General features: G+C 40.4%; 1 protein-coding gene and 1 long non-coding RNA gene across 2 annotated transcripts; one reads left to right on the plus strand and one right to left on the minus strand.

Moving 5' to 3' along the window:
- Positions 1-12157: 12157 nt before the first annotated feature.
- LOC148865211 (uncharacterized) lies at positions 12158-33941 on the minus strand. Its single transcript, XR_016109642.1, has 3 exons — positions 33696-33941; positions 31348-31413; positions 12158-12782 (listed from the first exon to the last, which is right to left on the minus strand). It is a non-coding gene; the product is annotated as an uncharacterized LOC148865211 (long non-coding RNA).
- Positions 33942-34090: 149 nt separating this feature from the next.
- Positions 34091-36063, plus strand: LOC148865212 (chalcone synthase). The gene is made up of 2 exons (XM_088976699.1): positions 34091-34389; positions 34851-36063. Exons 1-2 carry the CDS (start codon positions 34212-34214, stop codon positions 35840-35842), a joined length of 1170 nt encoding a protein of 389 aa, XP_088832825.1. The 5' UTR covers positions 34091-34211; the 3' UTR covers positions 35843-36063.
- Positions 36064-72089: the final 36026 nt, after the last annotated feature.

Genomic DNA, 72089 nt, shown 5'->3' on the forward strand with positions numbered 1-72089 from the left:
TCGCTATTCCGTCTTGCAGAATCAAAGAGAAACAAGAACTAAACTGAGATAACGGATCAAGTAATAAAATGAAAAAGAAAAAAATAATGAAGCAGATCCGGAAAAAGTTAATAAAAAATATTCTCCGTTCTTCCCCGGCAACGGTGCCAAAATCTTGGTGTGTTCGGAAGAGTGTCGTCAAACACTCCGGAACACCAGTTTAAACATTTATAATTTTTACGATTTCTCAAACAACTACTAATGTAGTAAATGGGTTAGAACGGGTCGTATCCACCGGGAAGCAAGTGAAAGATTAATATATACTTAGATCTGTACAAGAGAATGCAATTGGGAATGGCGAAAAATACGAAAATAAAATCTATTATGGCTGAAATTAAATGTTTCGAATTTAAACAAGACAATAAATAAAAATCAGAATTTAATAAAGTATGGGGATCAACAAATGAAATAAAATAAATAAATAAATAAATGATCTAGAATCTGGATCTGGTGGCGGTAGCTGTAGATCGGCTAGATAGCTTGTAGAAACCCCTCCTGACAAGAACCGGGTGTCCGTCCTTTCTATAACCTTCGAACCCCTTGAGACACCTTAGCCTTGAACCAAATGAATTCGGATCTACAAAACAGAGAAACAAAGAAGAATTAAATCTAAAAGATTGCAAAAATAAAAATAACAGAAAAGAAAAGAATGGTTGATCAGATCCAGTGGCGGTAGTTGCAGATTGGCTAAACAACTTGGAGGAACCCCTCCTGACAAGAACTAAGCGTCCTTCCCTTCTACAACCCTTGAACTCCTCAAGAAACTTTAGATTTGTTAATAGGGTGAATTGACCAACCCCTTCTACAGGGCCCCCGGGGTCTTTTTTACAAAGAAGGGTGGACACAACTGGAAATAGAGAGAAAGAGGGGGGCGGCAACTGGGTTTTAGCAAAAATATGGGTGCCCTAGGGCTTAGAATGAAGGGTTAGGATGGTTCTAGGGTGATCCTAAAGCTGAGAAGAAAAGGAGAAAGCACCCAATATTATGTAAGGCTGAGATTTAATGGCTAAAGGCTGAATGGTGAAGATTAGAGGTTAGGTGGCTCCTAGGGTTAGAATGCTAAAAAGAGAATGCCCTAGAATGGATGATGGAGATTATAAGGGATGGAAGGTGATGATTTAGCAGTTAGGGGTGGCTAGGGTTTGTTAAGAGTGAAAAGAATGGGTTGAAAGGTGCCCCAGGGTTTGCTAAGGCGTGGGGAGCATGCTAATATAGTAGGAGGGGCACCAAACTGGGTTTAGCAACTAGGAGGTGCTCTCCTGCTTTCAGTTTTTTACTAAAACAGCCCCTCTCTCAGCTGGACTTCACACTAGTATTACCAAAATCAGCATTTCAGCCATGAAAACTTCCTAGTTTTCCTTAGAATTTGCACATCGACCCTTAGAGACTACAAAATTGCATTTAATTGGGAAAATGGCACATCTTGACTAATCTAAGGCCGAAAATACCCCTAAATTGATGCCCTTAAGGCATCAAAATGCAGAGTTATCTGGAAACAACTGCAAAAACTCAAAAAAAGGATCTCTCTCTATTTCAACGTGCTATGTCCATTGCTAATAGCCTATCCACAGTATCTGGAACGATTCTCAAATCAGAACCGGTACTTCATATTCTTTTTGGTATAAGAAGTGAGTATGAATCTGTAGTTACAACACTAACTGACCAAACACAACAGACCTTGGCATTGCAGACATCATGGGAGCTCTTCTAAATCATGAAAGTTGGCTTGAAGATTTAGCTCTCGCCTCTAATTCTCGAAGTGCAAACCTGGACGGTGTTCCTCCTAATAAAGGTAACCCTTAGAAGCCACCTCAACAATTTTTTTTGAACTTCAGTAATAATAGAGGCAGGGGACATGGACGTGGATCTCCATAGTACAATCACCAATCATTTCAGAGTCGGCCCCAACAGTTATCTAGAGGCCGTGGAGGTAAGAGTAATATTATTTGCCAAATCTATAACAAAGTTGGCATAGTACTCTGCAATGTCGCAAAGCGAAATATACATTTGGTATTGCTACTAATAACACATGCAATGAGCCATCTGCTTTCCTTGGAGGCGTCAATACCCCACAATATCAGTATTCATACAATGACAATAAGTTCGATCCCAACTAGTACCCGGACTCGATAGCTACTCATCACATGACCCGAGACTTAGAAAACTTGTAGAATTGCACTAAGTATACTGGGTCGGATTAGGTGAAGGTCGGAAACGGTCAAGGTTTGAATATTCATCATACTGGATCTTCTTCTATGATATTTAATCAGAAATGAAAATAAAATTTATTAAAGATGAAATTAAATATTTAGAAATGAAAAAAATAAGAAATTAAATTCAAAAATTAAATAAAACTGAAATTAACAAGAAAATAAATAAAAATATGTTGAACTTCGGATCCAGTGGTGGTAGCTTTTCGGGAAGACAAACTACTAGCTGTTCCTCCTCCGTTCAGCCCTCTAAAACCTCAAGACAACTTAGCCTTGAACTGGGTGAATTCAAATTTGTAAAAGACAAAGAGAATTATAAATTAAATCAAACCAAAATTGAAAATTGCAGAAATTAAATTGCTAGAAAAACTGAATAACAAAAAGAAAGAAAATAAAACAAAATAAAAATGGTGGATCGACTCTAGTGGCGGCAGTTGCAAGTTGGACAAATTGCTTGCAGGAATCCCTCCTGACAAGAACTAGACATCCTCCTTCCTATAAGCCTTGAACCCCTCAAGAAGCCTTGGTCTTGTGAACTGGGCTAACCAACCCCTTCTCTAGGGCCCTTGGGGTCGTTTTTATAGAGAAGGGTGGACAAACTGAGATTAGAGAGAAAGAGAGGGGCAACTAGTGGGTTTATGCAGAAAATGGGCGCCCCTAGGGTTTAAGAATGGAGGGTTAGGATTAAACTAGAAGGATCCTACGGCTAGAGTGAAGAGGAGAGGGCACCTATAAGTATGGAGGGCTGGGATTTAAGCTCCTAGGATTGAGTGGTGGAGGGTGGAGATTTAGGCACCTAGAGTTAGAAGGCTAAAGAGATGGTGCCCTAGAATGGAGGGTGGAGATTGCAAGGTGAAGATCCAAGGGTATGAGAGGTTGCTAAGGCTTGGATGGTTGAGATTAGATGTTAGGGAGGAGTGGAAAGTAAAGATTTAGCAGTTAGGGGCGGCTAGGGTTTGTTAGAGGTGAAAAGAATGAGTGGAGAGGCGCCCTAGGGTTTGATAAGGAGAGGGGAGTATGCTAATATAGTTGGAGGGGCGCCTTTTTGGGTTTAGCAAATAAGAGGTGCCCTCTTGTGCTCAGTTTTTCATAGAAACACCCCCTCTCCTATTTGGAATTCTAACTAGCTTCCTAAAATATGTTGAAAACTCTATAAATTTCTCAATTTTTACCTAGAATTTGCACAGGGACCCTTAAAGGTCACAACATTGAATTTAACTGGAAAAATGGTACAAATTAGTCAGCCTAAGGTCTAAAATGCCCTTATAATGATGCCCTTAAGGCATCAAAATACAAAGTTATCACACCCCCCAACTTAACCATTGATAGTCTCTTAGCAATGCAATCTTAAAATTACACTGATTAAAGAAATCACTCCCATTGCAAGATCATCCCTAACAAAATTAGGCAAGTATCCTGATTCCAGAATTCTCAAACTTTGTATAGATCTGTATTGGGTTTAAGGGGTAAAACTGTCCAACTTTGAACATTACAGAAACTTGGCTTAAAAATCTTATATACCCTTTCATTTGCAGACTGTCTCAATAAGTTGAGGTTGATTTTTAAAATCAGGCGGGTATTCTTATTATCATTTATGACAGTGGATTTCTACCCCTAAACTCGATATGCACCCACATTTTTATTGCTACCTTCCACCGTTTGACGCGAATCTTGACGTTTGACTTAGGTGAAGAGACCCAGTTACTAAGTGTTCGGTAAGTGTCATTGGCATTCCCTTTCCTATTTGATGCAAATCTCGACACCTAACTTAGGTAAAGAGACCCGTTTAATAAGTCTAGGTGTCCATTGACCTTTTATTCTCTCATTTTCTCTCTGTTTTTTTGTATATGTAAAATTCAGCACTATTCGGGGTAGTTCACCATCTCTATAAATTTGAAGAATTTTTCGTCTGAATTCTCAATCTTTCTCTTCTTATCTTCACATGGGCAAATCTGGGGGTATTTTCAATTTTAAACGGTTTTGATAACATTCAAACAAGACCAATTTAACTCCTATCACTCGCTACTAATCTCTACAAAATTTAATATTCTTTTATCAGTTTCCTCAACTTTTTTTGTTCGGGAATCTCTTTTAATGGAAAAGAATGTTAATTTTTTTAGTGAAAGTTTTAGTTCTACATTTTTAAAGGCTTAGCATTTCAATTAAAAAAAAATTCTCTCAATTTTTTTAAAATTTTCTCTCTTTCCTCATCCCCAACTTAAATGCCAATGTCCCTAATGGCATGACTAGAATGATGCAAAAGGGACTTGGGCCAAAGGGAACAATCAATAGGGGTTCAAGATTTGCCAACTGAATTCTGAAACTTATTCCAAAGAAAGGACAAACTCTAACAAGACAACTAAAATAAAACTTCGTTGGGTTGCCTCCCAACTAGCGCTAAGTTTAACATCTTCAACCAGACGCATTTACTTCTCACATCTACACTTCTAGACTCACTTTCTTCTTTACATAGACAAGGCTCAGATTGGGCTAACTAAAGGGTAGACAGAGCATCTACAAGGTCGTCCACTACCTCTACCTTGAACTCATATTCCCCTAGGTTTGGATACTTAGTGGCACTAAATACATTTAAACGGACTTTTTGCTCCCCAAATGAAATGTCCATTTCTCTTGATTTATAGTTGATGTTTGCATTGGTAGTTGCTAGAAATGGACATCCTAAGATTATCAGGTTATGGTTCAGTTCCTTGGTTGGGGTCATGTCTAGGATGATAAAATCCACTGGGAAGTAACAATCCTCTACTCTAACAATGACGTCCTCAATAACACCTCGAGGAGTCTTGACTGGCCGATCAACGAGTTACAGAATTACTGGGGTAGGTTTTAACTCACTGATCCCGAACCTTTCATAAATAATAGAGGGGAGCAAATTTACATTGGCCCCAAGATCCAATAGGGCCCGATCGAAAGTGATTCCAGAGATGACACAATTTATTAGAGGAACACCAGGGTCTTTCATTTTCTGGGGGACTTGGTTTAGGAGAACCGCACTAACATCTGCCGAGAGCATCACTTTTTGTGGGGCCAATCGTGGCTCCCTCTTTTGAGTATACAACTCTTTCAAGAACTTGGCGTAGGCCGGGATATGTTAGATCGCATCGAGGAGAGGGATGTTATTATGGACTTGCTTGAGTAACTCCCTAATCTCCTCGTTGAGAGTCTCTTTTGTCTTTTGCAACAGCCCGATTGTGAGTGCGATTAGAAAGGGCACTACTAGTCGGTTCACTATAGGTTCTTCTTCTAAATTTTCTTTTCCTTTTTCTTCCCCCCAACTTATGGTCTTCTTGCTCATTTTCTTCTTCATTGATGTTTTCAAATTTCTTTTTCTCATACGGGTTCTCTAAAATCCTTCCACTCCTTAAGGTCGTAATAGCCTTGGAATTTTCAAACTGAGGGTTCTTAGGAGGTGGTTAAACCTGTTGTGGAGGAAAACTCGGGGGCTGATTTCTAGGATTCGCAACCGGTTGACTCGGTAACTTCTCTCCTTGCATTGGCTTTGGCTAGCTGTCATATTTGTATCTCTAATCTAGTGATGGACTGTTGCTGAGTTAGAATTAGCTGCTGAAGTTGTAGAAAAATATCATCAAGCGAATCGGTTTGATAGGGCAGAGGGTAGGTTTGACATGACTGAGTCGGTTGAGTCCCAGGGTAATCATTATACTCACAGTGAGTTTGGGCTTTAGACCATTGAGAGTGCACATCTGGCAGGGTGGTTTCTTGGGCTTGGGCTTAATAAGCGAAGTTGGGTTGATTTTCCCACCCAGGGTTATATGGGTGAAAGAATGGGTTAGCATTGGGTCGAAAAAACCAGTTAGCTACATGAACTTGCTCTGGAATGACTATTTGACATGGGCCCACCGCAGGGCACTGGCTAACATGATGGGCCAGGCTTGCATAGATGGAACTTGTTGAGTAGGATGACAAGGTTGGGTATGGCCCAATTTGTTGATGAAATGCAAGGACTTGATTAAGTCTTTGGGCCATCCCATTAATCTTATCCATGTTAAGACACATGGTTCCAATCTATCCATGGCTTAGGTTGGAACTAGTTTCTCATTCTACAAACTCTGGTCATTGAATTCATTTTGTTTCGTGTTAAAATTTTTCTTTTTTCTTTTTTTATTAAGCACAAACAAGTAAAACACACGACCTAGGGGCTAAACTAAGGTTTCCTAAACTAGTGGTTCAACTAATGTGAATCTTCTTAGGTTCACATAGAATTACACCACTTCCTTTGGTTGGCCAAGTAAGAGGTGGGGATGTGGGAGGCTCCTCTTGCTCTCGCAAGGACCTAATTAAGTAACAACAAAACCCGCTTAGGCTTAGCTGGTTAACCTCTTTCCTAAGACACCAACCGCCGGTTATGGAAAGCAATTACAAACTTCCCTAAAATTCAGTACACTTTTGAACCAAATGTGTGGGGCCTCCTCAAGGATCTTGCTATCCAAATTTTAAATTAAGGTTTAGGGTGAACCACACGTGAAAGGTGGTGGTTTTTGGGCCAAGGAAGAGTGATGAAATCCCCACCTTATCTTATTTAAATTGGATTGCCCTTAAATGGATTAATGGAAAAGCATAGCTATTAATCCTAAAAATGAGATCGCACCTGCTGAAATTAGAAATAAAAGACAACAGAAATCACTATTCTTAAAACTAAAATCGTACCAAGTAAGAAAAATTAAAGATACAAAAAAAATACAGGAATAATTAATTCTAAAATGAAAAAAAATACATGCGAATACATAAATAAACAGATAACTAACTAGATCTAAAGAGAAAACAAAATAAAAATAATCCTAAAAAAAATATAGTTGAATCTATTAAGAAATAAAAATAAAAATAAATAACCAAAGATTCGAAAAACTATTCTACCAAGATAAATTCAAAAATAAAAGGAAAAATCATAAATAAGTTGGGACGACCACACTTGAATCACTACCCAATATTTTCCTTTTTTTTTGTGTGCAGTTCGCAGTGTTCCAACACCCCGTCTTCGTCTGCTATGTCTTGCGAAAACAAATAAGAATTATGAGAGTTTTATTTCCAAAGATAAAAAAACTAACGAAATAAAAAAATAATGTAAATGGATCCTAAACAAAGAAATAAAAATTTTCAATCCATTGCTTTCCCAACAACGGTGCCAAAAACTTGGTGTGCCAGGATGTGTCGTCAAACACCCGGGACACTAGTTTAATAATTTATACTTTTCCAATCCTTAAAACTAAATAAAGAACGTAGTTTAGTGGTGAGGAAGGGGCCGGATCCTCAGGGAAGCAAGGTTAAAAATTATTATTTTGTTCTAGGCAAATAAGAAAAAGAAAATAGATTTGGGATTTGTAGAAAATAAAAAAAATTATTAATGCTGAAATTAAATATTCAAAATTGAAAAAGACAAGAAATAAAATTCAGAAATTAAATAAAACTGAAACTAACAAGAAAATAAATAAAAATATGCTGAAATTCGGATCCAGTGGTGATAACTTTTCAGGAACTGGGCGAATTCAGATTTGCAAAATACAAAGAAAAAAAGAAATTAAATCAAACCAGAATAAAAAATTGCAGAAATTAAATTGCTAAAAAAACTGAATCACAAAAAGAAAAAAAAAATAAAACAAAATAACAATGGTGGATCAGCTTCAATGGCGGTAGTTGCAGGTTGGACGAACTACTTGCAGGAGCCCCTCCTAAAAAGAATTGCACGTCCTCCTTCCTGTAAGCCTTGAACCCCTCAAGAAGCCTTGGCCTTGTGAATTAGGCTAACCAACCCCTTCTCTAGGGCCCTTGGGGTCCTTTTTATACAGAAGGGTGGACAAAACTGGGATTAGAGAGAAAGAAAGGGGCGACTAGTAGGTTTATGCAAAAATTGGCATCCCTAGGGTTTAGGAATAGAGGGTTAGGATTAAGTTTGAAGGATCCTACGGTTAGAGTGAAAAGGAGAGGACACCTATAAGTATGGGAAAATGAAATTTAAGCACCTAGGATTGAATGGTGGGGATTTAGGCGCCCAAAATGCTAACGCTAAAAGGGGGGCAAACCCTAAAAGTATGATGAAGAAGAGGAAGAATGCAAGAGAGAGAATGAATGGAGATAGTGAACATAGAAAAACAAGAAAAAAAGTAGAGCTCTTCAACTACCAACACAAAGGAAAGAGCTTAGGAGGGAAGACACTGCTCTACCTCTCCTTTTAAACATACGTCGTTCGTGTGGAGAGCTGAGGCAGCATCGCCTGACGGTTCAAGTGACCAACCATGCTCTCCTTTGCTTCAGTCAATCGGTTAATTCATTTACAAAATCACCCATAAAAAAGGAAGCATTATACTAAGAACAAATTAAATAAAGCTGCCATTGTACCACTGCACAATCATTTGGACATTACAGCAACTCTAAACATGGAATGGCATGCCTGAGACAAAAAATACACTCAGTCCAATCCCAATAGAATTCAGAAGGGTCTACATTTCACTCAACAACTCCTTTTTACATGTTTCTTCATATAACTCCTTCAATGAAGACACAAGGGACTGTAAACTTAAAGAGACACTCATGACTAGAATGTTTCTTGATAAAGGGCCTTCCATCAAGAAACATGCAGTGTGTAAAAAGCACCAAACTCACAAAACGCCACCACGACCTCACGCCAATACAACAGCACCAATAAAGGGAAGCTCAACCTTATTAAATAGTCCCAACTGTGCTCTTGATTTTAGCAAGACACAAAATCCCCTGAATCTTTTCTTTTTGTGACATCCATGATGATCCTGCGATTTGCAATAAGTCAATTAATTCTCCACTTTCGATTATCTATTCACGAAGACGTACTACCAAATATACAGAGAAAATCTCAATGGGTTGTTATTGATAAACAAGGGGGCTAATTGTAAGTACATGTAATTTGCCACCACCAGATTTCTGATAGAAACCTTGGATAAGGGCCATATAAAGAAATCCCAGACGGAGAGAATGCTATGGTCGAGCTGAGAAAGATGATAGACAATGTTTAAGGTATCAAAATGACGAAATGCCTCTATAACATCTTGACAACACTTTAAAAAGGAAATATAGGGCTCATACACTTGCTATGAGCATAGAATGTCATATAGGGCCTTTGATGAGCATAAAATGACATCCAACACAAAATGTCATATAGGGCCTTTGATGAGCATAAAATGACATCCAACACAAAATGTCATATAGAGCCTTTGAACCAAGATGGCTTGTAGAATCTGTTCTCATTTTTGCTATCTGCTTTCCTTTCAAAAGAAGAAAACTTCTTCCTCTTCTTAGTTTCAGTCCATCCATCCCCAATGATTTCTGGACAGTTGTAAGATTTGTGAGCCACATAACCACACCCAATACATAGGTCATTTATATTTTCGTACATTATGCTGAGGGTGTGCTCTACCCACGAGTCATAACAAGAATCTCAAGGACTGGATGTCTCCTGAGATTCACTGTCACACATACCCTGGAGAAGAGGGTTCGAAACTTTTTCTCGGTGTTCTTGTCTAGCTTAACCACTGGGTCCACCTGTCTCAGAACATTGCTTAGCCTTTTCTTAGTCCAACATTCTATAGGAAGCCCTGGGAGTCGCACCCAAATATTGGCTTCGTTTATAGTTGCAGTAAGGGGGTTGAAACCCATCCACTTCGTCTATACACCTTTCTTCCTTTCTCTCTTCACCTCATTACACTCAAAACACTCAATCCCTCGTTATTAATAACAGGCAAAGCCATGCAGATGCATGGGGTTGAATAGAAATTTGGTTAGGTTTGGGTTCATGAATATAGGGTATGATATCAGTTTGGTTCTAGCTAGGCCAAGGTCTATGTTTTGGGTTGATCTTGAATTGACCCTTAATCCCGCACAAGCCATCTAAATTCTAACCATGTTTTATTAGAAAGGGTCAAAAGGGGTTTAAGGATATTTAAGAGGAAATGGATGGATTTAATTTAATGGGAGGGGTAAGGGGTTCAATGATATTTAAGAGGAAATGGAGGGATTTAATGGGGGAGGGAAGATGTTACAAACATGGAGTATTGAAGTAGGAGGGTTTCAAAAAAAAAAAAAAAAAAAAACAAAAAAACAAAACGAGTAGTGAAGTGGGGAGAAAGCTAGGGAGAGAGATCTGAAATAATTTTATTAAATAAGAGTATTAATGATATATTTTAATAGAGAAAATTAATACAGTTTTTATGAAGATACAGGTTTGTACCTTGAGATTTATGAAATTTTATGATAAGAGATTAAGATTTTAATTTAAAGTTTTTTTTTTTTTTTAATTTTAATAAATTCTCTACTTTTAATTTTTTCACATTCCTACACTCCTTTTTCTTATACATTTCAAAATTAATGTATATGCAAATCTCTCTCTCACTCTCTCTTATTACCCTCCAAATGTCCCCATTAAAACTCATGATGTGCACCATTTATTGTCTCTCTCCCCCTCCACCTCTTTCCTCTTTCTGCCCCTTCCTCTTCTCTGCCGTAGCAGTACTTTTGGAGAGTCACCCATACGAGCATTTCCAGGAGAATGTTGTTTCCTAGTTATTTTTCATGGATTAGAAAATGAGAGTTATTTCCAACAAGTTATACGTACAAAACAATCTTCCTGCCTCGATTCATACAGCGTCTGTTTGGCATTGATGCTATTGCTCATGCATTAGCGTTACATTAGAAAAATGATGCTCCAGGAAATGTTTGTTTGTTTTGAATCATTTTTCCATAAAAAATAGTGCTTTAAGTCATGTTTTAGAAATCAATAACGTGATTTGGACTAATGTCCAATTTGACATTTTGAAACCCATTGCCACTAAGAAAAATGTGATGTGACATTGACGTGAATTTCCTATAATGGATATCAATGCTGAAAATAGATAGTACTAAATACAAATTAATGTAGCTGTTGCTCTAGAAAATGTCCCACCGTTTTTTTGAACATACACAATGTGTATATAATGTCCCTGAACGTCGAACTGTCCATTTAAGACCAGATGCATCCATGACAAGACATTCTCTTCCACTTATCTATCTGTTCTCTTTCATCTGAAAATGCTAGATTGTTCAGAAGCTCCTCTTTACATTCAAATTCTACCATTTTTAATCTCTAAGTCGCTACCAACCTGGTGAATGAATCGAGCATGTTCGAAATCTCTGAATTCCTGCTTATTAGTTAGGGTAAAATATAATTAAAAACCTCCCCTAAAGTTACATATAATCATAATAATCTCCCCTGCCTCCTCTATGGTTATTTTTTTCGATTTGACTCGGGGAATTTCTTTTAATTAAAAGTGAAAAGTTCTTGTGAGCGTATTTTAGTATGTCTCATATGATTGATTGATAGATATAAGGATAAAATGGGTATTTTTGAAAAAAAACTGATGCATTAGACCAATGTTTTTGGAAAAATAACAGAAGGAAAGTAACTGCTGGTTTTTTCAATACTACGGGGAGGTTTTTGTGAAAGTGAAATTACATAGGAGATTTTTAGGATTGTCAAAAAATTGAGCGGAATTTTTAAATTGTCAAAAAATTCAGCATTCTTAATGAAATTAGCCATTGCTTTAAAAAAAAAATAATTATTCTTTACCGAATCGGGGCTAAAAACTTTTCTCGACCAACCAATAGAAAAAGCCACATCAATGACTTTCTAGGCCTGAAAAGTATAGAAGTCCAATTTAAAGCAAGGTTCTTAAAATTGAATCGGACAGCGAACCAATCAGGGGTCTGGTTCTTGGGTCAACGGTCCAATCGTTCAAACCGAATGGATGTCTTGTCCTGACAAAAAATAAAAAACGGCAAAACCATTGGACTGTTAGAACAGTTTGACCACCCAGGTCAGTGGTTTTTTGACCAAATTATTGTTTTTTGGCAAAATTACGGTTCTGAGGTAAAACGGAATCGATTCCCAACGGTTTTCTGATCCAACAATCCAGTCCAGTCCGATTTTGAAAACCATGATTTAAACAGTAATTTGAACTCAAAAAGGAATTTAAATTTTGTTAACCCACTCAAATATACGTTCCCGTCTCACCGGTCTCTACACAACCGTTGAATGCTCTCACAGTCATAGAAGACTACTCTGTTTCGCCGCTTGTTCCTTTCGTCGACACCACACTTTCTCTGCTTTCTTCACCTCCTCACCAAGACAACAGCTATCTAATGCTTTCACCAGAGAATATTCCCTTTCGCTGCTTTTTCCTCCTCTCAAAGCTGGAAGGCACGATCCTTGTTTACAGCAGACTTCATAGATTGGCAATGACAAAATAGAGATGTTGCCTCCAGTTGGAAAGAGAATCCTTCAAAGTCTTGACACCCCTAAAGAGTTTGGGTGTTCTGATTCATCTCTTAATAATTCGTTATGAATCAATCCATGTTTGGAATACTCTGGTTTTGCAAAAAATCATTGCACCCACGTCCAATCTCTCATAAACCCATTGTGTCCCTTTAGCAACGAGCTACAGCCGGAGCCGTGTAGTCATAGCCGGAGGAAGAATGACTTGGCGAGGAACAAAACTGGCGGTGATAACAGATAGTTTAGGGGGCATTTGGATAATGTGAAAATTAACATTATGAAAGATCAAAATACTCCTACAAACAACTAAAAATGACTAATTTTTAAGGGTATTTTGGTCTATTGAATTAATTCCAACTCCAATTAATACCCTTGCCCTCCATCATACTCACAACACTAATTTCCATACTCTCTTATACACTCTCATACTCTCACCTAGTCCCTAATTCTCAACTTTATTCAACTTTCAATAAGAGGAATGCATGCTCAAGTATCTCAACTTAGCAATTTGGGAAGGTTGGAAGTTTCAATAGTTGAAATTCCAAACCAATAGACCAAGTAAGTTGTAATTAAATTAATTTTTGTTTTTTTACAATTTTAATACTATTGCTTTTTAAAAATGGTTGGCTCCTCTCAAAATCAGTTTTCCAACATGTTTGGCTCTGATGATGTCTAGTCACAGTATAACAACATTGATATTGGTGCTAGTGATTCTATGGTCGATATTACCGGAGTTGTCACCCCTAGTACTGCTACTAAGGGAAAGAAAGAGACCACTAAGCTGACTAGTCGAGGCCGAGTGTTGTAAGCTCAAATCTACACTTCAAGTGGCCAAAGTCGAAATGTTTGCTTCAAAGGGCCAAGTTAAAGAGCTTAAGGCCGTTGTACAGGGGTTGGACAGTAAGATGGAAGGAGTCACGGCCAAAGCTATCAAAGATACAATGCTTATGATGAACACTAGTGCGACTTGACTAACTTCTCAAGTAAGTCCTTCCTCGAAGGCTTCTTCCTCTATCAAGGGCAAGTGCTAGCTGATGCTGCTCGATCCTAGGTAGTGCAAGAACTGAGGTCACAGTGAGTTAATCCTTGCCAATTGAGTGAAGCCGAGGTGGAAGGATGAAGCCGCGCAATGAGATCTGAAACCAAGAAAAGGTCATAGGCCCGAAGAGTTATCCCCAGGTAGGCACTTCGACGCTCAAGCTAGGAGAAAGTAGTAGGTGGTCTGGCTGAGCAACTAGAGAGCAGTGCTGGTTTGAGCAGAGTAACGGTATAGGAGTTAAGAGTCTGATCCTTTACCTTGAGCAAGAGATACCTTTTGTAGCCGAAGATCCATGTCCTGGTCGGATGAGGCTTCTGAGGTTGTTGGGATGAGGTTAACCGCCGAGGTCTTCGGGATAAGACCTAATCCCTAGCGAAGTTATCCCTATCCACTCTCTTGTCTTGGTCGTGCCTATCCTAATGGCGTGGTGCTGTCATGGATGAAGGTATAAGGTGGGGCCACGGAGGTGATGCGGTGCTGGTGTAGCCGCAGAGACGAGCTAGGCCGCAGATGTTACATGGCACTGACGTAGCCGAGGGAATAGGGCGGCCGCGTGGCATTCTAAGCCAGCTCAACCATAACCCAAACACCACTCCCCCAGTTCCAAAGTCGAGGAGTGAAGTGCTCAGCCAAGATGTAGCGCAGAAGAGTTCTTCGATTCTCAGCTAAGGAACTAAGTTGAAATTCGGAATTCAGACACCATTTGTGGTGTGCCATAGAAGAGCTCTTTGGTCTTCGACTAAGGAATTTAAAGTTGAAATTCGGAATCTGAACACCACTCCCCCAGTTCCGAAGTTGAGGAGAGGAGTGCTCGGCCGTGGCGGGGTGTGGAAGAGCTCTTCAGTCATTGGACGAGGAATTTGAAGTCAGTTCTGGTTGACAACGTCATTGGGGTCGAAGGATTTGGGTTGGATCAGTTTTTCGAGCTGAGCTGGCCAGGTCAATTATTGTGTCATCTCCAAAACAGGTTGTTAGAAGCATCGCTTCAATTCCCGAGGCTTTACGCATGCGGAGTACAGTTGTGCCAATTGGCCTTCTGAGCTTGTCAGAGCGGCGCTTGATCTACGCCGTTGATCTTGCTTTGGTCTGGAGTGTTGGGAGCTCTATAAAAGCAGGTGAAGAGCATTTCCCTTTCGTCATTTGCAAAAGAAGTCACTTGGGAAGCTTGGCGAGGAGTAGTTTACGATGCTCGGTGCTTGCTTCAGTTCCGTGGCTTTCCATTCTTCGTGCTAGGTAAGATCTCGTCCTCCCGTTCTTCTTTCTCTTCTTCTGCTTCTTCCTCCAATTACTCTACTTCTTGTTTTGAATCTGAGCCAGGGTCTTTTACCAAGAATGCCATGCTTAACATTCCTGAGGCCGAGGGTTGGGGGTTCGAGGCTGAAGAGTTTGAGGGGGTAGATTCTCAGAGGGTTGTCGGGGCCGAGGGGGCTGAGGCGGGACAGTCCTCTGTGGAGATCGAACTTCCTATGCAGGCTAGCCGCAGATTTGGGACAACCCCTTGTTGTCTGAACCCTGGGATATGGCTCAGATCCAAGCTTTATACTGCATTCCTGAGGAGTACGAATTTAGGTGTTTGTGAGAGTTGGAAAAACTGACTCACTTGCCACTTGGGCTGGAAATAGAGTCACCACCCATCAAGTAAATAAAGATGAGGTGATGGGACCTTTGAGATTTACATCGGAAAGTGCTTTGTTTTAATAATGACTCCATAGCTCGAGGCATTGATCCAAACCAATCTGGGCAAGACTTGGATGGGAGAGGGATGGGGCTAGGCACCCCTCTCCCACATCCAATAGGTGGAGCCCACATGGCGTTCCAAAACAAGCACGATGATAGATATGCAAATAAACAATTATTTATCTGACTAAAAGAACGATGAAACAAGACAATTAAAGAACAAGAGAACCCAAAGAGAAGCTCCCTAATTATTTTTTTATCATATATATATATTTTTATTTTTATATTTTTATTAATTTTTTTATCAATTGTTTGTATTGTTTTTATGGAACCCCATTTGATTTTATTTTAACTTTTATTTTTTTTGTTTTTTCTTTTTTGTTTTATTTTTTTTAATCTTTATATTTTTATATATTTTTTCCTCTCCCTTTTAGTTTAATATTTGTTTTATCCTATTTATTATCTTCCTCTTTCAACGGTTTCTCTTTACTTGTCTCCTAAATATAGCCAAGTCTATTGTACAAAACTCTCATCTCAATCTATCTAAGGGCTCTCGGGGTGAAATTTGGGTTTTTTGGGTTTTTGGGTGTTTCGGAGAGGTCGGAAGGGTTTGATCGGGTTTTTGGGGTGAATTGGAGGTTCAGGTAGCAGATCGAGCAAAAATTGGGTGTTGATAGTGTCCGAGGGCTGGTGAGAGGCCCATAGATGCTCGGCCGGGCGAGCTCTCCGTGTACGAGAAGAGTCTAGAGTCCGGGCTAAGGTTCCCAGTGCATGAGGGAATTGTCAAAGTGTTTGATTGGTACCGAGTGTTGCTAATGCAGTTGATGCCGAACTCCTTTAGGTTCCTAATTGGTTTGATGTCCTATTGTTTTGTCCACGGTGTCAAGCTTATCTTGGGGATGGTTTCCTACTTCCTCCAACTAAAGCACCACCAGCAGAAATACTATTACTTCTCGGCGAGGCAACACATTAAAGTGCTTGTTGGGGCTCTATCCTCGGTGAAAACTAGAAGGAGGGATTCTTCTTTGGGCATTGCCTTGGAGGTTCGCCCCTTCTGGCCGTGCTCTGGCATTCGAGGATTAAAGTGCCGCAGACCACGTTGGCCTGGTTTACCAAGGAGGAGAGGATGACTACAGACATAATTGAGGAGATCAACGTGATGTGCTACACATTCTTCTTGATGTTAATTCATGTCAGATTGATGAGCGGGGAGGCTGGTCCATTTCGTTGCTTCAGTTCACTCGTAGATCTTCTCTTTTCCAAGCTTACATTGTTCTAATTGAGTGCTCATGTCGGTGCAAGTGTTGATATGGCAAGCGAGGAGGGTATCCTTTATAGGATGATGGCTGGGCTAGAGAGGCACGACTGAGGTGCTCCGAGGGCCCAACCCCATTCCGAAGCGGTGCCGCCGAGGTCTGCCACTAGGGCTTCCCGATAGCAGAAGAGAGCTAGGCAGTCAGATGATGAAGAGGAGGTTGTGGTAGTTAACCCGGAGGAGGGCTACCAGTCCATTGTCCCCCCTTCTCCGCAGATGAATGTGCCTAAGGGCAGCATCTCGGCTTTTCACATGCCATAGTGGAATGTCTATTCCGAGGACAGGCTCGATATGGAGGGTGTGCCTGAATAACTTCTCCACGGCATTATGACATAGGTCATTCGGCGTGAGGTCGTAGTCTATGAGCGGTGTCCTAGAGTACTCGCTCCTTCTTCAAGTTGCTTCGGTAAGTCTGTCCTTATTCTTGGTTTCTTGTCTGGTTGAAGTTGATCGTGCTGACACTCGATTTCTTTTGTAGAGTGCTTGTTTGGCAGTTGTAGTGTTCAACCACCTCCGATCATTGTGGTGCCTCTATGGCGCTGAGCACACCAAGCTCGTGGGCCGAGCTTGAGGTGGCTGGTGAGTGGACGTCTGCACTGGAGAGGGAGATGGCCGAGCTGAAGCACGAGAATGAAGAGCAGGCGGACACCATCCGCAATTTAAAGAAGCGCATCAACGAACTGAAGGCTGAGTAGGAGTGGCTGAAGAAGGAGGTTGCTGATAGGGAGGCTCAAGTAGTTGTTTGGTTTCAGGGCTCAAAGGAGTATCAACACAAAATGGATGACTTTGTCGTGCACTCCTTCGAGACGGGTTTCAACCTTTTTCAGAGGAGGATGCTACGTCACTACCCGAATATTACTGAGGTCGTATAGGGTTAGAGTCCTTACGATGCTGCCACTCCTCCTATCGAGGATAATACCACTGTGGACGTGCCTGAGGAGAATGTGGGGGCTGAGAACCATCTTGTCGAGGATTGAAGTGCTTGTCTGCTACTACTACTGCTTGTCCAAATTGTTTTCTTTGCTCTGTCGAAGCTATGTCTCCCCGTTTTCCCTTTTTTTTTTTATGTAAACGGCTCAGTATGCCGAGCTCCAAACTATATGCAAACCTTTGTTAATTAATGGAATATGCTTTTTGGTTTTGAGCTTTTGTGCTGCTCTACTCTTTTTCTCCCTCTCTTTTTTATTGAAGTGTAGGCCTCGTCTTACCATGGACGAGGTCAGGAGTGGCCAAGATCTTTGGTCTTCGGCTTATGTTGCTGAAGTGTTCTCCTAGCTCTCATCACTCGGGGATGCTCAATTACCGGTCTCGAAAGCTTTTGGCTCTTCGTGGGAAAGCCGTTCGTTGGCTAGCTTTGGTCTGACAATTCGTCAATAGGGTGTGTTGAGTTCAATGACCACTCAATGGCCTTGGGGGCGGAAGCATTTCTTCTCCACTTTAGGCTCTAGCCGTCGACAACCGAGTCAGTTTGCTTGGTCAGCTATATACTGCCGAGTTATGTGTCGCGAGCTCTAGCCGTTCAAAGGTCAGTTGAGTCGATTTGTGGGCTATCTAGCCGTTATGCTTTTAGCTGATTGATGTGCATGCGTGATATGTGCCATGTAGTGTACGCGATGTGTGTGTGTAGTGTCGCGTGCTGTGTGATAGGTATTGAACAACCATCTTGTACAACAAAGAACTTTTTTATTGATACTAGGTTATTATCAGTAACCTACTATCAGTAACTAGATTACTATCCAGCCGTTCAAAGGTCAGTCGAGTAACCTAGTATCAATAACAAAGAACTTTTTTATTGATAGTAGGTTACTATTAGTAACAAAGAACTTTTTTATTGATACTAGGTTATGTGTCGCAAGCTCTGGCCATTCAAAGGTCAGTCAAGTCGATATGTGGGCTATCCAACCGTTATGCTTTTAGCTGATTGATGTGCATGCGCGATATGTGCCCTGTAGTGTACGTGATGTGTGTGTGTAGTGTGGCGTGCTATGTGGTAGGTGTTGAACAACCATCTTGTAGAACAAAGAACTTTTTTATTGATACTAGGTTACTGATAGTACATTCGGAGGTTCCCAGTATTCCAACTCCTCTATATAGGCCCACTATTGAGGTCTTCTAGTCTGTGGGTATCGGGTTCGAGGACTCTGGTGACTCTATATGATACTTCCTAGTTGGGTCCGAGCTTTCCTTCTCCTGGTGCGGGAACTATGACTTTGCAGAGAACAAGATCGCCGGTTTTGAATTCCCTTCCTTGGACCTTAGAGTCGTAGTATTTGGCCATCCTTTGCTACTGTGCTGCAATCCCGATGTATGCTTGGTTCCGTGCTTCTTTCACTAGGTATAATTTTGCATGGAGGTCTTCGTTGTTCTGCTCCTTGTCATAGAACTCGATCCGAAGAGTCGGCAAGCCTATTTCTACGGGTATCATGGCTTCAGCCCCATAGGCTAGGCTGAAGGGTGTCTCCCTGGTAGCTGTCCGCGGAGTAGTCCTATAGGCCTAGAGGATACTAGGCAACTCCACAACTACCTTCCCTTAGCCTGGTCAAGTCTGGTTTTCAGGCCGTGTGGTAGGGTTTGGTTGGTCACTTCGGTCTGCCCAATACTCTAAGGTCAGTGCACGGCTGTATTCTGGTGATCGATCCCTAGGTCGGCGCTGAGGTTCGAACTTGCATTCAGTGAACTGCGCTCCATTATCCGTGATAAGAACCCAAGCAATGCTGAACTGACAGACAATACCTTGCTAGAAGAAGTTCCGGGCATTATGTGCGGTAATGCGTGCTATGGCTTCAGCTTCCACCCATTTGGTGAAGTAGTCCACTACCACTAGGAGGAACTTTTTTTGTGCGACTATGGTGGGAAAGGGACCAAGGATATTCATTCCCCATTACGTAAAGGGCCATAGGCTAGTGATCAACTTCAAGGGGATTACTGACGGATGATGGAGATTGGAATGCCTCCGACAATTGTTGCACTTTCTGACAAGCCGGGCTGCATCCTGCTTCATGGTCGGCCAAAAGTATCCTTGCTAGAGTGCCTTGTGAGACAAGGTTCGGGTGCCGAGGTGATCGCTATAGATCCCCTCATGTATCTCCCTGAGGACATATTCGGCTTCAGAGGGTGGAAGACAACTTAGGTAGGGGAGAGTGTGTGAGTAGTGGTAGAGCTATCTCTGGATGAGGCAATACCAAGCTGATTTGTCACGAGTCTCTTGGCCTTCGTTCGGTCTTCTAGAAGTGTGCCATCCCAGAGGTACTGTATGATGGGGTCCATCCAAGATGGGCCATGCTGAACAGGGAGAATGAGGAGGGATGTCGGTGCAATATTCGGTTGGTTCAAGGTGTCCATCCACACTATCAAGTCAAGGTTGGTCTGCGGCGAACTGGCTAACTTTGATAGTGCGTCAGCTCGGATGTTTTCAACTCAGGGAATTTGTTGAATATTGAACTGCTCAAGCCGTTGTATGAGCTCTTGCACCTTCTGTAAGTAGCTCGCCACGGTGGGGTCTATGTCTCAAACTGGTTGTGGATCTAGTTAACTACCAGCTGGGAGTCATTGAAAGCTTCGACTCGTTGGGCTCTGAGGTTTAGGGCAAGTTGAAGTTTGGCGATTAAGGCTTCATACTCAGCTTCATTGTTGGAGGTTTTGAACTCCAACCTAAAGGCGTGCTCTAGTACCATGTTGTCTAAGCCGATGAGGATGAGGCCAACCTCGTTGCCTTATCTATTGGATGAACCGTCTACATAGAGAGTCCATATCTGCGGTGTTAGGGCCGGGTCCTATGTGGTGAAGGTACATTCTGCCAGAAAATTGGCCATGGATTGGGCTTTGATGGTAGGCCAAGGAACATAGTCGATGTCAAATTCGCTTAGCTCTATGCTTCACTTAACCAGGTGGCCAGATGCTTCCGGCCTTTGGAGTACTTGCTTGAGGGGCTGGTCGATAAGCACCCAGACGTTGTGAGCTTGGAAGTATGGTCTGAGCTTCCTTGCCGAGGTGACTAACGCCAAGGCCACCTTTTCTAAGTTGGTGTATCGGGTTTCTACCTCACTAAGAACTTTGCTAGTGTAGTAGATCGGTCTCTGTACCCGATCTTCCTTCTTGACCAATACCGAGCTGATGACCTCATCCCTGGCCGAGAGGTAGAGCAACAGCTCATCCCCTGGGCTCAGTTTTGTGAGGAGAGACAACAAGCTTAGGTATCTCTTTATTTCCTAAAAGGACCATTCACACTCGTTAGTCTATTGGAAGTTCTTCATGTGTTTGAGGGCCTCGAAGAAGGGTAGACACTGGTCCGCTGATTTGGACATTAATCTGTTAAGGGCGGCTATTCTTCAGGTGAGGCGCTGCACTTCTTTGTGCGTCCAAGGTGATTGGATGTCGAGGATGGCTTGGATTTTTTCTAGATTGGCTTCAATTCCTCTCTTCGTAAGGAATTTGCTGTAGCCGACCCGGAAGGCGCATTTGGTCAGGTTCAACTTCATTTTGTACTTCCTGAGGGTGCCGAAAACTTCTTTAAGGTCGGCCAGGTGGTGTTCGACCTTCTTGCTTTTTACGAGCATGTCATCAACATATGCTTCAACATTCCGACTGAGCTGATTCCTTGAAGACGTCATTCACCTACTGCTGATAACCTTGAAGTAGTACAATCCCTGGTCAGTTCATCTGAAGGCCTGATGTGCAAGGCTTTCATAGCAACTCTCAAAGGTCTGACCTTGATATGGTATTCGTCCCTTCCCCCGTGCCCCATAGCATCATGGGAGCAACTAGATAACCAGTTTTTGGCTCAATTCACAGCAAGCCAAAAGCACTGGAAAACTCCGGCCAGACTCAGGTGCAGTAGAGGAAGGGAGAATCCCTCAAAGACTACTTGGCCAGATTCAACACTAAGGCATTGCAGGTTCGGAACCTAAACCAGTCAGTAGTTGTCACAACCATTCAGCATGATCTACGGCCTTCTCTATTCAACTTCAGCATCTCTAAGAACCCCCCTCAAACCATAGTTGCGTTGATGAGTCACGCCCAGAAGTATATCAATGCGGAGGAATCACAAGCATAGCTAAAAGACAAGGAAGAGAGGCCCGAAAAAAAGAGAAGGGATACCGAGGATCACAGGATAAAGAGTGTGGACAGAGATCACAAGAGACCAGACCGCCAGACCGACCGCAGACCAAGGACTCCTCCACCAACCTACAGGAACTTCATGCCATTGAATACACCATGGTATAAAGTTTTGATGCAGATCCGCGACCGTAGCTACGTGTGGTGGCTCGAGAAGATGAAGACCCAAGGCAACAAAAGGAACCATGACAAATATTGTGAGTTCCATAAAGACCACGACCACGACATGGACAAATGCTATGACGTGCGCAACCGCATCAAGGACTTGATCAGGCAAGGGTACCTTAGTGGGTTCACCAACAAAGATGAGAAACCAGCAGAAGAAGAACCACGCCTAGAAAATAGACCACCATCGTGGGCCCCCTCAGTTGGTGTCATTGCCATAATATCTGGAGGGATCACTATCAGAGGAGAAAGCAACTCGGGCCACAAAAAGTATGCACGGCTACTCGAGTTCGACGAAAGAGGTCCGAAGCAAAGACGTGAAGACCCAATCACTTTCATAGAAGACGACCTTCGGGTGGTCTAGACCCCACATGATGACGCCCTAGTGATCACTGCCGAGGTGGCCAATTTTGAAGTGCGGTGCATCCTAGTCGACATAGATAGCTCGGCGGATGTCCTCTTTGAAGACGCATTCAACAGAAACCGCCTCTTCTCTATCAACACTCCCCTAAGACAATGACATCACCACAACGGCCATGGTCAACTTCATCGTTGTCTGTTGCTCATCCTTGTACAACACTATCCTCGGCCGGCTGACCTTGAGCGCTCTACGGGTCTCGGTTTCCACATTACACCTCAGTACGGTGTGGGAGTAACGCATGGAGACCAAAGGGCTGCACGACAGTGCTACTTAACCTCCTGCCAAGGACTGCGCCCTGCCATAGAAACACTGACGACCGAAAAGCATAGATCTACGGGATGACGTGAAGACACAGCATGACCAACCTATCGAAGACCTTGTCCAAGTGCCGCTCTCCAAAGAAGACCCTGAAAATACAGTCCAAGACGTCTCTCTCTTGGGAGATCATCTTTGGGACGAGTTAGTATAACTACTAAGGGACCATGCCGATGTGTTCGCTTGGTCGGTGGTAGATGTTGGGGATTGACCCCAAGGTCATCACCCACCACTTAAACGCCGACCCACACTACCGAGCCATCAGGTAGAAGAAGAGAAGCTTCATTGTAGAACAGTGGCAGGTGATCATTGACAAAGTCCAAAAGTTGCTCGACACCGGCTTCACCCGAGAAGTAAAGTACCTGGACTGGCTGGCCAATGTGGTAATGGTGAAGAAGGCCAACGGGAAGTAGAGGATCTGGATTGACTTCATTGACTAGCTTGTCGATGCGACGACAGGGCATAAACTCCTAAGCTTCATGAATGTGTTCTCAGGCTACAATCAGATTCAGATGCACCTAGATGACCTGGAGAAAACCACCTTCATCTAGGCTTTGAATGCTTCGATGTGATCGTCAAGGTTGATATTCCCATCGTACTTCTCGAATTGCGGCACCCGCCATCTTGTAGGGGGAGCCAAGGGTGGCTCCTTGGCGGGCTGACCGCTTGGTTGGACCGGCTGGACTATGGTTGGTGCCATGCTCCTCTGGGCTTGGTTGCGCTCCAACTTGGTCAAGCGTTGTCAGAGTTCTCGGATTTCCACATCTCTGTCGTCTGGAGTTGTGGCGTGTGCGGATCTTTCCTTCTTGGGCCGTGCTGGGTGGCCTTGATCGAACTAGACTCGGCAATGGAGACTAGTTGATGCAATGTCCATTTACCAAGCCTTTCTTTGGCTGGGATCCGAGTACACTGGTGGGTTTTGCTACGGTTATCAAGCTTGCGGGACCGGGCGGATGAAACTGATCTTGTGGTATCTTGCTTTTCTTGATCAGGCCGCAACCCGTCCTTGTCCGATCGATGCGTTTTGTGGTCCTTGAGGCGAGGATCAGCCTTTGTACACGTCGGGGCAAGAGGGGATATGGTCCGAGCAGGCGGCGCCATAGATCCCAGTGACTGCATCATTGCCAAGATCTTGTCGACCTTTTCTTGCATCACTTGGAACTAGGCAGGGTTGACTACGGCTTGGTGCTGAGGTTGCTAGGTTTTATGGCATGGAGGACTGCAATGAGAGCGGGATTCCCGAGATGGGGATTGGCCTGTTGAACGCTCATAGTTGTTTCTCAACATCTTGGTTAGTTCTTGATTGTGTGGAAAATAAAAGGGTTTTGGTAAGGAATTTTGTGTGGTTTCCACAGATGGTGTCAATTTGATGTTGTTGGATCCTAGGTAGTGCAAGAACCGAGGTCATAGTCAGATAATCCTTGCCAACTGGGTGGAGCCAAGGTGGAAAGTGAAGGGATGAGAGATCCATCATATGGATGGCCAAACCCTATAGGAAGGTTGGGAGAAATTTTAAAAATTTCTCTCTCTCCCATCTGGGAATTGCATTCCCTATTTTAGAAAACTGCATTTTCAATGATCGTTCTTGAAACAAAACCGGACCAGATCTGAAACTAATGGGAGGAGAGGGATATACTTGATACGAAGTAGCAGTAACTCCCAGTGAATGTGTTTACGCCCAAGGAGAAAACCAAAACCCATTTCCACTGAAGATGACACAGTGTGTAGTGAACCAAAACCAAAACCCTCGCGAGGAGGGTCTGGAACTGGCGTTGGTATTCTACCACCGTGCCGGTTTGTTTAAGGTTAATCAGCTCGCCTAAGGGGTTGCTTGTCGATAGAACCAGAGTTGCGCTTCCTCTGTTAAGTGAAAGGCGGCTAGGCTTACCTTATCCCGATCGTCTGTCCATTGATTTCGAAAAAACTACTCACACCGGTACAGCGAGCCCAAGGGATCTCCGTTGCCGTTGTACGACGGGAATTCTAACTTGTTGTACTTGGGGATGACTGCAGCCCCCTGGTTGTTGAACTGCTGTTCATCGGAAGACTCTGGCAGATCTGGTCGGCGACCGCTAGTGGCTTTCACCCCTTCTGTGTTCCTCTCTTTGCTAGAAAGGAATAACTCCATCAGACGTCGTAGCTCCTTGACTTCGTCCTTGACTTCCCGTACTTTCGTGCTGGTTTCCATGACTCGGTGCTCAAGTTCGTGGACCTTGGATAACAGCTGCTCCAGATCACCCATGACGCCTTGCTCTGATACCAAAATGTTATGGGCTCGGGCGTAGGATCTCGTCACGGGTCAGTCCACGGGGAGAACCTCTAGTTTCCCCTTGCCCCTCCCTTTGCGTGTTGACCCTATCGTGGTGACCTAAGGGGTGATTTGTCCAAGAGATCACCCTAACTCTCATTTACTCTTCTCTTTGACTGAAATTTTGGATGCCTTTATTCAATAATAGTGGCTCCTTAAATAGGAGATTACAAGAGTCCTGCTCCTAGGGAGACTCTTTGCTGAATAGGGAGACCTCCAACTCTATCTTGATAAGATAAGACTGATAAGATAAGTCTCTCTTAATCCTAATCTAATAAGATAAGATAATCTCTCTTAATCCTAATATAATAAGATAAGATAATCTAATCTACTAAATTAATAAGATAAGAATAACAAGATAGTTTAATCTAATATGCTGAATGGATAAGATTGTTGCTGCCGAATTGGATAGGATGAGAGCACCGGATCATTGTTGCTGCTGCTGCTCCCAATACGCATCCACATTAGCATCTCTCTCTTCGCTTCTATAAACACTGACAAATGCCCATAAATAAATAAACAAAATAGGGAGAAACAGGATTCACGCAACCAACTCCATATAGTTGGGACTGGAACAAGGCTTAGATGATGATGATTTATCTGTGCATGGTCTATTTGAAGATTCTGATTATAATAATTACAACTTACAATTATCTATCAAAAAATAATAATTACAGCTTACAATACTTTACAAAATGTTCATGGCATAGAAAATTAATTGGGTAGGAATTTTCTTTTTGTTTTTGTAAGTTATATGTGTTCCTTTGTATGGCTCAGTTGAATGAGCCAAGATTCATGGCTGTTGGATTTTAATCTCATAAGAGATTAAATCCAATGGGTTTGATTGGTCAATTACATGAGAAATTACACCTGCACACTTGGTTGAAAAATCAGTTTTTCTCTTACAAAAAAGAAACCTAGTTTTAAACTTGTCCCACATTGGATAATTACAAGGTCTGTTTTCAGTATTTCAATAGGAGCTGATTTACAATCCTTAGAATTAGTAGAGGAGAGTATGGGGATTCAATACCGCGCAACGCGCATGCACGCGTGTGCGTGCATGTGTGTGGCGCAATGAGGCGCTTTAGAGGTGCACTTTGCTCGCACTTGGTTGAAAAATCAGTTTTTCTCTTACAAAAACCTAGTTTTGAACTTGTCCCACATTGGAAAATTATAAGTTTTGTTTTTAGTATTTTAATAGGAGTTGATTTACACTCCTTAGAATTAGTAGAGGAGAGTATGGGGATTCGATACCACGCAATGCGCGCGCGTGTGTGCAGTGCAATGAGGCGCTTTAGAGGCGCACTTTGCTCGCACCCGCGTGGTTCACGATGGATGGCTCTGGTTTTGGTGCGTTGATGACCGTTGATCACTGCTGATGAGATCAATGGTCATGATTCGATTGGGTGTGATCAAGAGGCACAATTCAAAGTTAACAGTCACCAACTGTTAACAACTTTTTAAACAGTCACAATGTTTGAAATTATGACTGTTCAAGGTGCATTCTCTAAACCAGCACTTACCTTTTCCTCATACCTCTTCACAAATTATTTAAGGAGCATGAATCAGACTCCAAAACACACAATTTTGAAATTCACTATCTTTTTCTCTCTCAGTCCGGTCTGCTACAGTCTCACAGAAGGTTCCTTTGGAGACTCTTCAACTTTGTTGGTTGCAGATTCTCGCCCAAGGCTCTGTTGTATCCTAGGAACGAATTTGCCTATAACCCAATAGCAAACTCAGTAAAATTGAGTGGGGGCAAATAACGTTCTAAAGACAATGTTTTCAGACGCGCCTCAGAGCTTCTCCTCCTAAGTTACAGTGACCCCATCTTCCTCAACATTTTTAGAACGTTATTCTGCAATGGAGGCGGAAGTAAGCATGACTTCGATCAAAATGATGAACTAAGATCTTGTTTGACTAGACCAGTTCGATGGAGCAAATTTCAGCCGATGGCAAGACAAGATGATCTTCTTTCTGACCACACTGAAGCTATACTATCTGTTGGACCCGAATCTGCAATCACTTCCTAAACCCACTGACAAAGACTCTGAGAAACTAAAGAAGGAAAGAGCAAAAAGGGAAGATGACTCACTTCTGTGCCGATGACACATACTGAATGCCTTATCAAACCGGCTCTACAATTTCTACAAGGAACTTACATCTCCAAAAGAAATCTAGAAGGCCCTAGAATTCAAATACAAGGTGCAAGAAGTAGGTATGAATAAGTATCTTATTGCAGAATACTTTGACTTCACCATGAACGACCATAAACCTATACTGGAGCAAGTTCATGAACTACAGGTGATAGTCAATAAAATCCGATCCCTTAACATCATCATTTCTGAATCTTTCCAAGTGGGAGCAATCATTACCAAACTTCCACATTCTTAGAAGGATTACAGGAAGAAGCTTCTGCACAAGGCTAAAGAACTTACCTTGGAGCAAATTCAGCAACACCTTCGTATTGAAGAAGAGTCTCGAATTAGAGATAGTAGAGATAAGACCCTGACCGATATGTTGAACTCTAAGGTAAATTTTGTGGAAAACGGATTGAAGAAGACTAACCCTACATTACAAGTAAAGAAGAATGATGGAAACTTCAAAAAGAGCAACAATAAGAAATGATCCTGCTTTCTTATTGTTTGTGGAAAGAAGGGGCATTATGCCCGAGTCTGCCGATACCGGAAAGGCAGAACCAAGTCTGCAAACATGGTAGAAGACAATCTCGTGGCCATGATTATTGAAGTCAACTGGCAGAATCATCTTCTGGATGGTGGTTTGATTCAGGCGCCACAGTCCATGTTTGTAAGGACAAGTCCTTATTCAAAACATATGAAGAAGTGACTGATGGCCAGGAGGTACAGATGAGAAATCAAACATGTGCCAAAGTTGCTGGAAGAGGCAACGTAGAGTTGAACTTCACCTCCAGAAAGACACTGACTCTCCTGAATGTTCTCCATGTTCCTGACATTAGAAAGAACTTGGTCTCAGTAAATCTTATTTGTAAGAGGGGATTCAAAGTTGTCTTTAAATCCGACAAACTAATCATATCCAAGAATGTGATGTTTATTGGAAAGGGATATAGTTGTAATGGTATGTTCAAATTAAGTATTAATGAAGGAAAAGATTCTGCTTATATTGTTGATTCTTTCTCTTTATGGCATGATAGATTAGCACACTTGAATTTTAAACCCATAAAGAACATGAGCAAGCTAGGTATAATTGCTTACAGTAATGAATCAACTGAAAAATGTGAAATATGTGTAAAATCTAAAATGGCTAAGAAACCTTTCCCTAGTGTTGAGAGAAATTATCAACTTCTAGAACTAATCCATTCTGACATCTGTGAACTCAATGGTGTATTAATAAGAGGAGGCAAAAGATACTTCATAACATTTATAGATGACTTTTCTAGGTACACCTATGCCTACTTTATGAGAACTAAGGATGAAGCCTTTGACATGTTTAAACTATATAAGACTGAAGTTGAAAATCAACTAGAAAAGAAAATTAAAATCAACTAAGGATGAAGCCTTTGACATGTGTATAGGTGTCTCCGGTCTGTTTTGAGAGTAGTTGGTTTAAGGTCTTACCACCAATAACTTTGACAAGGCTCTGAGATAACTATACTAACAAGAGGTTTAAGTTGATAAACCCCTTTTGTATGCATAACTGTGTCATAGTAGTTTGGATTGAGAGAGAACTATGTAATTGATCAATCGATGTGGGGGATTGTTGGATTTTAATCTCATAAGAGATTAAATCCAATGGGTTTGATTGGTCAATTACATGAGAAATTCCACTTGCACATTTTGTTGAAAAATCAAAATTTCTCTTACAAAAAAAAAACCCCAGTTTTGAACTTGTCCCATATTGGATAATTACAAGGTCTGTTTTCAGTATTTCAATAGGAGCTGATTTACACTCCTTAGAATTAGTAGAGGAGAGTATGGGGATTCAATACCGTGCAATGCGCACGCACGCGTGTGCGCGCGTGTGTGTGGCGCAATGAGGCACTTTAGAGGTGCACTTTGCTCGCACTTCGTGCGCACCCGCGTGGCTTGCAATAGGCAGCTCTGGTTTTGGTGCATTGATGGCCGTTGATCACCATTGATGAGATCAACGGTCACGATTCGATCGGGTGTGATCAAGAGGCACAATTCAAAGTTAACAGTCACCAACTATTAACAACTTTTTAAACAGTCACAATGTTTGGAATTGTGACTGTTCAAGGTGCATTCTCTAAACCAACACCTACCTTTTCCTCATACCTCTTCACAAATTATTTAAGGAGCATGAATCAGACTCCAAAACACACAATTTCGAAATTCACTATCTTTTTCTCTCTCAGTCCGGTCTACTATAGTCTCACAGAAGGTTTCTTCGGAGACTCTTCAACTTTGCTGGTTGCAGATTCTTGTCCAAGGCTCTGTTGTATCCTGTGAACGAATTTGCCTGTAACCCAACAGCAAACTCAGTATCCTGGGGGCAAATAACATTCTAAAGACAATATTTTCAGATGCGCCTCAGAGCTTCTCATCCTAAGTTACAGTGACCCCATCTTCCCCAACAATGGCTTCTGGGTTTGTCTTTAAGGGTGAAGTCTGGGTGTTGGGTGGCATGCGACTTGGAGGGGCAGGACTAGAGATTGTTTCTTCCGGGGAAGTATTCACGCCCAAGCTGCAGAAGTGGCATCTAGTGCTGGAGATGTGGCCGAAGCACTTACAATGGACTAGGCCCTCTATGGAGAATGGTGTCAAAAGGAAAATTCTGGGAGTTGGGGAAGATAGTCTTTGGGCCTTGACTGAGGAGCCATTTGTGATCTTTGAGCTTGAAACCAATGTAGAGATGGCTCTGAAAAGGCTAGGCCCTATGAAGAAACTGTATTCACAACTTGGCTTGGATGGGTTTCAGCGACTAATAGACAGCACCTTAATACATTTGTAGAAGAGAGAATGTGGGTCCATTTTTACTTCCCTCTCCTGAAGCTAAGTTATTCCAGTTTTTATCAGCTCAATTTCTAATTAGTTGAACAGACAGAGCAAAAGGAACTCATAGACTTATGAGTGTTAAGTCTGCTAATTGCTGACTGCTGATGTTTTGGGTACATCTATGGTGAAAAATACTACTAAACATAGTAGTCCTATCATTCATAATCCTAAAAAAAAAGCAGTTAAAAAATGATAATTTACAAATAGGTCAGGAAGATATACTAAACACTTCTTAGACTACTAAACATAGTAGTCCTATCATTCAAGTATATCTTATAAAAACACTTGTGCTAGAAATATTGTTATCAGGCATTCCATATAACCTATTTCATGCATTCCCTAAACCTTGGTGCTCCACAGATTGGGCAAGGACTTACCCCTTCAAGTTGACACGAAAATGTTTACAGCATGGAAATTTGAAATTTCTTTTGATACTTGTGAGGATATGAAATTTTCACAAATTATAATTGTGCACCCCCTTCTTGTGCCTGTTTGGAGAATGCAAATATCCAATATAGTGCACTATACCATCAATTTTGGGTCTCTGTAACCAACACTAATTGATTAGTACTGTACCATGGACAAAAAATAACAAAAAAAGGGAATTACTGAAATCTGGTTCCAACTATTATTGACCTTGCGAAGGGTGGACTGGTGGATTTGGTAAGAACCTAACCACTGGCATTTCTTGAGCAAAGTGGCTTCTCTCAGACTCAAACCTGTGTTTCTCCAATTAATGTTTCCTCTTTAAAAGAATAGGAACATGGAGAGACAGAGTATACACAAAACTCAAATCTACTGGTTTGTATGCCTAAATACAACCTCTTTTACTGAACCCATGATCACCAAATGCCAGTGGTTCACTTTGATTTTTTTAGTATAAGTAAAGTATCTATTCATTCAGTTTTGTTGACTTTTACTTAGTTGTTGTATTTTCAAAGGCTCCAACTTGGGATCTACTTCACCTAAAACCCACTCTAACCTGTTTACCATATTTCATTAGCAAATTTGTTAAATTTTCTATGAAATTCATGAATAATTTGGCCAGTTCCAAACTGGAATAACTGGGGTACCAAGAGCCATACCAACTGACTTGTGCAAATGTGCACAAGAATGAATTTTTAAGTTAAGAAAATCAGATTGGCCATACTGAGCCGACTAGCATTCTTAACGACTTGTCAGGAACAAGGCTGACCCAAATAGGTTGGTTTAACAATCCAGGCTTAGTTGGTCAATTTTCAATTGTTACTTTGGGTTTGATATAGAGAAACCTAGTTGGATTGATTTAATCCTCTAAAACTCCTCACCGTGCCTGTTAGCATATCCATAGCACTCCAATATCATATAGAGCATGTCCATAGCACATTCCATGGCATTCCAATATTAGAAAAGATAAACAAAAGAATAAACAAATTAAACAATGAAGTTGTTACTTACATCCTTTTCCAAAGAAACCTAGACGTCACAAAACCCACACAAAATGCCTTATGAATATAATCAATCCTATAAAATCAAAGTAAATAATATTAAGGGTAGGATAAAAAATTGTAGTATTAGAAATGAAATCATTTAAAGGAACCTAGGAGTAGATATCTTAATATCTGTAAATACCAATGCATTCCAGACATTCTAGGTCTGACCCAAATCTATTGAATATAGTTATGCTTGAAAAAGTTTGAAAACTTGTGCCTTTAAAGCCCAAAAAGCACAAAACCTAGTTTTGAGGCTCTATACATTTGATACTTAAAAGTGTTGATACTTACAAAAGTATCAAGTTCTATGGCAGACCATACACTTACAAATGGTCCAAAAGTACTGTCTAGGCCTACTACCCTTCCTACAATTATCATATTAATAGAGTAGCAGCCCTATGAAACATTATATTTAGAGGACAAGTTAGATAAATGACTCCTGTGTGGATGGAAATTAAATGACCATGAATTTGACACATGAAACTTGTGATGGTCTCCCAAATTTTAAAAGGACAAAAAAAATGCATAAATCATTGTTAACTTGTTACATATTTTGGCTCGTACTTCTATGAACATGGTTTTTCAAGGGATCTGCTGGAGAGATTTGAATCGTCCACTGGGCCTCCTAATGCAGGTGTGCGTTTGTTTCAATTTACTTTTGAAGGTGGGGGTAGAGGAATGGGAGTAGGGAAGCTATGTTCATATTGGTTATAAATGGTTCTTCAAGGGATCTGTTAAAGAGATTGTTGGTGCTCAAGTCAACAACCCCTTTGTGAGTTGTATCCTTCCCTTTATGCAATTGCTTCCAACAAGGAAGGAGATGTCTTTGAGCTCAATCCAGGGGCTGGAGAAATCAGAACAATTGGGAGGTTCCCCAATTATTGATCTGTTGGGAAGGTTGCATGAGGCAGAGCTCAATCCAAGTGTTAAAGATGTTTGGTGGTGTGCTGGGGAGAAAAATGGGATTTTTTCAACCAAATCCTGATTTCATGCTTTGGTGGGTCCTTTTCTAAAAGGAAGGTGGGGCTTCGTGCTGGACAATGGGTGTTGCCTTTGTGGTGCGCAATTAGAATCAGTGATTTTCACTAGTATGGGTGTTGCCTTTGGGGCTTCCATGGAACTAAGGTCAAGGGTCCCTAGACCTCTCCTTGCAATGGTGCCCATATGCCATTAAAATTAAAAACATTCTCATCATTCCAGGTTACCAGAAAAATATGAAAGGGATAGTAAATTGCAGAAAGATACCAGTATCAGTGATTTTCACTAGTATGGGATTAGATGAAGATGCCATGCATTATGAACATAATAATATATATATATATATATATATATATATATAACTGTTTTATGACATACAAATTATTGGACACGTTACAAGTGACGAGAAAATACACAGATTATAAACAAAGATAAAATCCTGCATCCCACATTCTATAGAAATGGTACGAGAAGTGGATTTACCAAATAGCTTTTTTGAAATCCAATAACCAAGAGCAAATGCAGCAGAATGTAGAATAGCCATAGGAACTATTAGAGCAATAATGATCTATTTTTGAATCATTAATGTAATTAAATTGTGAAGTGAGCATATTTTGATTACCTCCAATGACAGTTGGCACCAAAACAACTTGGAAAGACAACATAACTGATTTTAGCCTTAAACTAGTGGACAAAAGGCAATTATCAATGATCGGATCAAACTTGCTTGTAAGAGATAAAGGAAAGTTTATATTCCGTTAGGAAGAATGTAAGCACAGTCCACATACTGTTTGATGGGGCCTAACTAGAAAGCTCTTTAGAATTGGAAGATTTAACAGTTTCTCTTTCTTCCTTTTCTTTCTAGTAACTGACCAGAGAAATTTGTTGAAACAATAGAAAAAGAGTACAAAAAATAAAGGAAAACTCAAACTGTAAAGAAACAACTGAGCTAGCCATGGATAATCTAACTCAACTCCCAAAACATAACCACATAAGAGATTAACCCAAGCTTAAAGAACTACCCCATTGAGACCCCAAATACAATTCAGATCCATATTCATAAGCCCTTTCTATCCAAAAAACCTACTAGAGTATTTGCTGATCTTTGAATCAGAGAAACTACATCATGATTCATAAGCCCCTTCTATCCAAAAAACCTACTAGAGAATGCTGATCTTTGAACCTAAGCCTAGAGTTCGCTTTAACACTACCGAATACAGAGTTGTAATATGGTCAAAGTGAGCATAAAAAAATGAATAGGACAGAGAGAGAGAAAGAGAGAGGGAGAAGAAGAAGAAGAAGAAGAAGAAGAAGAAGAGGGATAGAGAAACTCACTGTTATCGCATGATAATCTTTTCCAAAATTGACAAACGGAATGCTAACAAAAGGGAGATCTTTGTCAGAATCTAAAAGTTCAGGGGGGTCTTTTGTGGAGAATGAAAGTTCTGGGTGATTGCCATCAGGCTATTTTTCTGTAATTTACCAAAAAAAGAAACAAATAATTTTCTCCATGTGCATTGATTGATGATTAATTAGGTAATATCAAAACCAAATAACTCACCAATGGAGTTTGGTGGAACTGTAAGGGGGCTGGGAGGCTAGCTGCACCGAATTAAATTTCTCACGTCCACTCAGTCTCGAGAGTGGTTGGTAGTTGGCCACAACGGTTCGGTCAAGCACGTGATAGTTGATACCCCATCTACCACTTGGATAATTATATTAAGAAGACATTCAGTGTCCTTCCCTCTCATCAGTTCTTGGCACCTCAACCTCAAGCCGGCCACCAGCATCTTCAGCAAGGGCCTGCCACTAATTAATCCTTCAATTCTCTCTCAGCTAGCTCAGGCGAAAATGGTGACCATGGAAGACATCCGCAAGGCACAGAGGGCTGAAGGCCCGGCCACGGTGATGGCCATTGGAACAGCCACTCCGCCCAACTGTGTCGACCAGAGCACATACCCTGACTACTACTTCCGGATCACCAACAGCGAGCACAAGACAGAGCTTAAAGAGAAATTCAAGCGCATGTGTAAGTATCACTATATTTCTGTCGTGTCGGTTACCCGCAATTGGCTCCGACCAGTCGGAAGACATTGTCCCTGTGCCATGCCTAAATATAAGTACAACTTTTGGTCTGCCCACAATATATCCTTGCTTTATTAGTTTGTAATATCTTCCTCTATGATTTCACTTCAAAGAAATAATTGAAACCTGTGGAATTTTTTAGATCCCAGCAGATTTCACTCCATTTTATTTTTGAATTTGACACTGAGGGTCTGGCAGAAATTAAACACATTATAAGTAGATTTGACCGTGTTTTATATGAGTTTGACAGCTTCCAGAGAAGTTGGTCACTGCCAATATAATAGCTTAATCAGAGAGAATTGAATCTTGAAGCAGCAGACTCAATGATCCGGCTGAGATTTGCACATTAAACTATCACTGTTACGTTTTTTCCCAAGACTCTAATTGTGAAGTGCACTACTGCAGGCGAGAAATCGATGATCAAGAAGCGCTACATGCACTTGACGGAGGAGATCTTGAAGGAGAACCCGAACGTCTGTGCGTACATGGCGCCCTCGCTGGATGCTAGACAGGACATGGTGGTGGTTGAGGTGCCAAAACTGGGCAAGGAGGCTGCCACGAAGGCCATTAAGGAATGGGGACAGCCCAAGTCCAAGATCACCCACCTTGTCTTCTGCACCACCAGTGGCGTCGACATGCCCGGGGCTGACTACCAGCTCACCAAGCTCCTCGGCCTTCGCCCCTCCGTCAAGAGACTCATGATGTACCAACAAGGATGCTTCGCCGGAGGCACGGTCCTTCGCCTGGCCAAGGACCTTGCAGAGAACAACAGAGGCGCCCGTGTCCTTGTCGTCTGCTCAGAGCTCACTGCTGTTACCTTCCGTGGCCCAAGTGACACTCACCTCGACAGTCTTGTAGGCCAGGCACTCTTTGGGGATGGAGCAGCCGCAGTTATTGTGGGTGCAGACCCGGTGCCTGGTGTAGAAAAGCCTTTGTTTGAGTTGGTGTCGGCAGCCCAGACAATTCTCCCAGACAGCCATGGCGCCATTGACGGGCACCTGAGAGAGGTTGGACTTACCTTCCACCTACTCAAGGATGTGCCCGGGCTCATCTCAAAGAACATTGAGAAGAGCCTGGTAGAGGCATTCCAGCCTCTGGGCATCTCCGACTGGAACTCAATTTTCTGGATCGCTCACCCTGGTGGTCCAGCCATCCTAGACCAAGTGGAAGAAAAGCTGGCCCTTAAGCCCGAGAAGCTGCGCGCCACACGACACATCCTGAGCGAGTATGGAAACATGTCAAGTGCTTGTGTTCTGTTCATATTGGATGAGATGCGGAAGAAGTCGATTGAGGCCGGGCTCAAGACCACTGGAGAAGGGCTCGAATGGGGTGTGCTGTTTGGGTTCGGACCAGGGCTAACAGTTGAGACTGTGGTGCTTCACAGTATCGCTGCCTAGAGAGAGAGATGGGGCTCCAAAACCTCTCTCTCTAGGTCAAATGAGAGAGACTGTGGTACTTCACAGCATTTTGTACTTCTTTTCTTTCCCCTCTCAGGTCAAATGAGATGTGGGTCGTTTGTGTTTGATTTGGTTTTATAATTGTAGTATGCAAATTTCCTTCTACCTAAAGATATAAGAGGATGTGTTAATTTATATTTAATAAAATATTGTTATCACTACGTTCTTGGGTTATATACAAGTGATTCAGTGGATTAATTACTTTGCATTACAGCTTCTGGGTTTACTGATGAATTGATGAGTCTTGGATGGGTTGTATGCTTTACTTTCCAAATTTCTTAAGACAAGCCTCAAATGGGCCTGCAAATCTTCAATGCAGCACACCTTCAGCATTGAAACAAGTGGATTATTGGCAATTGGCACAGCAATAGGACCCAACATTGATTTACACTCCATTAACCAAGTTCATCAATGAATTAAGTGATTGTCCAATTCTCTTACGCAATTTCTTTGGAACCAAACGCTATCTGCCAAGAGTGGAAAGCTCTTACGCTTTCCTTTCCTTTTCATACATTTTCTTTTAAACCAAACACAACCTTAGTATGCAGCCACTGTAGGCAAAACACGAGTTTACAGATCCCACATGCACATCTCAGCGTGTACTGGGGACATCTCTCGAACTTGTCATTGGGAGATGTTCCCAATACACAGTTTGGATGTTTTGTTGGGCGTTTATGGGGCACGCATTGTGGGGCGCAGATGTGAATTCGCAAAACACAAACACAATCTGGCAAAAGTAGAAGTAAGAATTAAGCTAGCCAAACGAGCCCCTGTTGACTCCATGGGTCCATAATTAGTTAGGATACCGGATAGAATCAGACATCTGCTGTTTTCCATAATACCCAATCTAGGTTGTGTTTGGTACCATTGTTGTTTCAACCTAAAATTTTGGGCTGATCAGTATAAATTGGTATACAAATGCATGTGTGAGAGACTATTTACAGCAACATCAAATTGGAGTTTCTTGTTAGGGGGTGAAGTCTAACCATTCTAATTGAAGTAATTCTCACATATGATGTGACAGTAGATAATCTTTCACCAATTTGTATTGATTAATCTAAAACGTTTTAAGTAGAAACAGCAATAGTACCAAAGTACACAAGCATAGTTTGCAGACTGTAGAGCAAAAAATCCAGGGATTGCATGAACAGTTGGTCAAGAAGGTAAGATGGCTTAGCTTGATGCATTCCACCGATTTTAAGGCTTTTGGTTTATTGACCAATACACACAAGACAGAGTGAGAACCATGAGAGTAAAAGGATGTAATTTTGGCTCCTGTAAGGTACTTCACATTTTTTTTTTCATGGTGCATGTTAAAAGCTACTTCATCTAACATTTAAAAAATTTCACAAAAACAATTTGGCCTTGCATCCACCATGAAAAGTGATTGTACCTGCTTTTCAAAAGGAGCAATAGCTTTTTAGGAAATGAACTATTCATCATCAATGTTAGAACTACCAAGACATCGAGGCAGAAGCATGATGGGTTGTCACAGATTCAACGGCTAGATAACTTGGCTTGACGCATACTAATAGGCCCGTCAATGATACCTGAAATTCTACAATCCGATCCGATTGATCTGATCAAATTTGGATGTATTCTCATCTGAAACAATAAAATCTGACTCTAATATTATATAGAGACATGGTCCACATCAGCATACCTTTCTTTTCTCAAAGCCCCCCTTTTCTTTACTTTGTCTTTGATTTCCTCTCTTTTCTGTCTCTCTTTCCTCCATTCCCCTTCCTATTCCTTCCATGTAACCATGTGGTAGCCCTCTCATCTAAATTAGAGTCTCACTCCACCTCTCTCTCATGTTTCCAATCACTTAGCCAATTCCCTCTTACAATTTCTCCTAAACTATCTCCCCCTCCTAAAATTTCTCCTAAACTATAGCACCACTATCTCCCACTTTCTCTTAAATTATCTCTTATTCCTATTTATCTCCTATAATAGATAATTTAGGAAATAGTTTCTCTTAAATTTTCTTTAATTTATATTTAAATAGATATACTTGGCTATGTCTCCATATCAAGTATAATCAGTTTTAATTTGAATTTCAAATCTAGTCCAGTTCTATTCAAGATCGATTCCACAATTTCAAATTTCAAAATCACTAGAAAATTTGTTCCCAAATTGGGTTACAAAAAATTTAGAAATTCGACCATGTTTAATTTGATTTAAAACCCTTACAACAGTGGTATTAGAGCACTAGGTTCAATTCTTGGAATGAATAAATCAGATTTGAAAGAAACATCAAATTGGCATGAACTAGTCTAGACAATTTGACCTAATCAGCATATTAATTGGGCCAATGGTCTAAAATTTAATCTTTATATTTTCTAATGTTATTTCGAATGATTCTATGGTGAATTCTTGAATTATTGCGCTGAAGGTGTGTGGAGATTGAATTCTTTTTTGGTGGCATGTTTAGTGCACACCATGCAATTTTGATATTAATGGTCTGTAATTAATTAACTTCTTTTTTAATTTTTCTAGATAAGATGTGTTAGGATTTTTCCTAGTGTAATCATTAGGAATTAGGGTTTTGTAAGTTTGTTTACATTGGAGAACAAGTTAGAGATCGAAGAGAATGATAGAGAACAAGATCAAGGTGGAGATAGCAGATTGATGGTGTAAGTACATAGTGATCGATAAGACCATCAATGTACAAAGGGTGTCAAACCAACACTATATGGACCCCTGCGATGAATCCAGAACCCATTGCACGGATTTATGATGAACTTGAACATGCGTAGAGCTGCGATGAACCCAACACCATTATAGAACCGCATAATCACAATAGGTCGGAAATAAATGTCAATTACATGTATGTCTTTAATTTATGCATGTGGCTTAATACACCCACCAAACGATGTCACCCATGCCGCATCAATATAATAGGGTCGCATATGGAGAGAATCCGAATGGGATAAGATTCTCCAATAATGATCCCATTAATAGTCAAACAAAATGAAATATCTCCTTTCCAAACAGAAACGATTCTCTTTCCTAACAGGAAAGAACTTTTTCCTAGATAACTTTAACTTTCTCTCTATAAAAGGGGGAGAGCAATTCTTCCCTAGGGGAACACAAGAGAATGATAGCTCTAACTTAGGGTTTCTGAGAGGCAGCCAACTCCCTTCTCTTCTCTCTTCTCCTCTCTTTCCCGTTGCCATATCTGGACCTTCGGAGATTTACTAACCTCCGCCTTACCATGGTGATTACATTAGAATCTCTAGTTGCATCTCTGATCTTCGGAGATGGTTATGGCAATTATTTTATCGTTTGAGAATTCAAAAAAAGGGGAAACCTTTTTGTCGAAGGGGTTTTAGGGGGTGTGATTTCACAAGCAACAAGCTTGCTCTTGGAATCCATGGAGTATCTATCTGTCGTTCTCCCTAGAGTTATTTGACTAATCCGCCTCTTTGATTCATTCAGTCGTTACCTGTCCCTATTTTGGATCATATCTCCCTCTCTTTCTCCGATTTTTTGTTTTCCTACCAACATGGCCAAGAATAATGGACACCTGTAGAAGGGAATAGCGTAAAAGGAATTGGAAAAGAAGGGGAAAGAGGTTTTTTTACTATAGATCGTCTTCTTCCTTTGGTCATCGGATAGCAGTAGCGGCGGAAATGAGTCCAATCATGAAATTCTTCATAGCGGCGGCCCTTAGTCCTAAGAGCCCTCTTTCATTGGATCTTCAATAATTATTTTCACCATTTTCGCAGGTCTCTTTGGTACTTGAACTACCATCTACAGGCCACAACAAAGTGGAGTTTTTCCCCTACGTCATCTGTTGAATTCAAGCCTAAGTTCTGTTATTTTTTGCCCGATTGTATTTCTGATTGTTTTGTCCATTCTTATGCACTTCCACTGGTTGTTTCAATATAGAGTGAGCTTCTGAAGGGAGATGTTGGGGCTGGTAGCGAGATGATTGTCGGACCCAACATCTGTAAATTCTTCAAAACCAGCTTATTCCATCATCCTATAATCCCCGTATTTGCTTAGGGATTTAAGAATAATTCTGTGATTCTCTTCTGGAAAAAAAACATTTTTGAGAAAATCATCTCTCTTAAGATTGCCACGTGACAAAAACAGGTTAAGTTGACCCTTATATTCAAAAAAAAAAAAAACATTTTTGAGAGAATCATCTCTCTCAAGACTACCACGTGGCAAAAATGAGTCATGTCAACCCATGTACCTGAAAATGCAAAAAAATTGCGAAAATACAAAAAATTGCAAAAAATTAAAAAAATACAATAAATACCAGAAAATTACAAAAAATGCAAAAAAATAGAAAATATGCAAAAAAAAAAAACAGAAAATTGTAGGAAATGCATGAAAAATACCAAAAATGAAAAAAAAAATGCAGAAAAGCACAAAAAAATTGTAGAAATGTCAAAAAATACTAGAATTTTTCAGAAAATGTAGAAAATACCAGAAATTTGCAAAACAAATGTAGAAAAATACCAAAAACTTACAGAAAATGTAGAAAATAGAAGAAAATGCAAAAAAATTCAGAAAATGTAGAAAATACCAAAAAATTACAAAAATGCAAAAAAGCAAAACTTTTATAGAAGTGCTTCACAAAAGTACTTTTATAAAAGTACTTCTGTTAAAGTACTTCCGTAAAAGTGCTTTCATAAAAGTACTTTCGTAAAAGTGCTTTCATAAAAGTACTTTCCTAAAAATGCTTCATAAAAGTGTTTTCATAAAAGTAATTTTATAAAGGTCATTTCATGTAACAATACTTTTTTAAAAGTGCTTACATAAAAGTACTTTTATGAAAGTGCTTTTATGCTTTCATAAAAGTATTTTTGTAAAAGTACTTTCACAAAAGTGCTTTCGTGTAAAAGTACTTTCGTAAAAGTGCTTTTATGCTTTCATAAAAGTTTTTTCACAAAAGTGCTTTCATGTAAAAGTGCTTTTGTACAAGTCCTTTTCATAAAATTGCTTTTGTAAAAGTGCTTTCATGCGTGAACAAGAAAGTTAATAAAATCTATTTTATTTCACATTTAATATCAAAATGAGATGTGGTATAGTCGTTTGGAATTGTAACGAGATGTGGATGCGCTAGAAAGCTTGAGTTTGAGTCACTTCAGTTATTCTTATTTTAAGATTTGGCAAGTATTGATAGAGCTAACTTTGACCCAATCCATCATGACCATAATGGGTATCCTTGACCCAACCCACACTGACCCTAATGGATTTCTCAACCCATATTGGCCTGCCAATAGATTGGGTGGGTATGGGTGAGTTCCAAGGTGGGCGGGTAAATGGGTTGAGGTCAAGATTGCCACCCTTAATGTGGATTATGGAGATGTAGGGTCAAAGTCAAAAACCTTATCACTTCAAATTTCCGTTATAAGATTAGTGGACCTCAGTGCTCCCTACTCTGACCTCATCAACCAACCCCTTTCGCCCAAAATAAATAAATAAAACAAAAATAAAACTGATTAACAAATTCCTTTTAACAAATACCTCACAACTCTTAAGGATAAAAGATGAAATAATGTTTATCATCATGGATTTAAAGTAAAGGATTTAAATGAACACTACCGGGTTATCAATGCTCTTTGAGCCTAATGTATTGGATGATATCCAAAAAACTACTATTACTTTCCAAAATACCCCTATTCCCTTCCTCTCTCTCTCTATCTATCTATATATAAACAATTGAACTATTCACCCGCAACCCAAAGGCAGAAGTCAATTTTTAATTAGTATTATTTAATTCATATTACAATGTTTAATAAAAACTTAATTATTTATTAAATGTTAAAATATTTAATTACTTTTAAATAATTGATTATTAATAATTAATATATTACTGAATATTTAATTGTAAATTCTAGATAAGCTCACCTTTAATTCTAATTATTTAATTTTAATAATTCATTTAATATGTTATTAGTTTACTAAATAATTGATTATCAATAATTATTAATAATAAATAATAATTATTTTTTAAAATAATTAATAATTATAATAGTAATTAATTAATATTAGTGGAAAAACTATAATTATTAAATTATTTATTTATCATTTTATCATAAATTCATTATTAATAATTAATTATTAATTATTAAATATGAAAAATAATAAAGTTATGAATTAATTAATTATTTTGTAATAATTATATATTTAAATAAATGACTATTAGTTATTTTTATGAATAATTAATAATTATTTCTTAATAATAAATAACTCATAATTAAAATTTATTAAGTTTACCTATTTATTTTTTATTATTTATTAATAATTTAGAGTTATGTATTTATTAAAAAATATTTAATTATTTATAACTTTATCAATTTATTTGTGTTTTAATATTAATTAATTAATTAATTAATTTCTAATTGTTTTATTAAATAGTTAAATAAATTTCTCATATTTAGTGCTAAAATAGTCAATTGCTATTTGCTAAAATTGGTATTCATATTTCAAAACAACATTGTCTACATTCAGATATCAGAACCAAGAAAAGTTCTCTAACTCCAATACACCTCTTTAAGTAATTATTACAATTTCATATGTCAAACATCAAAGGCAACAAACAGGCCCTTAGAATGGCAAGAGAATTATGATTACTACTAGGGGTGAGCAAACAGGGTGGTTCTACCCCAAACTGAATGGAATCGGCTTTGAACCAACCCTACTCAATTTGTTATAGGGTAGGGTCTGGTTCCAATTCTTGGAACCAACCCCTACCTAGGCTGGTTCTAGGGTCTAGGGATTTACCCTACCCAAACCAACCTGATGATCCAACCTTGGTTGGCCTTGGTGGTACCTGCCTTAGAATTGAACTTTCCTTGAAATAAACCCCAAAATACTTTTGGAGATGTGAAGATCTGAACCCAATCACTCATGATTACAAAGGCCATGATCACATTTGACCATTGCTTACCTTTCCCTTCCTTTCCCTACCTTTTCCTTAAACCAAACATAGCCTAAGTTATTTGATCATTTGTTTTCATTTTAATATTCAAATATGGACAATAAGTAATGTAAAAGTTAATATTTACAAAATTTAAATTTAAATTTAAATTATTAGTTTTAAACCATATAATGATAATCTACATATTAAGTTACTCAATTTAATCAATAAAGATAATATAAGTTTTGAACCATATATTATCTTTATTAAAAATTAAGTTTTTAAAGAAATTGTTTATTTTTATTTATTTATTTTTTTTAAAGTGAGAGTAAAGAACAAGCAGGTTCTACGGGTAGACCCTAGAACCAACCTGGAACCACCAAGGCCAAAATGAACCCTAGAACTGACCTTTATTGGGTATGTTCTAGTTCCAAGAACCTAGGTCGAGGGTAGGTTCCATGTTCTGCCATGGAACCAAACCGAACTAACCCATTCTCAGCCCTAATTACTACTATGATATTATGATAGGTAGCTAGGAGAATAATTATGCATCAAGACTACTCCTTTAGGAGTATGATAAGTAATTTTGTTGGTAAGGTGGTGGAAGATTATCGCAAAAAAAGGAATAATTAATGAAGTATCAAGTTAACTAGTTGATGAAGTTTCTCATGCAATTGAATTCAAACTACATCTTTAAAAATCAGTGTTGACCCAAATGGTCAAATTTCTTGACTTGAGAATTGGTTATGTTTTCAATTCTGGTTAAGCACTGATTCTTCATAAGTTACCTTAAGGCTTGCTCGCTTACTAGTAAATAAGAGGGGGAAAGTTCGTCAATGGGGGGTACCCCAACAACTATAAATAGCCATATTAGAGGGGTATTTGTGTGCTTTTCTTATGGGGGTTGAAAAAATGACATAAATGTCCCCCAACAGCTATATAACAACTTAGTTTAGGGGGCATTTTGGGTAAAGTTATAAGTAACTTTACAATGACCAAAATACCCCTCCCAACAACTTAACAAATAGTTTTTTGGGTATTTTAGGTAATTGAATTATGTTCAATTCCTATAAATAGCCCTTTCCTCCACCATTCTCATCACACCAATTCAACAATCAACATTCAACAATTCTCCTATTAAGTCATTCTCTTAATCTCTTCAGTCTTTCCTTTATTAGTTTTTTTCAGTCTCTCATACATTCTCTGCCATCTGAGTGAAATCTGATAGTCTCATAGTCTGATTGGCTGATTGTCTAATTCTCTAGGTTAGCAATTTGGGAGGCTTGGAGCCTTGGACGTTGTCACGTTGAAAGGCTTTAACCGTTGAAATCAAGTTGGGATTCTGAATCGGCAATCCGGAGTTGCGAGGTAAGTCCAATTAAATTAATTTTATTTTTTTAGATTTTGAAAAAAAAAAGGCTAGCTCTTCCCAAAACCCCAAGTTTAGTAGCCTAATTTGGAGAATATTTAAAATAGAGGATGTTGAGGGGAAGGAGAAAAGAGCAATTTGCCAAAAATGTAGAAAAGACTTTAGCTATTGTAGCAAGGGTGGTACTAGCCATTTGACCAGACATTTTCTCACACATGAGAAGAAAGAAGAAATAACCCACAATTTAAATGATTTTTTGAAATAATGGAAAATAAATTTTAAAAATATTAGGAGAAGTCAGAGTCTTGGAGAACATTTCTCACCGCCAATCCCGCCATGACACGTGATTCGTGATCTACTAACCCCTCCGGTGTCTACAAGCTATAGTTCCATTGGAGTTTTGTTTAGTTGTTTTAGTGCAGGACTTGCAGGTACCACACTACGACAGTACCATTGTACCAGCCTACCAGGGTTGGCTAGATGCAGTTATGAATCATGATGCAGAATATAGATTACAATTTTACAATTACAAGACAAAGGAGGGCATAATACTACAGACTACTATAGTACTATAGTACTACCGGATATTTGGTTTTTCACCTGAAGGAGATAATGAAAGTGTGTGTGTGAATGCTTTCATCATAATGTATATGTAAATTTTAACAAATAACCAACAATTTTTTATTTTGTCAAATTATTATAAATTTTGTTTTAATTTTATTTAATTTATTTGCTATTAATGTAATTTTGTATTTTCAATTTGTAACCATATAGTCTGTATAGTCTATAATTCTATATTGTATTTTTTATATTTTATTAATTTATTCCATTTTCATACTTCACTCATCCAACTATCCAAGTATTAAGTTTATGAAGTATCCAACCATTGTATATTTCATAATTTCAATACTTGTATAATTGTATGCTTTGTAATTTGTATCATTATTCATTCAAATTTAAATGAAATAAAATTTTTAAATTCCTATTTGAATTGTTTTGTACTTTTATTTATTTATTCTTTGGGTTATTGGGTAATCATAAATTTGTTATTAATTTATTATTCATTTCTCGTCCCGATTCTTGAATCCTAATCCAGTTATCCTAAATCCCTGATATGACATTTGATTTGATCAATTTAGATTCAGTGAGTCTATCCCGTTTCGACCCAGGCCCAAGGCCCGTCTTGTGGCCCAGCCTGGCACAGCCCAAGCCCACGACATGACCTGCAGCCCTGATCGGCCCAAGCCCGTGTGCCGGCGATGGGCCGCTTGGGCCTGGGTTGTGGGTCATGCCAGGTTGACCCCCAAAATTTCCACCGGGGAGAATGGCACAACCCGTGGCGGCCCACGGTCCGTGCCGTGCTAGCCCAACATGGCCCACTTTACACCTCTAGTCGTGCCACCCTCTCTGGTGAAAAAATTGGTGGTCGGCCCGGCATGGCCCACGGTCCAAGCCTAAGCGGCCCCATGCTGTGCCGTGGGCTTGTATTGGGCCAGGTTGCAAGCCGGGCCATGGTCTTGGGCCATGCTGGGCTGGGCTATAGGGCAGGCCTTGGGCCTGGGCCAAATTGGGCTAGACTGAATGGATTACCCAAAAATTAAAAAAATAAAACAATCCAAATAGGAATTTAATTATATTTTATTTAAATTTGAATGATACAAATTACAAAGCATACAAATATGCAATGGTTGGATACTCCATACTTGGATGAATGAAATATGAAAATGGAATAAATTAATAAAATATAAAAAATACAATATAGTTACAATTTGAAAATACAAAATTACATTAATATAAAATTAAAACAAAATTTACAATAATACGAAAAAAATAAAAAATTGTATACAACTAGTCAACTATTGTTCATGAATCATGACTTTCATCACGTGCTTCAAGTGAAATATCCAATGTATGTAGTAGTATCATGCCCTCCTTTGTCTTGTAAAGTTGTAATCTATCTTCTACATGCATCTAACCAACCTTGGTATAGTGGTACATGCTGACCTACACTAAAGCAAGACTATGATAGAACTGTAGCCTATAGACACCAGAGGGGTTAGAAGATCACGTGCCATGGCGGTGTGAACTGGATAGTTTTTTGAATGTTCACTCCACCAGGCTAAAATATCGAAATTATTTGTTCCCTCACCTAAACTAAAATATCGAAATTATTAATTTATTGTTTTTTATTTCCAATTTCAAGATTCATATTTTCACAATATGTTTCAAGTGAAATATCAAAACCATCTTTCCTAATCTTAGGATCTAATATTGTAGCTAAGCAATAAAGAGGAGAAATGTTCTCCCGATATTTTTAAAATTTATTTTTCGTTATTTCAATAATTCATTTAAATTGTGGGTTATTTCTTCTTCTTTCTCATGTGTGAGAAAATGTTTGCTCAAATGGCCAGTACCACCCTTGCTACAATAGCTAAAGTCTTTTCTACATTTTTGCAAACTACTATTTTCCCCTTTCAACATCCTCTATTTTAAATATCTTCCAAATCAAGCTACTAAACTTGGGGTTTTGGGAAGAGCCAACCATTCTTTTTTAAATTCTAAAAAAAATAAAATTATTTAATTCGACTTACCCAGATTGCTGGTTTAGAATCCCAATTTGATTTCAACTATTAAAGCCTTTCAACGTCCAAGGTTCCAAGCCTCACAAATTGCTAACTTGGAGAATCAGGCAATCAACTAATCAGAGTATCAGAGTTCACTGAGATTGCATAGAATGTATGAGAGAGAGGGAAGAGATTAAGAAAATTGTTGAATGTTGATTGTTGAATTGGTGTGATGAGAAGAATGGTAGAGGTCTAGAGGATAGGGCTATTTATAGGAATTGAAAATAATTCAATTATCCAAAATACCCTAAAAACTAACTGTTTTTTAGTAATTAGGAGGGGTATTTTGGTCATTGTAAAGTTATTTATAAATTTACCCAAAAAGCCCCCATAAACCAGTTGTTATATAGCTATTGGGGGGCATTTGTGTCATTTTCTCCCCTCCATAAACAAAATACATAAATAGCCCCCATATAGTTGTTTATAGTTGTTAGGAGGTATTTATGTAAAAAAAACCCCAAAAAGTTAAAACTACCAAACTAGCCGTTGGGGGGAGGGGGCTACTGGGCCAAACGGCTAGTTTTCGGACTGGCCGACCGCTACGGGTTGTGCCGGCACATGGGTCACGGGCGACACGACACGCACAATCGAGCCATGTTGTGTCGGTCTGTGGACTATAAACCCCAGCCTAGCATGGAACAAACCATTTTGTCGGGCCTGACACGGCCCACGGGCTGTCGTGCCAGGCCGGGCCAGGCAGCACAGCCCGATTTACACCTTTAAGGACGGGTAGAAATCAGCAGAGTGGGAAGGAAGATGGAGAAAGGAGAAACTTAGAGGTGGTGTATACGAGCCAAAACCGCAACAACGAACCCCTTCAAGTTGAGAAGAAGGGATAAGGCACGATATACCAGGGGAGAAAGGTATCAGCTAACTGGTACAAATTCTGATATCAACACAAGAAACCGAAGACCAGCCAGAAAGAGAATTTCCTCTAGTAGAAGTGGTGGATGCAACATTGCAAAGAAGTGAGAAACAGATAGAAAAATCAGGGACTACGCCTCAGTCAATCGAAGTGGTAGAAAAGGATGATGAGGTAAGTCCTTCTCTCTCTTCTTCTGTGATTTTTTCTAGGATAAGAAGGCTAACCGGAGAGGTAGGGGAGGTGGAAGCAGAGGTTGCTGGGAGCAGGGGATACGAGAGGAAAAGGAAAAGGCAGAGGGAGGTGGAGGAATCTAAGGAACAAAAGAGGGTGTATAATAGAAAGAAAACATTGGATTTAGGCAAAGAAAAAAAGGGGGGCAGAAGGAATTGGTAGAACGGGTAGGAAGGCCAAAAGAGGCACCAAAGTTGGGGAACATTGAGGTTATTGAAGAAGGGGAAGCTGGAAAAGAGGGTGGAGAGAATGCCGAAGGAAAAAGGTTAGAGCTGAATAGGATAGTTGACAGAGGTAATGATAGGAAAGTCTTGGATGTTTTTGGGGAGGTGAAGGCTTTGCTAAAATTGCTTTTGAACATTTAAAAAGCAAGAAAATAGAGGAGAAGACTAAGAAGAGAGAAGAAAGGTCAACAATAATATTAATTTAATATTACATGTTATCTTCTTTAACATTAAGAATTATGAATGTAACATAACCACATAACCACAAATTGTATCATTGATAATGTTACCATCAATAGACCTTATTAATGGACGTAGTACGACCGAACTCCACATTGACTAATGGACGTAGTACGATGGTATCCTCGTCAAAGACTCGGCCAACCTATAACGGCCAAGGCTCGACAACCATCACAAAAAGACCCAATCAAATAGACGGTTGAGGCCAAAACAAGCCCTTGATAGGCGCTACGGGAACAATGTCCCCACCACAATGGCAAGAGGATGCCCATCAAACTTTGGGTGCCCTCCCAACTTACAATTGGAGCAAAGGTAACAAAGGACCATAGCTAGCCCAGTCAAAGAGCATAAGGCTCTCCAAGACTAGGTGACACTAAGCTCCCCAACAACGTTGAGAGCTTCAAACCAATTCGGCCAAAATTAGACTAAGGCAACGAAGTCGAAGACCTCAGTAAGTTCAAGGCCTCGGCCAACTTGAGATCAAGGTACGAAGTTGAAGACCCTAACCATCTAGCATTAAGCCCAAGACCTTGGCCAACATGAGATTGAGGCCACAAAGTCGAAGACCTCAGCTAACATGAGCCCAAGGCCATAAAGCCCAAGACCCTGGCCATCTAGCATAAAGCCCAATACCTCGGCCAACATGAAATCGAACCCACAAAGCTGAAGACCTCAGCCAACATGAGACCAAGGCAATAATGCCAAAGACCCCAGCCACAATGTCAAGTCCAAGACCCCGACCCAACTAGTATGAGAACAAGTATAGGAGAACAGTCTATGAACCCTACCGGCCAACCTAATTCCGAAGAGGAGTAACTTAAAAAAAGAAGAGAAAAGCAACACAAAATGTGCTAGACAATAAGGGTGTCAACAGTATTCAAAAATTCGATTTCGAATTCGATATTCAACATAATCGAATCGAATTCGGATAATTCAAATATCTAATCGGTCAAATTCAAATTCAGATATAACCTAATTTGATTCGATAAATATCCGAATTTAACCAATTATTTAATTCTTATATATAATATATAAGATGTTTTGTATAATTTATATATAATAATTAAGTTATATAAATAATTTATATATTTATATGCTTCATATCAATAAATTATTTATTTTATATATTTTATTAATTATCTAAAATAATTAATTAATCAAATTCGAATCGAATTGAATATTCGAATATTTAATCGGATTTGAATTCAGATATTAATTTTCAATATCCATCAGATATCGAGTCAAATTCGAATATCAGATTTTCTAATCAGATTGGAATTCGAATAGTGCTTGATCCAATTCAAATTTGATCCATTTACACCCCTACTAGGCAAAAAGACTAAATTCCCATTAATCAAGAAGTTGATACATTGATTATAAGCCTGACATACCAGGCTGAATACAAAGACCCTCAAAAACAAAAGGGGAGGTGGGGGAGATGACGTGAATAAAAATTATCATTTTTTTATCTCTGAATATTCAGTCCTTTTACACTTAATTAACACTTAATTGGACTCATTACTCTTGTATTTTGATTCAGGGCAAGGAAGAAGTTGTCAGAAGGAAGACAAGGCTAATAAGATGATTTTTCACAATTTCGGCACCGTTCAATAATCTGGGCATAACTCTCATACCCGGACTCCGATTGGACTGATTCAAGATGAACTGGAAATATAAGAGATAACTCTACAACTTTCATGTTTTGGGTTTCGACAGATTCAGCCTGAATTGAAGTCAAAATCGGGCACAAAGTCGAACCAAATCTGTAGTAAAGCCCAGCTCATAGCTGAAGCCCAATTCGCAAAAAAGCCTTGTAATAGCCCAACTTATTAAAGAAGCCCAACTCGAATTCAAGAATCCAGAATCTTCTCAAATTTGAATTTCAAATGTAATTCTAGAAAGTTAAAGAAGATTGAGATCACTAAATAAGAGATAGGATAGGATAGGATATGATTAGTTTAGAACTAACCTGGATTATCCATTCTTGAGATAACTCCAAGTAGTTGTAACAGCCCCTCCCCCTAAAACTATATAAAGTGGGGGGGGGGGGGGACCAGCACTTGGATTGTTCAATCTCTCTCTTAAGCAATCAAGAAGACAATAAAAAAAGCTTCGAGAAGGAGATCAGCAAGGCAAGAAGGCTTCAAGAAGGAGGTGGCGGCAAGGAGAAGACAAGATCTCAGCTTCAAGGGCGACATCATGAAATCTTTCTTACCCCTTGTTTGTTTTATTTCCTCTATCATGAATTAATTTATTTGTAGCTAGGGTTGTGGGAAGCCTAACCATGATAATGAATTGGTTTTCATTCTGATTTATCTTAGATTGTTATTTTCATATTGTCTATGAGTTATTATGCATAATGCGATTAGGAGTTTGGCCACCTCTTAATTGATTTGGTTTATTCCTCTATCATGAATTAATTTATTTGTAGCTAGGGCTGTGGGAAGCCTAACCATGATAATGAATTGGTTTTCATTCTGATTTATCTTAGATTGTTATTTTCATATTGTCTATGAGTTATTATGCATAATGCGATTAGGAGTTTGGCCACCTCTTAATTGATTTGGTTTATGTGAATGAATCGGGAGAGGAATTCATATAATGGACTGAATAATTCATTGTGTGAATTGAATGGTATATAGGAATATATATATACATGATTCATCTAAATATATAAGTTTTTCATAGAACTTAATGCATTTCTATCTTGAGAACTCTAATCGAGAAATCGAAGGGTTACTTGATAGAAATAGATTGGATATATCTTGAGAAAGAATATTAAATAAATTTGAAAAAACATCAGCTTATGAAAATGACAAATTATCTTGGTTAATCTCATTAATTGATATTCATTGGAATGGTTAGGCGGACCAATGGTCTGAGTGATTTCAATTAATCGTTACAAATCCAACTATTGATCGTCCTTAGGTTTATTTTTTTTCTTCTATTCTTAATTTTTAATAGTTCTTATTGTTAAATCTGAAATTCAGCTGTCCAAATAATTAAGGAAGGCTGTAGTTCTAATACTTACTTTGTTAAATCCCCATGGGAACGATATCTTTATACTACTTGATAACTAGCACTTGCTAGAGCTATATAATCATAGCTATCAAGTTTTTGGCGCCGTTGCCGGGGATTTTATCCCAAAATAATATTAAAAATTGTTAACCTTGGTTAATTTGGATTTTTTATTTTTGTTTTTATTTTTTATTTATTCGATTTTTTGCTGTGTTCAGATTTATTAGTGTATGACACGCACTAGAAGAGAAGAACTAGTAGAATTCAATCCTGAAATAGAGAGAACCCTTCACATATTGAAAAGAGCCAACAAAGGTAAAATGAAAGAGAAAGTTGAAAGAGGTGAACCAACACAAGAAATTAAGGAAGAAATGGAAGCAAATCGAACCCTTTTGGACTATGCTTGTCCAACAATTGATGATCTACTTCTAGCATTTGCAAACCCACAATTCAAGATAATAATTTTGAGATCAAGCCTGCGATTATCCAAATGATTCAAACGAGTATTCAATTTAGTGGGTTGCCAAGTGATGATCCTAATGCATATATTGTTAATTTCCTAGAAATATGCGATACATTTAAACATAATGGAGTTAGCGATGATGCTATTAGGCTTAGACTTTTTCCATTCTCATTATATGATAGAGCTAAAGATTGGCTTAACTCACTCCCTGCAGGAAGTATCACCACTTGGAATGACTTGACTCAAAAAATTTTGGCTAAGTATTTTCCACCATCTAAAATAGCAAAATTAATTAATGATATCACTACTTTTGTTCAATTAGAGAGGGAACGATTTAAAGAGATACTTAGGAAGTGTCCTCACCATGGGATATCAGTTTGGCATCAAATCCAAACTTTTTATAATGGTATTACCCCATCTAATCGTTCCATTATTGATGCAGTTGTAGAAGGTACCATGAGGAAAACGCTAGAGGAAGCTTATGATCTAGTGGAAGAAATGGTGTCAAATAGCTACCAATGGAATAATGATCGAGCTGATCGAAGGGGAGTACACCATATAGATTCTTTTGCAATTTTATCTGCTCAACTCGCTAGTTTGAATAAAAAATTAGATAATCTTAATGTTGCAGCAATAAATGCTTCATCTAGCAATCCATGTGATATTTGTGGTCAATTAGGACATATTAATTCTGACTGTCCGGTAGGTAATCCTTTTGCTCCACATGAAAGTGCTAATTTTATTTCTCATGGTGGCAGGCCGAATTTCAACCCCTATTCGAACACATACAACCCAAGGTGGAGGAGTCATCTGAATTTTTCATGGAACAATATGGGATCTCAACAATAGCCGCCCCCACATGAAAAGAAGGGTAATTTAGAAGAAATGATCTCTAAGTTCATTAATGTTGTTAAAGCAAAATTCCAAAAACATGAAAAGAGATTCTTAAATCAAGAAGCATCAATTAAGAATTTATAAGTCCAAGTGGGGTAGATTGTGAATATATTGTCAGAAAGAAGAGAGGAATGATTGCCTAGCAATAAAGAGAAGAATTCAAGGGAGCAAGTGAATGCCATTGCTTTAAGAAGTGGGAAGACTATTGGCAAGACCCAGAATGATGATCAGAAAGCTGAAGTGGCTGATTCACAAAAGGAGACCGAAGGGAGTACACCTAAAGTGAATTTAGATGCTATTAAACTTCCTCTCCCCTACCCTAGAAGAGTTTTGAAAGCTAATTTGGATAAACAATTTGAGAAATTTTTAGAAGTGTTTAAAAAAATACATATTAATATCCCTTTTCTTGATGTATTGTCACAGATGTTAGATGGTTGTATGCCCTTAGCTCCAATCAGAATGATGTACATTATGAATTTATTGTAAATGAATAAAGTACATATTTGATTCATGTTCTTGTGGTGTGTTTCTATGTAATACCCTTAAACTGGACTCTTCTGAGACTCGTGTTGGTTTAGAATGTTCATAGTTGTTGGATAAGTCTGGGGAAATTTATCCTGCCAAGGCCGACACTGGTGTGCTACCAAATGTTGGGGTGGCCTGTCTCAGCCACTAGGGTGAGACCCACGGCACATGTAGTGTATGATTAATTGAATCTTTGAACTAGACTAGATTTCCAGTATTGCCCTGGACCTTGGAGATTGATGGGCAAATCTGGAAAGTTACACTTGACCCCTACACTCGATTATGATACTGCACTAGGTGTCAGATCAGACTGTCTTTGATATGCTAATCAGTGAGATCGTTAGCGGGGGTAAAAACCTGGGTATGTTGGGACAGTCTGAGAATTCATCTATGTGGGTGATCATAGTGACAGGATCAACCCCTTTGTCGGACAAAGGTAATGATTGGGGATGCACTCTCTCTGATGGAAACCAAGATTATCGACAGTTGATTTCAATCGTTGAGATTTGTTTTACAAAATATATTTTATATGAGATATAAAAATAAATATATTACGGTTTCTAAATATTTGCAAAGTATTTTAATTCCCGGGATCCATTAGAGTAGAGATTGCAGCATTGTTCCTTGCAGCCGAGGGAAATGTTCTCTCTTGTCGGGTAGTGTTTAATCTTTATGGGCTGAGAGGTTAAGTGTAAGACCATTGAGGGTAATACCTAATGGGATAATCTTGCATCTGCCCACAGTCCCTTGGTGTTACAAGGTGGCTTGGCCCAGGGACCACTTAGGGTAAGTGTTGGGCCCATAGAGCCCATGTGATGGGTTTTAGGGGGTGCACTTGTTAGACAGTCTTGTATGCCCTTAGCTTCAATCGGATTTGATGTACTTTTGTTATTTAGTGGAAATAAATTAAAGTGCATGTTTGATTCATGTTGTTTGGTATAATTCTGTGTAAGACCCTAAAACTGGACACTTATAGAAACTTGTGTTAGTTTTAAATGTTCACAGCCGTCGGATAAGTCTGAGAAGATTTATTCTACCAAGGCAGATACTGATGTGCCACCAAGTGTTGGGATGGCTTGTTTCGGCCATCAGGGTAAGACCCAAGGCACATGCAGTATGGGATTGCTTGAACCCTTGAACCGGACCAGATTTCTAGTATTGCCCTAAACCTTGGAGACAGATGGGCAAAACTAGAAAGTTACACCTGACCCCTAGACTCGATTATGACACATCACTAGGTGTCGGATCAGGCTGTCTTTGATGTGTCATTCAGTGAGATCCTTAGTGGGGGTCAAAACCTGGACTTGTTGGGGCAGTCTGAGAATTCATCTGAGTGAGTGGTCATAGTGACAGGATCAGCCCCTTTGTCGGACAATGGTAATGATCGGGAATGCACTCTCTCTGATGGAAACCAAACTGCCGGCAGTTGATTTCAATCATTGGAATTTTGTTTTTGAAAAATTAATATATTATATATATATATATATATATATATATATATGTATATGTACGGTTTCAAAAGATTTGCAAAAGGTTTTAATTCCCGGGATCCATGTGAGTAGAGAGTGCGGCACTATTTCTTGCAGCCGAGAGAGAGGTCTTCTCTTGTCAGGCAGTGCTTGATCATTAACGACTGAGAGGTTAAGTGTAAGACCATTTATGATAATACCTGATTGGCTAATCTTGCACCTGCCTACAGTCCCTAGGTTTTTATAAAATGGCTTGGCCCATGGACCACTTAATGTAAGTGTTGGGCCCATAGGGTCCATGTGATGGACTCAAGGGGGTCACTGAGTCTTTCAGTGAATTCGGCTGGGCCTTGTAATAAAGGCTGAGCCGAACTCATGTGGCTGGTATGTAGATCAATGCTTGGGTCTCACGTCATACAAAGAAGCCCAACTGGGCAGTAGATTGGAAACTAGTTAAACACTGAACACTTAATGGGCCAAAAGCCCATTTCGAACTGGGCTGATATGATCACCTGTTCATGGGGCGAATCTGAGATTAATGTTAGTAAAAGGATTGGGTCTTTAACCTTATCCACTGTAAGAGACCAAATTCAAATTAGATTTGAATCTGGTAACCTCTTGATAAGATCAGGAGTTAACTAACTTAATCTGCAGATTGGATTAAGATTAACCCCTATCCAAATACTGATTTGGACTGGGATAACTCCAAAAAATATTGGGAGGTTTCTTAATCAAGAAGAAAGAGGAGAAAACCCTAGCAGAAATATCAGATTTTGAACTAGGGGTTTGAGTAAGCAAGAATCACATCCTGCGAATTGAGATTTGATCTCTCACAGACTGTAGAGAGAAGAGACAGTTCTGCCCTCTTCGTCCCTGGACTTCTCCTCCTCTATTAGCTGCCATTCCCTGTTGGAAGATTGGATCTTTGCAGCAACAGGAAGTCAAGAAATCAGTTCTTGACAACAGTCTTGCAAGAAAGACAAAAGGATTCGGTGTTCAAGGTTTCCAGAGGGTTCTTGCAAAGAATCCAATGTGTAGGACACACCCTGTTGGTTCCATTCCATCCACAACTGTGTCATCTTCAGCAGGAGCGGATCTTGGTTTCTTCTTTGGGTGTGAACACCAACTTTGGGAGATATTGTTTCTCCGGATCAGGTATAATCCTTCCTGTTTCCTTTTGGTTCAGATCTGGTTTGATTATGGTTCAAGTAGAATCCTTGAATAATGTATTCTAAATTTAGGGAATATGATTCCCAGTTGGAAGAAGGTAGGAAATTTTTTTTTGAAATTCGCCCACCCATTCCGCACCCTTCATGGCGTCCATTAGATGGTTCCTAGCATTCTTTCAGTGGTATCAGAGCCACTGGTTCGAATCTTGAACCAAAAGAAAATCAAATCTGACCCTGCGCAGATGGACAGAAGATGTTCTGCCAAGATTTGCGCAGATTGCTTTCTTTTTTTTCAAGAAATGGTTTCTTGTTAAGGGCGATTGATCTGAAATTAATTTTGTTAAATCCAAAATTTATTTAGAATTGTTCTTTATTTATTTTTGATTTAATGGACTGTTCGAACCTGGAAATCGCAGTGCAGTTTTGGCGCAGATAGTCTGCGCACCCTTTTTCATTTATTTTATTCAATTCGGTCTGTAAATATTTTTTTATTTTTCTAGACTGAATGTATAGGATTTGATGAAGAATGTAATTAATTAATAAAATGGGATTTCTGTTTTTATTTATTTTCTTGATTAAAGAAGAAGGAAGAAGATGGCGGCGCTGGAGATTTGCAGATGGTGAAATCGCCTACTGCGTTTTACAGTTTATGAAACTGTAGCATTTGTGATTAACCTCTATTTTGCAGGTGGTACGAACAATCCATATTTGATTTGTGATTGTCTAAAATCAAAATTATTAATTTCAGATCTCTCATGAATTGAAAATCAGTTTTGGACCATTTCGGACTAGATTGGACCAAAACTGTTTGGACCGAATCTGATATTCGAAGGGGGCTATTTTTCAGTCCATGTTTCTCACACTGGTTATTCCAAATTTGATGTTCAATTACAGGGATTAATTCGGCCCACCTGTAAAGCCCAGTTTTAAAGGGTTAAAACTGCAAAAGCCCATTATTGTGAGAAAAACTGTATGGGCCGAACTGCTAACTGCTATTCAGCCCATACACCTAATAGACATTAATTGTTAATGCTTTAAGTTTTTTAAATGGGCTATTCGATGGGCTTTATAGTAGTTAATTGATTGGACCAATTCTTCCTTTACATGTGATGTTTGGATGTTTGATGTGCTGTGACCATGGGCCATAAGCACATGGCCCGTGTTGACTTGTTAGTGGCTCTTGCGCACACCATGGCTGAATGCACATCATTGCCATGGTGTCCCTTAAGGTCATTGAATGACCCCCTCTCTACTTGGTGGGCCCCACAACCCTGAAAAGGGATGCGTACGGAACCCCTAGCCAATTGAGGCCCACCAGAAATTTGACTTTATGAAAGTTAGTGGGAGCCACTTTGGTTTGACCTAAATTAGAACTATGGCGTAATTTTGTTCCCTCCAGCAAATATGAGTGCGTGTGATAAGGAGATCCATATGATGGACTCTCTAAAGGCCTTCCGTCATTAGCACAATGATGGGTCCATCAGTAATGAGGAAACACACCATAAAATTGGGTTATCCATTTGCTGTTGGATCTGTTAGAGTGTTTCATTAGATGATAGGGGCGTCATAGACCGATGTGGGAGGGGCTTCACCAGAAAATGGGAACTCTCTCACGGTACCTTGGCGTAACCTGAATATGATGGGTATGCACTCACTGGACAGAAAGTTTTACCTGAAAACAACTCTGAACCTTGTCTGACAGAAGCCAAAGGGAAACTCATCTGATGAGTGGATATGATCCGTCATAGAAAGGTGGTGGGGTTATGCAGCTGAAACAGTTGACTTCATGCACCCTATGGGATTTCCCACATTTCCAGAGGCATTCCGTCGTCTCCGTCACTGAGAAGGGAGGGAAAATCTCAGAGATGAATAAATGGGAATGGAACATAGATTAAAAGCCATATCTATGTAGGTAATAGGAATCAAACTAAGGTTGTGAACGTCTTTGCTATTTTATCAGAAAATGGCAAACGGTCAATTTGCAAAGCTTCTAGACGATAACAAGCTTAAGGGCCCAAACTATGCCGACTGGTACAGAAATCTTATGCTGGTCCTAACTTCTGAAAAGTTAGATAAGGTAGTGAAAAATCCTGCCCCAGAACGTCCGGGTGATAGGGCTTTTGAGGCCCGTAGTAGGGAATATCAAGATTGGGAGGATAAGAACTCCCTAGCCCACTGCTTTGTCATTGCCTCATTAGACAACTCAATACAGAGGCAGTTCGATCAGATTGAACTAGCCAATGACATATTGGACAGTCTAAGAACAATGTATGAGGAGCAGAATCGTTCTATTCGACAGAAGGTCCTGAAATTGTTCATGATCGCGCAGATGTCCAAGGGGCAGAAAGTTCATGACCATTGTCTTCGGATGATGGGATACATTAACGAATTTGAAGCTCTTGGATCCGGGCTAGATCTTGGCACGCAAGTGGATGCCATCCTGAATTCTTTGCCCTCTTCCTTCAATGCGTTCACTATGAACTACAATATGAATAAGCTGAATGTCAGCGTCCAGGAACTCAGCAATATGTTGCAGAGGGCCGAAGATCTTTTAAAGAATGATGAGCTTGTGGTTATGCTTGCTGAAGCTAACAAATCGGGCAAGAAAAGGAGAAAGGCAAAGAAACCCCAGAAGAAAGCTGTCAAACCCAAGAAGCAGAAGAAGAACAAGGCATCTGATGTCTGTCACTTCTACAAACAGACCGGCCACTGGAAGAGGAACTGTCCTACCTACCTGAAATCTAAGAAAGGTAGCATCGAAACTTGTGTCATAGAAACTAATATGTTAGTTACTTCTATGTCCTGGTGTGTTGACTCCGGGGCTTCAACTCATGCGTGTAACCCACTACAGGGGTTCAAAGTTAGTAGAAGATTAAGTGATGGTGAAGTGACACTATTCTTGGGATCGACAACAAGTGTTGCAGCTGCGGCGATAGAAACCGTAGAATTAGTTTTTAGAGAGGAGTCCTTGTACTTAAAGATTGTCTTTATGTACAGAACTTGAGAAGAAATTTAATTTCTGTTTCTAAATTGTGTGCTGATGGATATACTGTTTATTTTAGTAATATGATTACTGTTAAACGGAATAACAAATTCATTGCATGCGGGGAACTGGAGAATGGTCTCTATGTTCTACATCCTTCTCTAGAAACTAACCTAACCGAAACTACGCCAGTCGAAAATCCCAAGAAAATGAATCGTGATACAATTAATCCCACGTGCCTCTGGCATTACTGACTTGGCCATATCGGTGTTGACCGAATCACAAGACTAGTAAAGGATGGTCCTTCAAGGTAAGATGACTAAGCGGCCATTTGACGGTAAGCCTGAAAGATCTGGAGGCACACTTGATCTAATACATAATGATGTATGTGGTCCCCTGAGTGTTAGGACACGGAATCAACACGTGTACTTCATCACCTTTACAGATGATTTTTCACGATACGGTTACGTGTACCTAATGAGACATAAGTTTGAATCATTTGAAAAGTTCAAAGAGTTTAGACAGGAAGTCGAGAAATAGTTAGGGAGAGAAGTTAAGGCCCTTCGATCGGATCGAGGTGTCGAGTATCTCTCTGACGAATTCAGGGACTACTTAAAGGACAATGGGATAATGTCACAACTAGCTCCTCCTGCTACACCACAACTCAACAGTGTTTCAAAGAGGAGGAATAGGACCTTGTTGGACATGGTCCGGTCACTTCTCGTACGCTCAGAATTACCCACATCCTTTTGGGGATATGCATTAGAGACTGCTATCTACGTGCTGAATCGGGTTCCAACCAAACCAGTTCTGAAAACTCCATATGAACTATGGACCAGAAGGAAGCCAAGTGTGAGACACTTGAAGGTTTGGGGTTGTCCTGCACACGTTAATTCCCGGGATCCATGTGAATAGAGAGTGTGGCACTATTCCTTGCAGCCGTGAGAGAGGTCTTCTCTTATCAGGCAGTGCTTGATCATTAAGGGCTGAAAGGTTAAGTGTAAGACCATTTAGGATAATACCTGATGGACTAATCTTGCACCTGCCCACAGTCCCTAGGTTTTTATAAGATGGCTTGGCCCAGGTACCACTTAATGTAAGTGTTAGGCCCATAGGGTCCATGAGATGGACTCAAGGGGGTCACTGAGTCTTTTAGTGAATTCGGCTGGGCCTTGTAATAAAGGCTGAGCCAAACCATGTGATGAACTTACAATTTATCTATAATTTTTGAGGACTTTAGAATGGATTTTTATGCCGGTTTTATTAATTTTTGCCTTAATTTAGCTTGATTGCAAGAAAGATTTCAGGGGGAGCCAAATCAACAAAAAGAAGGCAAAAGCAAGGAAAAGAAAACCCAAAATTTATCAAGTTCAGCCCGGCCCAGCCATGAGAGCAAGAGAATTTCATTCGGCCCAAGAAGAGCAAGTGAAACTCTTTGGAAAATCCAAGGGAAGAAGCCTAGCAAGAAGGAAATTTCGGCCCAGCCCATTTTTAGCCCAAATAACAGCCTAGAGTGTAGCCCACATGAGCTCAAAAGCAAGCTAAGTTGTAGCCCAAATAGCAGCCCAAAGGGAGCTAGGGGCGGCAACTTCTAGGTGTTTCTTGAAGAGGAGGGAGCACTCTAGAAGGTTCATGAGGGGTGTAATACACCCCATTCTAGAGGCTTCAAGAAGGGGCAAGAGCCCCCTTGAAAAACTATATAAGGAGGCCTCTAGGAGGGGAGAAAATTGTTCAATTGCTTGAGAGGAAGGCTCTCCCACTCTTAGAGGTTCGGCCACCTTGAGAGAAGAGAAGAGAAGAAGGCTAGGCGCAAGGAAGAAGAAGAAGAAGGGTTGAAGGAAGTTCAAGACAAGCAAGCTAGAAGAAGAAGGTGAGTTCGAATTGAGGGTTTGTGATTCAAAGATCTTTTGTAATAAATCATTTGTAGTTTCATTCTCTTTTAATTTGAATTCAGTTTCTTAGTTATATTTTCTTTCTTCTTTCTCCTTGTTTCCATTCTTCCTTGATGTATTTCAGCTTGTAAAATTTCAGTTCAGCAATCTAATTCTTTTTGATTCATTCAAATGATCATGGATTGTACTTGAAGTTTCTTGAATAAGGGTGTTATTGCAGATCAATTCGGCCAACTAACCTTCAAAACTCAGATCTGAATTCTCAGATCTGAGATTGCAAGATCTGAATTGCTTGAAAGAGAATTCAGATCTGCAATTTTCAGATTGGCCGAATTAATCTACAGCTTGGAATTCCTAGAGTGCTTGAGAGAGACTCTAGGAATTCAGATCTACTATTCAAGAACTGAATTGAGTGCAAGGTTAGAGATAACTTGCACAATTCAGTTGGTGATCAATTCAGATTTGAATTGATGCCTTAGAAGTGTTTGAAGAAATGCATGCATGGGGATTAGATTCTTGCTAGAGATAGAAGAACCGTCACTCATGCATAGGATGAACATGCGCTTGAGAGAGGCTGTTCATGACCTTGGGGTTTCACCAAACCAAGGCTCAATCATGATTTATTCGATTGATCCAAACTGATAGATTGCTGAATTCAGAGATTGACATTTACTGCTTACTCTTCTAACCTGATTTGAAGGCAATTGGGCCAATGATTTAGATAGATTTTAATTTAGGATTTTTTTAGCTTTCATTAAAGTTTTGATTTATTTGTTGATCAGATAAGAAGTGCTCAATTTAGTATTGGTAATTGTTTCCTAAATCCTCGTGGGAACGATACTTCACTCACTACTTTATTACTTGAACGGCTAGTGCACTTGCTAGTGTCACAATGAGCCACACATCACCATGTGGCTGGTATGTAGATCAATGCTTGGGTCCCACGCCATACAAAGAAGCCCAACTGGGCAATAGATTGGAAACTGGTTAAACACTGAACACTTAATGGGCCAAAAGCCCATTTCGAACTAGGCTGATATGATCACCTGTTCATGGGGCGAACCTGAGATTAATGTTAGTAAAAGGATTGGGTCTTTAACCTTATCCACTCTAAGAGACCAAATTCAAATTAGATTTGAATCTGGTAACCTCCTGATAAGATCAGGAGTTAACTAACTTAATCTGCAGATTGGATTAATATTAACCACTATCAAAATACTGATTTGGATTGGGATAACTCCCAAAAATATTGGGAGGTTTCTTAATCAAGAAGAAAGAGGAGAAAACCCTAGCAGAAATATCAGATTTTGAACTAGGGGTTTGTGTAAGCAAAAATCACATCCTGCGAATTGAGATTTGATCTCTCACAGACTCTAGAGAGAAGAGACAGTTCTACCCTCTTCGTCCCTGGACTTCTCCTCCTCTAGTAGCCACCATTCCCTGTTGGAAGATTGGATCTTTGCAGCAACAGGAAGTCAAGAAATCAGTTCTTGACAACAGTCTTGCAAGAAAGACAAAAGGATTCGGTGTTCAAGGTTTCCAGAGGGTTCTTGCGAAGAATCCAGTGTGTAGGACGCACCCTGCTGGTTCCGTTCCATCCACAGATGTGTCATCTTCAGTAGGAGCGGATCTTGGTTTATTTTTTGGGCGTGAACACCAACTTTGGAAGATATTGTTTCTCTGGATAAGGTATAATCCTTCATGTTTCCTTTTGGTTTAGATCTGGTTTGGTTATGGTTCAAGTAGAATCCTTGAATAATGTATTCTAAATTTAGGGAATATGATTCCCAGTTGAAAGAATGTAGGAATTTTTTTTTGAAATTCGCCCACCCATTCCGCACCCTTCATGACGTCCATTAGATGGATCCTACCATTCTTTCAGCACTGTCCATAACAGTGTATTCGGTTAGGCCTTGTAACAAAGGTTGGGCTGAACCCATGTGGCTGATGTGTAGATCAATGTTTGGGTCCCATGCCATACAAGAAAGACCAACTGGGCAACAGTTTGGAAGGCTAAGTGAGCACATGACCTTATTGGGCTTAAAGCCCATTTTGAACTGGACTGATTTGATCAGTTAAGGGGCGAATTCTAAGATTGGATTAGTAGATAAGATTGGGTCTTTACCCTATCCACTCAGAGAGTCCAGATCTAAATGAGATTCAAATCTAGAAACCTCCTAATGAGATTAGGAGAAGGCTAATCCAATCTGCAGATAAGATAAGGGTTCACCCTTATCACTTAAAGGGAATTCTGATCCAAATATGATTTGGATCAGCAACTCTTAATGAGATTAGGAGCTAATCCCTTTAAGCTTATAAAAGGAGGAGGGGCGACGGCCTTTAGTAGACACATATTAACATCATCTTCAGAGCTGAAATCACAGAAGAAAGAATCTAGCAACCTGCGAAATTCTTTTTTGTTGCCGCCTCACCTGCCAGTTCGATCTCTAGTTTAGTAGGAGAAATCAAGATTGGATCTTGATATCAGTTTCTTGTGAAGGGGCTGATAGGAAGCTGTACTCACGTGCTGTCCTGCTAATTCTTGCAAAGGATCAGGTTCTTGAGAACAACACTACTGACTCTGCTCCATCCTACACTACGCCATTTTCAGTGGGAGCAGTTTTTTGTTCCTTCCTTGGGCGTGAACACCTCCATTGGGAAATATTATTTTTCCATATCAGGTATATCCCTCTTCTACTTCTTTGGTTTAGATCTGGTTCGGTTCTTGCTTCAAAATTGATCATTGAAAAATATGATTTTTCTAAAATAGGGAATACGATTCTCAGTAGGATAGAGAGAAATTTTTGAAAATTCTCCCATTCTATTCCACAAGATTCGGGTGTCCATACGATGGATATCTCATCCCTTCAACAGATGCCAAAATATGCCAAATTTTTTAAGGAGGTGATGTCAAATAAAAAGAAATGGGAAGAATGTGAGATGGTGAAATTAAACAAAGAGTGCTCAGCCATTCTTCAAAATAAATTGCCCCCAAAGCTTAATGATTTAGGGAGTTTTTCTATACCTTGCACCATAGGGAATACTGAATTTGAAAAATCTTTATGTGACTTAGGTGCTAGTATAAATTTAATGCCTTATTCTATTTTTGAAAAACTTGGATTGCATGAACTAACATCTACAACTATTACCCTGCAATTAGCTGATAGAAGCATTAAATATCCTAGGGGAATAGTAGAAGATGTTTTAATCAAAGTGGGTAATTTCATTATTCCTGTTGATTTTATTGTGTTGGATATGGAGGAAGATAGGACAATGCCTTTGATTCTAGAGAGACCCTTTCTTGCTACTGGTAATACTTTAATTGATGTACAGAAAGCTCTACTTACTCTTAGAATCAATGGTGAAGAAGTGGTGTTTAATGTATTTAAAACCATGAAATATCCCAACACAATGGAATATGAAACATATGCAATCGACTGCATTAATGTTTGGGTAGCTGAAATTAACGCATCTAAATTAAATGATCCCTTAGAAAGCTGCATTCTTAATTCTTGTATAAACATGTAGGTCTTGGAGGAGGAAGTTATGGAGGCGTTGAACTATTTGGAGGCCGGTCAGGAAGAGTGCAAGCCAAGACAAGGTAATGCTCATTATATTATGTTGCCGATTTCTAATAAGAGACCGTTACCCTCTGTTTTGCAGACCCCTATTCCAGATTTAAACCCACCCATGATGGATGAAAGGGGAGCACACCGAAAGGTACAACCATGAGAGTTAGAGGATCTGATTCATGTTTATTAAAAATAGGGAAGTTTGTTTTTCATTTTGCTAGTCATCTATCTTGTTCTGATGAGCCTCTGAAGCTCTATACTCGGTGACACCCTCCTCCTTCATCCAAGCTCTCTTCGCCTCAACCTCCTCAAGCCCCTTTTTCAGCACCTCCCACGCCTCTTTGAGATCATGGATGTGGTCCTTTAACTTGTGGATGGTCTCTTCCCTCTTCCTATTTGGGTCTAAGCTTTTCCTTCTCCTGGTGTGGGCACTATGACTTTGTGGAGAATAAGATTGCCGGCTTTGAATTCCCTTCTTTGGACCTTAGAGTCATAGTATTTGGCCATCCTTTGCTACTGTGCTGCAATCCTGATGTATGCTTGGTTCCATGCTTCTTCCACTAGGTATAATTCTGCACGGAGGTCTTCATTGTTCTACTCCTTGTCGTAGAACTCGATCCAAAGTGTCGGTGAGCCTATTTCTATGGGTATCATGGCTTCAGTCCCATAGGCTAGGCTGAAGGGCATTTTTCTGGTAGTTGTTCGTGGAGTAGTCTTAGGCCCAGAGGATACTAGGCAACTCCACAACTACCTTCCCTTGGCCTGGTCAAGTTTGATTTTTAGGCCGTGTAGTAGGGTTCAGTTGGTTACTTCGGTCTGCCCATTACTCTAAGGTCAGTGCATGGCCGTAGTCTGGTGATTGATCCCTAGGCTGGCATAGAGGGCTTCAAACTTGTAGTTAGTGAACTATGCTCTATTATCCGTGATAAGAACCCAAGCAATGCCAAACTGACAGACAATACCTTGCTAGAAGAAGTTTTGGGTATTATGTGCAGTAATATGTGCTATGGCTTTGGCTTCTACTCATTTGGTGAAGTAGTCCACTGCCACTAGGAGGAACTTTTTTTGTGCGACTGCGGTGGGAAAAGGGCTGACGATATCCATTCCCCACTATGTAAAGGGCCATGGGCTAATGATCGGTTTCAAGGGGATTACTGACTGATGATGGAGATTGGAATGCCTCTGATATTTGTTGCACTTTCTGATAAGCCAAGTTGCATCCTGCTTCATGGTCGGCCAAAAGTATCCTTGTCGAAGTGCCTTGTGGGACAAGGTTTGGGTGTCGAGGTGATCTCCATAGATACCCTCATGTATCTCCCTAGGACATATTGAAGGGATGAGAAATACATCGTGTGGACACCCAAAGATTGTGGAATAAGGGGGCGAATTTCAAAAATTTTTCTCTCCCTTCAATTGGGAATCGCATTCCCTATTTAGAAAATCATATTTTCAATGATCATTCTTGTACCATAAACTGAACCAGATCTGAACCAAAAGGAGGAGAAGATTATACCTGATACAGAGAAATAGTATCCTCCAACGAAGGTGTTCACGCCCAAGGAAGGATCCAAAGACTACTCCCACTGAAGATGGCGCAGTGTAGGATGGAGCAGAATCAGCAGTGTTCTTCTCCAAGAACTCTGTCCTTCGCAAGAATCAATAGGATGGCATGTGAGCACAGCTTCCTATCAATTCTTTCTCAAAGAACTGATGTCAAGATCGAGTCTTGACTTTTCCCACAACTGGAGATCGAACTAGAAAACAGGGGCGGCAAGAACAGGGAGGCGACAAGAAAGAATTCTGCATGGATGCTTAATTCTTTCTTCTGTGATTTCAGCACTCAAGAGGATGTGAATATCTCATTCTTCTAAAGGCTACCGCCCCCTCCTCCTTTTGTTAATCCAAAGGATCAGCTCCTAATCCAATTAGGACTTGCTGATCCAAATCTGATTTGGATCAGACATCCCTTCAGGTGATAAGGATAAACCCTTATCTCATCTGCAGATTAGATTAGCCTTCTCCTAATCTCATTAGGAGGTTTCTAGATCTGAATCACATTCAGATCTGGACTCTCTGAGTGGATAGGGTTAAGACCCTATCCTATCTGCTAATCCATCTCAGAATTCGCCCCATGTTTAACTAATCAAATAGTCAAGTTTGAAATGGGCTTTAGGCCCATTAAGCTTATGTACTCACTTAACCTTCCTAACTGCTTCCCAGTTGGGCTTCCTTGTATGGTGTGGGACCCAAGCATTGATCTACACATCAGCCACATGGGTCCGGCCCAGCCTTTGTTACAAGGCTTTGCCGAATACACTGTTATGGATAGTGCACCCCCTGAAACCCATCAAATGGGCTCTATGGGCCCAACACTTACCCTATGTGGTCCCTGGGCCAAGCCACCTTGTAACACCCATGGACTGTGGGTAGATGCAAGATTAGCCCATCAGGTATTATCCTCAATGGTCTTACACTTAACCTCTCAGCCCATAATGATCATACACTGCCCGACAAGAGATGACCTCTCCCTCGGCTGCAAGGAAGTGTTGCACTCTCTACTTATATGGATCCCGGGAATTAAAACCTTTTTGCGAACCTTTTAGAAACCATAATATATATACTTGTGTATCTTATATAAAATATGCTTTGCAAAACAAATATCAACGATTGAAATCGGCTGCCGGTAGTCTTGGTTTCCATCAGTAAGAGTACATCCCCGATCATTACCTTTGTCCAACAAAGGGGCTGATCCTATCACTATGATCACCCACTCAGATGAATTCTCAGACTATCTCAACATACCCAGGTTTTGACCCCGCTAAGGATCTCAGTGATTGGTACATCAAAGATAGCCCAATCCGATACGTAGTACAATATCATAATCGAGTCTAGGGGTCGGGTGTAATTTTCCAGTTTTACCCATCAATCTCCAAGGTCCAGGGCAATACTGAAAATCTGGTCTGGTTCAAAGATTCAATTAATCCTACACTATATGTACCTAGGGTCTCACCCTGGCAGCTGAGACAGGCCACCCCAACCGACTTGGTGGCACCACAGTGTCAGCCTTGTCAGGATAGGTCCCTAGACCGACCCACTGGCTGTGAACATTCTAAACTAGCATGAGTCTCATTAAGTGTCCAGTTTAAGGGCACTGCATAGAAACATACCAAGGGAACATGAATCAAATATGCACTTTTATTCATTTACAATAAACTCATAAAGTACATCATCATTCTGATTGAAGCTAAGGGCATACAAGACTGTCTAAAACATATTCGACCTTAGAGGGTGGAAGACAACTTAGGTTAGGGAGAGTGTGTGAGCGGCGGTAGAGTTATCCCTAGATGAGGCAATACCGAGTTGATCTGTGCACAAGTCTCTTGGCCTTCATTTGGTCTTCTAGAAGTATGCCATCCCAGAGGTACTGTATGATGAGGTCCATCCAAGATGGGCCATGCTGAATAGGGAGGATAATGAGGGTTGTCAGTGCAATATTTGGCTAGGCCAAGGTGTCCGTCCGCATTGTCGAGTCAAGGTTGGTCTATGGTGAATTGGCTAACTTTGATAGTGCATCAGCTTAGATGTTTTCAACTCAGGGAATTTGTTGAATATTAAACTGCTCAAGTCGTTGTATGAGCTCTTGCACCTTCTGTAAGTAGCTCACCATGGTGGGGGTCCACGTCTCGAATTGGTTGTGGATGTGGTTGACTACCAGCTGGGAGTCACTGAAAGCTTCGACTCATTGGGCTCCGAGGTCTAGGGGAAGTCAAAGTTTGGCGATTAGGGCTTAATACTCAGCTTCATTGTTGAAGGTTTTCAACTCCAACCTGTGGGTGTGCTCTAGTACCATGTTGTCTAGGCTGCCTTATCTGTTGGATGAACTGTCTACATAGAGAGTCCAAATCTGCGGTGTTGGGGCCGGGTCCTGTGTGGTGAAGGTACATTATGCGAGAAAATCAGCCAAGGATTGGGCTTTGATGGTAGGCCAAGGAACATAGTCAATGTCAAATTCACTTAGCTCCACACTCCACTTAACTAGGCAGTCAGATGCTTCCGGCCTCTGGAGTACTTTCTTGAGGGGCTGGTCGATAAGCACCTGAACATTGTGAGCTTGGAAGTATGGTCTGAGCTTCCTTGCCAAGGTGACTAACGCCAAGGCCACCTTTTCTAAGTTGGTGTATCAGGTTTCTAAGTCACTAAGAACTTTGTTGGTGTAGTGGATCAGTCTCTATACCCGGTCTTCCTCCTTGAACAGTACCGAGCTGACGACCTCATCCTTGGTCGAGAAGTAGAGCAACAACTCGTCCCCTAGGCTCAGTTTTGTAAGGAGAGGCGGTGAGCTTAAGTATCTCTTTAGATCCTAAAAGGACCATTCACACTCGTCAGTCCATTGGAAGTTCTTCATGTGTTTGAGGGCCTTGAAGAAGGGCAAACACTGGTCCGCTGATTTGGACATGAATTTGCTGAGGGTGGCTATTCATCTGGTGAGGCGGTGCACTTCTTTGTGTGTCCGAGGTGGCTGCATGTCAAGGATGGCCTGGATTTTTTTCTAGATTAGCTTCAATTCCTCTCTACGTAACAATAAATCCCAAGAATTTGTTGAAGCTGACCTCGAAGGCTCATTTGGTTGGGTTCAACTTCATTCTATACATCCTGAGGGTGCCGAAAACTTCTTTAAGGTCAGCCAGGTGGTGTTCGGCCTTCTTTCTTTTTATGAGCATGTCATCAACATACACTTCAACATTTTGGCTGAGCCGATTCCTAGAAGACTTCATTTACTTGCTGTTGATAAGTGGCACCAGTGTTCTTGAGGCTAAAAGACATAACCTTGTAGCAATACAATCTATGGTCAGTGATGAAGGCGGTTTTCTCTTGGTCATCTAGGTGTATCTGAATCTGATTATAGCCTGAGAACGCATCCATGAATCTTAGGAGTTCATGCCTTGTCGTCGCATCGACAAGCTAGTCGATGAAGTCAATGCAGATCCTCAATTTCCCATTGGCCTTCTTCACCATTACCACATTGGCCAGCCAGTCCAGGTACCTTACTTCTCAAGTGAAGTCAGCGTCGAGCAACTTTTGGTCTTCGTCAATGATCACCTGCCACTGTTCTACGACAAAGCTTCTCTTCTTTTGCTTGATGGGTCAGTAGCGTGGGTTGGCGTTTAAGTGGTGGGTGATGATCTTGGGGTAAATCCCCAACATATCCACCACCGACCAAGCGAACACGTGGCGTGGTCCCTTAGCATCTGTACTAACTCGTCCTGAAGATGGTCTCCCAAGAGAGAGCCGACCTAGACCGTATTTTTGGGGTCTTCTTCAGAGAGCGGCACTTGGATGAGGTCTTTGATAGGTTGGTCGTGTTGTGTCTTCATGTCATCCTGTAGATCTATGCTTTCGGTTGTTAGTGTTTCTGCGGTAGGGCGTTGTCCTCAGTAGGAGGTTAAGTAGAACTGTAATGCAGCCCTTTGGTCTCCATGTGCTACTCCCACACCGTACTAGGTCAGGAATTTCGTTGTGAGATGTAACATAGAAATCGAGGCCCATAGAGTGCTCAAGGTTGGCCGGCCAAGGATAGCGTTATACAAGGATGAGCAACGGACAACAATGAAGTCGACCATGGCCATTGTGGTGATGTCGCTGTCTTCGATCAGAAGGAGGAGAGTGATCCTCCCGGTTGGCATGAACGACTCCCCGGAGAAGCCCATTAGGGGAGTGTTGACAGGGATGAGGCAGTTTCTGTTGAACGCGTCTTTGAAGAGAACGTCTGCCAAGCTACCTGTTTGGACTAGGATGCACCGCACTTCAAAATTGGCCACCTCGGTAGTGATCAGCAGGGCGTCATCATGTAGGGTCTGGACCACCCGAAGGTCATCTTCTATGAAAGTGATCGGGTCTTCGCATCTTTTCTTTGGACCTCTGTCATCGATCTTGAGTAGCCATGCATACTTTTTGTGGCTTGAGCTGATTTCTCCTCTGGTGGTGATCCCTCCTGATATTATGGCAATGACACCGACTGAGGGGGCCCGAGGTGGCAGTCTATTTCCTGGGCGCAGTTCTTCTTCTACTGGCTTCTTGTCTTTGTTGATGAACCCACCGAGGTACCCTCGCCTAATCAAGTCCTCAACGTGGTTGCGCAGGTCGTAGCAGTTGTCCATGTTGTGGTCGTGGTGGAACTCACAATATTTGTCAGGGTTCCTTTTGTTGCCTTGGGTCTTCATCTTCTCGGGCCACCGGTATCTACGGTCACGAATCTGCATCAAAACTTTAGACCATGGTGTATTCAGTGGCATGAAGTTTCTGTAGGTTGGTGGAGGAGTCCTTGGTCTGCAGTTGGTCTGGTAGTCCTGTCTCTTGTGATCTCTGTCCACCCTCTCTATCCTGCAATCCTTGATGTCCCTTCTCTTTTTGTCGGGCCTCTCTTCCTTTTCTTTTAGCTATGTTTGTGATTCCTCCGCATTGATATACTTCTAGGCGTGACTCATTAGCGCAGTTATGGTTTGAGGGGTGTTCTTAGAGATGTTGAAGTTGAATGGAAAAGGCCGTAGATCATGCTGAATGGTTGTGACAGCTACTGAGTGGTTAAGGTTCCGAACCTGCAATGCCTTAGTGTTGAATTTGGCCAAGTAATCTTTGAGGGGTTCTCCCTTCCTCTACCACACCTGATTCTGGCCATAGTTTTCAAGTGCTTTTGGCTTGTTGTGAGTTGAGCCAAAAACTAGTTCTCTAGTTGCTCCCATGATGCTATGGAGCACGGGGGAAGGGACGAATACCATATCAAGGCCAGACCTTTGAGAGATGCTATGAAAGCCTTGCACATCAGGCCTTCAGATGAACCATGTAGCATCATCAGAGCTTTGAGTGCTTCGATATGGTCACCAGGGTCGATATTCCCATCGCACTTTTTGAATTGCGACGCCTTCCATCTTGTAGGGGGAACTTGTCCACGATCTCTTGGATGAAGGGTGGCTCCTTGGTGGGCTGTCCGCTTGGTTGCACCGGTTGGACTATGGATGGCGCCACACTCCTCTAGGCTTGGCTATGCCCCAACTTGGTCAAGCATTGCCGGAGTTCTTGGATTTCCGCATCTCTGTCGTCTGGAGTTGTGGCGTATGCTGCTCTTTCCTTCTTGGGCTGTGTTGGGTGGTCCTTGACTGAACTAGACTCGACAATGGAGACTAGTTGATACAATGTCCATTTACCAAGCCTTTCTTTCGCTGGGATCCGTGTACACTGGTGGGTTTTACTGCAGTTATCAAGCTCGCGGGACTGGGCATATGAAACTGATCTTCTTGTGGTATCTTGCATTTCTTGATCAGGTCGCACCCCCCGTCCTTGTCCGATCAACGCGTTTTGGGGTCATCGAGGTGAGGATCGACCTTCATACACATCAGGGCAAGAGGGGGGATGGTCCGAGTGGGTGGTGCCATAGATCCCAATGACTGCACCATTGCCAAGATCTTGTTGTCCTTTTCTTGCATCGCTTGGAACTAGGAAGGGACGACTATGAGAGTGGGATTTCCGAGATGGGGATTATCCTGTTGAACGCTCACAGTTATTTCTCGGCATCTTGATCAGTTCTTAATTGTGCAAAAAATAAAAGGGTTTTGGAAAGGATTTTCGTGTGTTTTCCATAGATGGCATCAATCTGATGCTGCTTGATCCTAGGTAGTGCAAGAACCGAGGTCATAGTCAGATAATCCTTGCCAACTGGGTGGAGTCAAGGTGGAAGGTGAAGGGATGAGAGATCCATCATATGGATGGCCAAA

The sequence above is a fragment of the Nelumbo lutea genome, chromosome 3 (assembly GCF_056320005.1).
Source record: "Nelumbo lutea isolate HS-2025 chromosome 3, American lotus-T2T, whole genome shotgun sequence".
NCBI lineage: Eukaryota > Viridiplantae > Streptophyta > Magnoliopsida > Proteales > Nelumbonaceae > Nelumbo > Nelumbo lutea.

What these genes read in the sequence shown, in the direction of transcription:
- LOC148865212 (XM_088976699.1), top strand. Translation starts at nt 34,212, where the DNA reads ATGGTGACCATGGAAGACATCCGCAAGGCACAGAGGGCTGAAGGCCCG. An exon ending in AGAGAAATTCAAGCGCATGT is followed by an intron (nt 34,390 to 34,850) that starts GTAAGTATCACT and finishes GCACTACTGCAG; the next exon opens with GCGAGAAATCGATGATCAAG.